At 36.5% G+C, this 72,089-nt stretch overlaps 1 long non-coding RNA gene across 5 annotated transcripts; it reads left to right on the top strand.

Moving 5' to 3' along the window:
* The first annotated feature begins 28,163 nt into the window (after window positions 1–28,163).
* Window positions 28,164–31,773, top strand: LOC131875536 (uncharacterized). 5 transcript variants are annotated; one of them, XR_009372385.1, is made up of 5 exons: window positions 28,164–28,520; window positions 29,001–29,265; window positions 29,358–29,492; window positions 29,859–31,306; window positions 31,449–31,773. It is a non-coding gene; the product is annotated as an uncharacterized LOC131875536 (long non-coding RNA). The 5 variants fall into 5 exon arrangements; XR_009372384.1 differs by having other exon boundaries at window positions 28,167–28,520; window positions 29,859–30,837; window positions 31,055–31,773; XR_009372386.1 differs by having other exon boundaries at window positions 28,176–28,520; window positions 29,383–29,492; window positions 29,859–31,773.
* The last annotated feature ends 40,316 nt before the right edge of the window (window positions 31,774–72,089 follow it).

Genomic DNA, 72,089 nt, shown 5'->3' with positions numbered 1-72,089 from the left:
TGTTTAGCTTGATTCGAAGCAATGAAGCTGAATGAAGTCTGATTAAAGCGATACCGATCCTGAACTTGATTGAACTTAGGAATGATAGAAAAAAAAAGATACCGAACTTGAACTTGATTGATCAAGAAGCGGATCTTACTGATCTAAAACTTGATTGAACTCGACACAGTGAGTGATGATAAAAATTGATCTTGAACTTGATTGATCAAGATACGATGAGTAAAGATAAACTATCCAGCTTGATCCAAAGTGATGAATATCGAACACCTACTTAGATTGAGTGTGATTAAAGATACTCTTTAAACCCTTGATTGAGTTTAAATGAATAATCAGCTTGATGAAAAGCGATGAAATTGATTAACGTTAAGAGATTGATTCAGATAAAAGACAAATATCAGCTTGATTTGAAGCGATGAAACTGATATGCCCCTAGAGATTGATTTGATTCAGATGGTCAAGAAATCTCAACTTAATATTAAGCGATGAAGTTGAGATGCCCCTAGCGATAAGAATTTGATTGATTTTCTTTAGTTGAAAATATTTTGCTCCACTTTTGATGAAGATTTGAAAATTTTCTCGACATTGAAGAATGTGAGGTCATAAAGTCACAAGTATGCCCCCTCAGGAGAAAAATCGAAAGATAGTGAGGGTACATAATGATTATAGGCAATATTGAGTGATGATAAGTTGTTTTGAGCACAAATGGATTCAGAGGAATTTTTGAAAATTTTGCGTTGATTGATAAGGAATTGAGCGCAAAGTTGATCTATAGAAATTAAATTGAGATTCAGCGTTGATTAACGATAAATTGAGTGCAATTAGAAGAGAGAATGAGATTTTGATGAAAAGCACTAAGTGGTCCAAATTTTGTGAAATTTCGATGAGAGAGTTGACATCAGATTTCAATTTTGATCCCGAAAAATGGACTCAGGATAACCGATTTACAAGCTCATGATTTGATTTCATCATACTTGTGTTGATTGATTATGAGATGTTGTTCTATACTCTTTATTCTATATGTATGCATTTCTTTTCAGTATGTAATGCAAATGATTATGGATGTTTATTTTTGTTTTTTTTCATATGCAAATAAATGAATGTGAATGAGTGTCTAGTAATGTAATATTTTCATTTTTCTATGCAATAAGATGAATGCAGATGAGTAATAATGAATGTATGAATCTATATAATATGTTTATGTATGTAGCTAACACCTCAAAACACAAGTACTTGATCGGAGAAATGATGAAAAGAGACCACTTAGCTTAGAAATGATGATGCTCCAATTCTCATTCAGAAAATAAAGAAAGCATTGTTACCATATCGAAATCACTCTAAATGTATGAGATGCAGAATGAAATGCAAAATGAGATGCAAAATGAGATGCAACTGAAACCTAGTCACTGGGTTTGAAAAGCTTAATTTTCATCATTGCGTGTTTTACAAACACAATAGGCAGATTAGAGTTCCTTGCTTTTCATGTGCAACATTAATTATCTTGTTCGCAATGACCCTTCTTTCTCGTTCGTATCCTTGGACAGATTTCGCATGGACCCAGACTAGACAATAAAGAAATTCCCTCAAAACAGACAAAGAAATGATGGGAACCTCCCTATAGAATTCAAATAAGCGGAGTTGAGGTATGTGAGGAAATTTCACCTTGATGTGAAGGCTCTTATCATAGACACCCAACTAATTTAGATGTTTCCATATCATTGGGATCATTCCTACAAGAAGAAAACAAGAAAATATTATGCCCCCAATCCTTTCTCCTCTTAGTCAAGATAGACTTCCTCAAGTTACTCAGAGGGATAATAATCGAAAACCAATATAAAAGACAGCACACAAAGAAAATTTTCATGCATAGCTCAAATTGTTTTAGTGATTGTTTTCCGTTATGTTGTTTTGCTTGTTAACTCAGTGATAAAACTCTTTAGTAGTTAGGAGATAGGTGAGTGACTCGGAGTGGATGACCAGGTATCACTGACGTAAAGATGACTTGGTTGATACTTCTTAGGACATGTAAAGTGCTTTGTCGATTAACCTAAGACTAGGACAATGATTAGTTTCAAGCCATGAGGTTTCCAAGACACTAGGATGTCACAAAAGTGACTCAAAATTATATACAAATGAAATCAAAGAATGGCATGAAAATGGGAATGCCAACGTTATATTGATAGATGGAGCGCTTGAGTACAAGAGGCACCTATTTGCCAGGTTTTCACCTGCTTAGCAAAGATCCCTTTTTTTTAGGACTTTTTCTAATTTTTAGGATTTCTTTAGGACCATTTTATGATTTTTATGATTTTGTTCAGAACTTTTTATGATTTTTATGATTTTCTAATGTTTGCCCCTAGTGTCTAGCAAGGTAAAAGGGATTTTGAGTACATGAATGGATAAGCGAATGATGGTGGATGCTTTCAAGGACTATCTCGCAATATTAATCAAAGCATACGGTCTAGATATAGCAATGTAAAGCAAGGATTTTAGCAATGTAAAGCAAGGATATAGTATAATGAAGCCATATGGTCCAAACAAGTGGCCATGTCAAGAGGTTTGTGGAAAACATGTTTTTGCATTTTGTCCATATCTGTTGATCAAGATCAAGGGATAGATTTGGATGGGAGGCAGATAGGATAAGCAAGATCAAAGGGAGTAGTGAAGGATGTAAGCGAGAAATGGAGAGGAGCTAAAGGGTCTAGATAAAGTGTAGTATATAGGACACATGCAAAACCTATAAAGATCCTTAACCTTGTCAAGATAAAAGGTGGAAAAGGGATATGAATGTAGATAGAGCGAATGAGGGATAATGGAGGATGAAGGATAATGGAGGAAAAAAGATAATAGATGGATGTACATGGATGGAACTTGCCCTCAGTGTAAAGTACAAAAGGATAATGGATTACGCATAACGCCTGTTTGCCAGGTATTCATCATGGTACTTGCCCAAGGCGCCACAAGAAGTGGTTTTCACACAAGGACGAATTTATGTCTCTTTACTTCTTTTTTTATGATTTGTTTTTTTTTTCACTTTTTCATCATTTTTTTTCTTCTTTTTGGAGGATAATGAAGGCATGCTAGGGGATGGAAGAACGACCCCAACATCTAGCTTCTTTGGATTGTACCCTTAGAATATGTGTTGCAATAGACCATGGCTATAAAGGTATGCTAAAAAATGTTGGCAGGATAATAAAATGAAACTAGGGCAAATATTTATGCAAAGGATTGGATAAGAGGGATGGAAGGGTGGAAAATAGGTGTTGGAGAATGGATGGGATGTTGGAAGAATTGTGTATGGCTACATGGAAATGCTGGAAAGATCAACATTGGCACATGCTGTGAGGGATGGTGGACATATGGAGGAGAAGTGAATCTTAGATTTTGAGATTTGGATGGAGGAAAGGTTATAGATTTTGGGGCATAAGAACCCAAAATGGATGAAGGAGGTGATGGAGGAATAGACTTATAAGGTTTGGATGGAGGAACAACAATTTTGGATGCCAATTTTGATTTTTCTTGAGACTTTTGTGCTTCAAGTAGTCGTTTAAGGATCCACATGGTTTTTGATTTTTCATGTTTTTGTAGTTCCTTAGAGCGCATTTCTTGTACAAGTGCCTTAGGAACCCATATAACTTTTGAATTTTCTTCTTTCTTTGTGGGCCTTTGTGGCGTTTTGTATTTTTATTTTTATTTTTCGATCATATTTTTCTTTGTTTTGACATGTTGATTAGATGGGACATGTTGATCCTTGAATACATGTGGATTACTTGACTTATGAATTTTATGCTTGGCATCCAAATTGCTTGGAGGGAGATGTGTGGGTAGATAGGAATGATATGAAGGTATTTTAGATGGATGGAAGGTACTCAAAGATGTGTGCCTTTGTTGATCCTGCATAAGGGATGGAGGGATATAGGGACCTAGAATGGATGGAAGAGGTGAAGGGGAAGGCATGTATTTGGATTTAACTGGAGAAATGTAGGATTTATGAGAGATACCAACATCTTGAGAGTGAGAAATGTAGCCAATATAATCAATATTTTCTTTTATATCAGGGGGTTCTAATATACCCTGTTCATGAATGTCTAACCCTTTTCTTTGATAATGCATGCTTTGAAAGATCTTTTTAACAAAGGGTTTCTTCTTACTTTTAATGCTAGAGGCAAGTCCATTTTGAAGTGGAGGTGGCTTGCAAGGTATGATAGGATCATGAAGTGAACATGGAGGATTATGACAAGGGGATGAAGGGATACTTTGATCTTGACATGGAAGAGGACCATTGGATAGAGTAGGAAGGGTGTTTGACTCTTCATTTTGAATAGGATCATTTGAAAAGGTGGAAGAGTCATCATGATCTTTCTTAGGAAGTGGATTAGGAATGGGATTTGGAAGGATGCTTTTCTCTTGAGATGGAAGGGGGTCATCTTGGAATAAATAGAAAGGTATAAGGGGATCATCATGGGATTCTAGTGAAATAGGATCTTTTTCAATCATTAGATGGGATTGTGGAGTTTTGGTGTCTTGATTTTGATTTATGATAGGACTTGTTTCTTCATTTTTCAGATTATCCTCTTGACATAGAGTCACTTCTAAAGAAGGGGTAGGCTTGTACATAGGCATAGGGGATTCTTGGAAGATCTCCATATGTTGACATGATGGGGAAGAATTTTGAGTGGGACTCTCTGGAGTGGGTACGTTTGGAATTGAAGTGTATAATGGCATAGGATCTGGGATTTTTAAATCATGTGAGAAACTTGTATCAATATTGGCATTAACTTGGATTTCCATAGGAGATAGCCCTTGAAGGTCAACATGAGAAGTTTCATTGTTTGAAGGAGATGGTATGGATTGTTGCTGAGAAGTCTTAGGAGATGAAGGCATCATGGAAGGGATGGAGGCTACATATGGAACCTTGCTAGACATAGGTTCATGATTTTGATCATGCTTAGAAATAGTTCCTTCTTTTTCTTTAGGTGAGTCATTAGGATCTTCAATTTCAATGACACCATTATCAATGAGATCTTGAATCTTATGTTCTAATTCTATGCAATGCAAAGTCTTATGGTCATTTTGTCAATGATATGCACAATACTTACTCAAAAATTCCCATCCCCATGTGGTCTTTTTACGTAATATGATAAGATTGTTCTTAAGAATCTCTTCCAAAGATGACTCAATAAATTGCCCCAAAGGTGGAAACTGTCTATCTAGGGAATATTTTGAGGAAATGTCTTTATGTCTTGGTGAAGGTGTTTTGTGATCTTGTTTGAGATTTGGCTTTTGATCGTCAATTATTTGTTGGTATTTGATTGTCAAATCATATAATTGTTTTAGCATTCCTTAAAGTTTCTCACTCTTGATATCATGCATTTGTTTTTTAAATGGAGTCATTGACTTATTTTGTTGGATTTACATGTCATATATTTCTTTCTTGATATCTTGAAATATTTGAGCAAAGGTAGCCATGGGAATTGGAGCTAAGGTATCCATGAGATTTTTACTTTTGTCAAAAAAAAATTTAGAAGAGCTTTTGGTTTGAACAGGCATTTACAACTGACATGACCAAGAGCTAAATGTGTTGCAGAAGTCAAAATCAAATTGTAGCTAGTAGTTTGTTTAACGTAGTGATTTAGGAGAAGTAACTAAGATCTGGTCTGGTTTTAGGAATGATCTATCTTGTATAAGACATTATTTAAGTTAACTTAGGTTTGATAAGATGTTGTTTGAACTAGCTGAGAGATTATCGACAAAATCGTGCAACACAATGACAGGGGTACACTATCAAGGTTGTTTATGCTCAAGAGGATGATGGCCAGTTTTATGCTTGTTGTAGACTGATCTGGGAAACTTTGACTGTTTTGACTGACAAGATCAGGAATTCATACGACAAAGGATTGGATAGAGATGAGATTCTAACAGACAAAGTTTCAATGACTAACGACTACTAGTTTTTAATAAGGACTGATGTTTCAATGACTGACGATGACCAGTTTGGACACGGATAGAGTTTCTCACTGAATTGTTTGATATTGTTTCATTCATTTTCTCCAATTTCAGCATTTCATTTTTAGTTTCAGGGATGAAAACACAGAAAACACGCAAGATATATAATAGTTCAATCACAGCACGCTAACCCTATGGAAGTTGGCTTAGAGAAGAAAACATTTGCATGCTGACTTAGGTACACACCCAATAGCTAATCAAAATACGGCTATTGAGTCTCATGCAATGGATTCTCAATGTTGTATTAGCTGACTCCAAATGCTAATGGGGGCATGATATGGCAAGTGTCTTGGGAGAGTTACTTCTCTCTTTCACAAAGATTATCAACCTTTCGGAGGTGAATCAGGTCGCTTCTAATCTTATAGTTCTTAGTTAGGAATTATGTTTGAAATTACCCCTTGAAGTCATGCAAGCATGATTGAGGCCTATAGCCCAACAAGGTACCAAAACAAGTTGTAGTCACGTAAACGTGACTGAGATCGCGAGGCCGTACAAAATGCTCTATATGAGAGATCTCAAAGAGAAAACTCAAATAATCCCATCCTCTGAGACTTTAATCACCAAAGGCCTATTTATTATAGTGAGTTGGAATGCTCAAGTCCAGCTGTACTCACTTGGTTCATTCTCACAGGGTGATTACTTTTTCCCACTATGACAGGCCCACTAAAGGTACACAAATCTTAAAACTTAGAAAAAAGCTTTGAGGGTCTAGATTTCTAATTGTCTATAAAAGACAAGAGCATACTCTCCTACCTCTTAGATTTTTCTAAAAACATGAAAGACAGATTTGTTCTTTAACCAGATAGCAATTTAAGTGCCTAAGAAAATACTAAATGAATACACAATGTTTAGTCGATTCTCCTTAGGCAACCTGCAAAACCAATATGTCAGTAGTCCTTTTCTTCTTGATTCTTTGTCCAGTATGTTTGATTGATAAATTCTTTGACAAGCATCCTGAAAACATTAAAATCCTAAAATTAGTTGCCAAAATAACATAAAAAATAATTATCAAAAGAAAATTCTAGCATGCAAACTGTAAACTAAACTAATCTAACAAGAATTTCCACTTTTTATGACTATCCTAGTTATGATAGTTTTGATAGTACTTCACTCTGTCCCCTTATAACTTTTCAACCAGAGAGAATTTGGAAAATCTCTTCAGTGGAAATTTGAATAACTTGGTTTTACATAACATATTAAAATTTTGTTTAGATCCAACGGTTCAATAAAACGTTATGCCCTCCGAACCGAGACCATTTTTGACTGTCACAGAAGAATAAGTAAAATGATAGTCCTGCACTCTGTCAATCATAAATTTCAAACTCATAATCTTAAAGAACATCCCTTTCGTGAACCTGTAGAAAACTTGGTTTTACACAACATATCAAAAATTGGTTTAGATTAAACATTTAAATAAAACTTTATGCTCTCCAAACCAAGACCATTTTTTACTATCACAAAAGAATAAGTAAAATGATAGTCCTTCACTATGTCAATCATAACTTTCAAACCCAAAATCTTTAGGAAAATCCTTTCGGTGAACCTCTAGAAAACTTGGTTTTCAACAACATATCAAAAATTGGTTTAGATCAATTGGTTCAATACAAAGTTATGTCTTCCAAACCGAGACCATTTTTGACTTTCATAGAAGAACAAACAAAAAGAAAGATTTTTATCTGCAAATTTAACACATGTTTATTAGTTATAAAAACCAAACATTAAATTTGTTCAAGAAACATTTGAAATCTTGTAGTTGTGGGTTCGAGTCCCATGGTGGGTGCCAAAAATGTGGTGTGTGAAAAGTGGACCTGTATTTGTATGTGCAATACACAACACTTCAATTAAGTCATTAGATGCATGGTTAGTAAATCAATAATCAATGAACAATATAGCCATAACAAAGTGACCCATTGCCTTCTAGTAAATGCGAGTTTAGATTGCTCTCAGATTTCTAAGCTATCCGGTGACTAGACAACACCTAAATGAGGGATTTTTAAATCTATATGAGCATGAATTCAAGCTAGATGGATGCAAGATTTAAGCTAAATGAATAAAAGATATGCAAGATTAATCTATCATGATTTAAGAAATATTATGAGATAAATGATCTAAATGATTTAACTAATATGCAATATATCAATGCAAATTATCAATGAACCTAGAGCAAAAACAACATAATAATAATACATTCTCCAGGATTTTTTAATGAGAGATGAGAGCCTGGATTTATAGAAAATTCAGAAAGACACCAATGGCTAAGATCAAATGATGATGAGCGGTCAAGATTTTCCAAGAGGAAGCACAATCCAGGTGAATTGATGTGATTGGATGCTTTTCTCAGTTTTAAAGGAAATTGAACTAAAACTAAGATAAAATCAAGAAAAACTGATTTATTTTCTATTTCATTCAATTTTAATATTTAATTGTTTTAATTTCTTTCTTTGAGATTATTTATCAATTTTTAATTTGTTTTTTCAAGATTATCTCCAATTGATTTCTTTTCTCAAATTTTAATTCTTTTTTTGTCAATTAATTCATTTTTTGATTTATTTCCTTTTTTGAAGATTTGTGCTCATAATTTCCAATTCCTCTTTCTTGATTTGTTTCCTTTTTCAAAGATCAGTGGTAGATTGATTTATTTAATTAAATTAATTCCTCTTTTTGATGATTTAATGGTAAATTGATTTATTTAATTAAATATGCAAAAGATATTTAACTAAAATAAATAAGATAATTGTTTAAAATGATTTACTTGGAATGATTTAATTAATTAAATAAATATTTAATTAATATTGGGGTAAGTGCACAAAGATAGAAGTCAAAAAGGGGGGTATAAGTGGACACTTTTTTTCTGAAATCAGGTGAATTTGAACTTGGAGGCAAAATTTGAAAGTCATCCACTCAAGATATGAAGATAATCAAATCACAAATATTGTAGTACTTTGAATCTAGTTTCCAAACTACTAAACTTTTTCAAAATTGGATAAGACTAAGGGGGTCAAATCCTTCACGCACGAAAAACTGACCCTATTTTTTTCTGAAAAACATAACATAGTGTCTGATGTGCACATCAAAAAAGTCATAGTTAGATTTAGTATTTTGACAAATCCTTTGGTAGAAAGATAGTTAAGAGTGAGCAGTATAAGATGTGTATTTTTTTGTAATTTTTTGTTGAGTATTGTTTTTTTTATGATTTTTCCAATCGAGCACATCCTAAAAATTCGGTACATGTTCGTGCGCGAAGCATAAGTTGCACTAAACAAATCGAAAAATACAATTTTTTTTTTAAATTGTAAAGAATCAAGTGTACTACAATAATATATATTTTTTAAAAAATTTGGATAAGTATATCAAAAGTTATTCAAAAAATGGTGCACATATGTCTGTGAGAACTATGGAGACACTAGTAAAAGAAATTCAATAATAATATGTTATTGTTGTTCAAATTGAAAAAAAATGATATGGTTAGAAAGCTTAGAAGATGGTTAAAAATATGGTGGTAATTTTAGAAATACCCACTTTATGAAGTGTAAACCTGATGATGACAAAGTCGATAAACCAAGTTGATAAAATAAAACATGTCAAAAATGAGAGAAATGGAGGGAAATCAAACTTCCAATCCATAGCTTTGTCTTCTAGGCCTATTTCCAAACCTAAATAGTCAAAAGCGCGTACGGGGTACTTATGGTTTAAAAAGCGCGTACGGGGGTACTTATAGTGTAAGCAGCACGTACGTGCTTATTTTCCTATTAACAGCATGTATGTGCTACCTTTACTATAAACAGCGAGTACGCGCTATTGTATAATATGATATTCTATGTATAATATGTATATATAATTATAATATATGTAATATATAATATGTGTATAATATGACATTGTATATATAATATGTTTATATACATATAATATATGTAAATAATATATTAAACATATATATACAGATGGAAGTGTATCGTCTCTCCCTCTCAAATGCATACAAGGTCTCTCTCTCTCTCTCTCTCTCTCTCTCTCTCTCTCTCTCTCTCTCTTTCTCTTCTTCTCTCCCTCCATACCCCACTGCAACTGTGTCTGCACTTCTATAGAAGTAAGTGAATTTATTTCTTGTCTGCAACTTCCTCTTTGATTTTTGTCATGTATCCTCTCCTAAAAAAATTGATTGATGGATTTTTGTGTGTATATTGAATAGGAGGAATAGGGTTTGAAATTGAACCACAGGTGTATTACTGTGACAAACAAGGAAACTTGTAGCAATATTCTTCTCGAATGTGTTTTTAATGAGCAGAGCAGATGTGGAAAATAGTGTCAACAAAGCAACATGATGAGTCAGAGTACTTGCAATATGTTTTTCAAAAGAAAACAACAGGTAGGAAGAGAAAGAGGGAGAGTAACACAGATGATGTCCTGTAGAATGATAGTGGTGGGTATGCGAGAGTTCTAAGGTTGTTACACAACACCTATCACCTAAAGAAATTAAAGTTTGTCTTATGCATCGCAGTGGTAGTATATGATGATGATCACTTGTCAAACAGGTTGGAATGGTACATACCCATGAAAGAAATCAAGTGTGTAATTCCTATAGTCACAATCGAGATCAGTCTTATAACCTTGCAAATTTAATAGCATCATATGTTTTAGAACTTAGGCAGTACTCTTAAGGTTAGGTCAAGCTCTTACACTTGCTTTTTAGTGAAGCCTCGTTGTTTGTTCGCTTGGAGTCTCGTTGTATGATGTTCTATTCATAACTTTAAATTTAATATATCATTTTATTAGCCCACCATATGACCCCTTAGGTGTCATTAGAGGTCGTATTATTTCCTAAGAGGTCATATAGTTTCCTATGACCCCTTAAGACCCCTCCTCTTTCTCTCCCCCCTACTCTCCCCCTCTCCCTCTCTCTCTCTCCCTCTCCCTCCCTCTCTCTACCTTCCCCCCCCCCTCTCTCTCTCTCTCTCTCTCTCTCTCTCCCTTCCTCCATAACCCTTCTCTCCCACCCCCCTCTTCTCTCTCCCTCTCCCTCCCTCTACCTCTCTCCCTCTCTCTACCTTCCCTCCCCCATCTCTCTCTCTCTCCCTCTCTCTCCCTCTCTCTATACCTGCAATATGTTTTTCAGAAGAAAACAACAAGTAGGAAGAGAAAGAGGGAGAGTAAGACAGATTATGTCCTTTAGAATGATAGTGGTGGGTATGCGAGATTTCCCATGTTGTTACACAACACCTGTCACCTAAAGAAATTAAAGTTTGTTGTATGCATGGCAATGGTAGTATATGATGATCATCACTTGTCAAACAGTTTGAAACGGTACATACCCATGAAAGAAATCAAGTATGTAATTCCTATAGTCACAATCAAGATCAATCTTATAACCTTGCAAATTTAATAGCATCATATGTTTTAGAACTTAGGCAGTACTCTTAGGGTTAGGTCAGGCTCTTACACTTGCTTTTTAGTGAAGCCTCGTTGTTTGTTCGCTTGGAGTCTCATTGTATGATGTTCTATTCATAACTTTAAATTTAATATATCATTTTATTAGCCCACCATGTGACCCCTTAGGTGTCATTAGAGGTCGTATTGTTTCCTAAGAGGTCATATGGTATCCTGTGACCCCTTAAGATCCCTCCTCTTTCACTCCCCCCTACTCTTCCCCCTCTCCCTCTCTCTCTCTCCCTCTCCCTCCCTCACCTCTCTCCCTCTCTCTACCTTTCCTCTCTCTCTCTCTCTCTCTCTCTCTTCTCTCTCTCTCTCTCTCTCTCTCTCTCTCTCTCTCTCTCTCTCTCTCTCTCTCTCTCTCTCTCTCTCCCTCTACCTCTCTCCCTCTCTCTACCTTCTCCTCCTCTCTCTCTCTCTCTCTCTCTCTCTCTCTCCTCCTCTCTCTCTCTCTCATCTCTCCCTCCCTTCCTCCACCCCCCCTCTTCTCTTCTCTCTCTCTCTCTCTTCTCTCTCCTCTCTCACTCTCTCTCTCTCTCTCTCTCTCTCTCCTCTCTCTCTCTCTCTCTACCTCTCTCCCTCTCCCTTCCTCCATACCCCTTCTTCTCTCTCCCACCCCCTCTTCTCTCTCTCTCTCTCTTCTCTCTCTCTCTCTCTCTCTCTCCCTCTCCCTCTCTCTACCCACCCTCCCCCCTCTTCTCTCCCTCTCTCCCTCCCTCTACCTCTCCCTTCCCCCCATCTTCTCTCCCTCTCTCCTTCTCTCTCCCTCTCCCCTCTCCTCTCCCTCTCTCTCCCTCTCCCCCTCTCCCTCCCTCTCCCTCCCTTCCCCCCTCTTCTCTCCCTCTCTCCCTCTCTCTCTCTCTCTCTCTCTCTCTCTCTCTCCCTCTCCCTCTCCCTCTCCCTCTCCTCTCTCTCCCTTCCTCCATACCCCTTCTCTCTCTCCCACCCACCTTCTCTCTCTCTCTCTCTCTCTCTCTCTCTCTCTCTCTCTCTCTCTCTCTCTCTCTCTCTCTCTCTCTTCCCTCCCCCCTCTTCTCTCCCTCTCTCCCTCCCTATACCTCTCCCTTCCCCCCATCTTCTCTCCCTCTCTGCCTCTCTCTCTCTCTCCCTCTCCTCTCTCTCCCTTTCCCCCCTCTTCTCTCCCTCTCTCCCTCTCCCTTCCTCCATACCCCTTCTTCTCTCTCTTCTCTCTCTCTCTCTACCTTCCCTCCCCCCTCTTCTCTCCCTCTCTCCCTCCCTCTACCTCTCCCTTCCCCCCATCTTCTCTCCCTCTCTCCTCTCCTCTCCCTCTCTCTACCTCTCCCCTCTCCTCTCCCCTCTCCCTCTCTTCCCTGCTCTTCTCTCCTTCTCTCCCTATCTCCCTCTCTCTCCCACTCCCTCCTTCCCTCTCTCCCTCTCCCACCTCCCCTCTTCTCTCCCTCTCTCCCTCTCCTCTCCCTCTCCCCTCTCCTCCTCTCCCTCTCTCTCTCTCTCTCTCTCTCTCTCTCTCTCTCTCTCTCTCTCTCTCTCTCTCTCTCTCTCTCTCTCTCTCTCTCTCTCTCTCCTCTCTCCCTCCTTTCCTCTCTGCCTCTCTCTCTCCCTCTCCTCTCTCTCCCTTCCTCCATACCCCTTCTTCTCTCCCACCCCCCTCTTCTCTGTCTCTGTCTCTCTCCCTCCCTCTATCTCTCTCAAGAGCACGTACGAGGTACTGAAACTATTAGTTCCCTTCCCTGCCATAAATTTTTTAAGGCTTAGTAGCACGTACACGGTACTTATTACTCATAAGCGCATACGGGGTACTATTCCCATTATTCGGTACCCTGCGATAACATTTTTAGGCTTAGTAGCGCCTATGCGCTACTTATCAAGCTAGAATGGGAAAAAATAATACCATTGGGCTTGTCAACATTTTATGGTCTAACAACGCGTAAGCGGTTATTAATGTAGCGCGTATGTGGTTTATAGACAAAGTTTTAGTTGCCCAAGAGACTCAACAGCCTCAAAAGAAGTTTTTGAGGTCATTGAAGGCCCCACTGGAACTGTGTCTGCACTTCTATCACTGTTGTATACATAAAAGTAAGTGAATTTTTTATTTTTGCATGATTTCAAATGATTGAATTGTTGTTTTTATTAGTTTTTTATTTTTGCATGGTTTCAAATGATTGAATTGTGATTGTTTAATAGTTTGATTCCAAAAAATAGTGATAAGATGCATATTTATGGTTATTTATTTATTTTTGAACTTTTCTTTACATATATATGTAATATGATTCTATTTAGGTCAACTGATCTCAACCATGGAAAAGAACAAGCGAAGAATGATGGAACAATGAGAGGCTTAAAAGGAAAGACAAAGGCGGCGTATGAAGAATTTGCATGACATAAGAACAATGGGAGAAGAAGGTATGTCAACCTCAACATCTCAATTCGATTTACCAAACGAATATAATGCACCTAATGCAATTGAAGAAGAAACATTTGATAATTTACCATTTGAACCTAATGCAATTGAAGAGGAAACATTTGATAATTTACCGTTTGAACCTAATGCAATTGAAGAAGATACCACATTGAATAATCAATTAAATGATGAACATATTACACCTTCTCTACTTGATGAATTGAATGTACATAATGTACCAATGTTAACACCTCCTAGAATCAATCATAGGAAACCAAAGTATCTAATTGACATTGATGAGAATATATTGAAGTCAATGCCAAATAAAATGAATGAATGAACTTGTAGGAGAATGGTTAAAAGAATTGGAAAAACTATTTTAAAAACTTAAATCAAACTACAAGATGTCAATTAATTGTTCAAATGATTAAAAATTTGAATTTTAGAGAGACAATGAAAATTCTAGGCCTAAGATCATCTGAAAGTAACAGTGAAAGAACTATTGTCAGAAATCTATTTGATGCATATCAATCTATTGGTTCAAAATCACATAGTAAAGATTCTAATGCCACTCAACGTGTCATTACATCAACCATAATGAGTAAGAAAATAAAAAAAGATCATTTGATAAGCAAAACAAGTAAGTCATTAAATGTTAGTAGAACAACATTAAGTAAAGCATTAAAGAGGCAAGAACAAATAGAGGAACCTAACAAAAAATTTCTTTGGGCATTCTCAGGCAGACTACCACGCAAAGACGAGGTTGTTGTAGATGCGTGCTAAAAATATTAATTGAAATTTTTTGGCATGACAACACAAGAGTATCGCCCAACCAAAGAGATGTTGTTAGATTGTGAATTGGGTCTAAAAATCATGAGCCACATGCGAAACACTATTTGGATATGACTCAAACTAAATTTTATGAAAGATTCCTTCAAAAGTTTCCTCAAATAAAAATTTCTCAAAGATTTTTTGAAATGGCAAAACCTTTTTATATTAAGATTAATCATGTATGCACCACGTGTTGTTGTAGGATGCATATTGAATTTTCCATGCATTATGGTATTTTTCATCATATTTGTTCTACTTTGCACACTAACGATGTTTTGCAAGAATGTAATATACAAGCACCTCCTAAGTCTGCAAGAGAATTTATTTCAAGTGTGCTATGTAATAGACATGATGGTTGCATTTATTATAAGATGCCTTGTTTGGAAGGTTCTTGTGCTATATGTGGTGGTTTGCAATGTTTACCAAGATGCATACATTTGGAGAGCACACATGAAATTGGTACGAAACTAGTTTCTTTCAAAAAATACAAGACAGTCAAATCTTGAGTTAAAGATGGAAAAGATTTGAAGAGATGTGAGCTAGTGAAAAATGATATATGTGTAGCTCAATTTATGAAAATGTTTCAAGAGAAACTAGTTTATGAGTACATAATGCATACACATAGAGCTCGATAGTTAGATGAGCAATTCAAGTTATGTAAGGACACATTTCCTCTTGGTACCATTGTCTCTATCATTGATTTTGCTGAAAATTATACACTGCAACCTCAAAATGAAGTGCAATCCATGTATTATCACTCTACACAAGTTTCTATTTTTGTACAAATAGCATTCATGCATGCAGATGATAGCACAGAGGAGGATAGAAAGGTTGTAAGAGAGTATCACTTCTACATAAGTGATGATCATACTCATACATCAGAGTTTGTACAAGGATGCTTTAAAGTTTTCTATGATAGTTTAAGGGAAAGGAACATACGATACAACCGACACTTAATATGGTTAGATAATTGCACCACACAATTCAAGAATGCAAGGATGTTTTATTGGTTGACAAGGATGCATGTGACAAGCGGTGTACAACATTTTTGGAATTTCACTGAGGCTAGACATGGTAAGGGAGATCACGATGGTGCAGGAGTATGTGTGAAAAGAGCCCTAGCTAGGGAAGAATTGAAGTACAAAGGTGATGCAGAAATAATTGTGTGATGGTGTAAGTCTACAATGGGTCCAGGTAATCTAGGTACGCCATTGGTTCATAGATATTTTTGGTTGATTACTGAATCTAACATTGAAAACTATCTATATTGTTGTACAGTTACAGGATCGAGTGACATGCACTCATTTATGAGTTCAAATTCAAGTTCATTGGTAATTTATATGAGATAGATGGTATGTTTTTGCTCTTCATGCATGTATTGTTTGTGGGAAGAATGTGAATCAGAAGACTGGGTGACAAATGGTCTTGTAGACTGTTGGTTCCCATTGATTCATATCAAATTCCTAAAGCACTACAATTGAGCCAGATGGAGACATCAGTGGATTTTGACCATGTATTCGACCTAGTGGATTCAGGTGATTTTTTGAGTTAATTTTTTTGAAAGTATTCTTTTTGGTTCATTTTGTTGTACATCATACTTTATTTTTGGTATTAATCAACACTATAAAATGCAGGTCATGTGTATGTAGTTGTTGCAGAAGAGAACAATGAAGAAGGAACAGATTAATATTTGTGTTGTTGTGTTGAGCCTAAAAGAAAATTGACAAACATAATCATTGACAGAGAGGGTATTGAGTACCCAATAGGGTCTATTGTCATGACAAGAACATGGCTTCGGAGATACCCTATCAAGAATTATGATGTTTGGTTGTTCAAGGACTTTGAAACACATAGACATATTCTTCATTTCTCTAACCTTATTGTTGCAACAAATATTCATTTAATGAAGTATTGTGGTAGACCTCATAACAAGATTTTATGGAAAGTTCATGAATCTAACCATGAGGCAATACTTGACACAATACGGGTTAGAGTCGATCCTGAAGGCTCACTTGATTGATTCTACAGTTTAGAGTAGAATGATTTTGAGAATTTTGTATAAATCATCGACGAATTGTTCTATATTCATTTTTTGTATATATAAATGCCCATGAGCTGATTTTTACGTGTTTAGGGGCATAATTTTGTATATTTAAGTGGCAATGAGCTGATTTGTACATATGTACATGCCAAATTTTGTATATTAAAATGGCGATGAGCTGAATCGCACATATTGTAATGCCAAATTTTGTATAAAAGCCCATGAGATGATTTGTATATTAAAATGGCGATGAGCTAAATCGCACATATTGTAATGCCAAATTTTGTATAAAAGCCCATGAGATTATTTGTAAGACAATTTTTTGTATAATCAAATAGCCAAGAGCTGATTTGACCATATTTAGAGGCAAATTTTTGAATAATATGTGACAATGTTTTGTGACTATTTTGTGTGTCAATGTTTTGTAACTATGTTTTTAGTATATGTGATGTGTCCCTGGTCAATCATAAGCATTCTTGATTCTTGTATAATCATGGATAATTATTTGAGTCATTATCGGGTCATGGGGGTCATAGATTGAGACTAGATACAATTTGAGCAAAAATTGTCATTGTTGTCAAAAAAATTGTCAAAAAAGTTGTCAAGCAACTTCTACATTGCACCGGTAGTGTATGACTCTCGATGTTCTGGTGCTTTGGGATGTATGACAGGGCCATGCCTATCATAAACCTACTCATGCAAACGCACTCGCAATGTCGATTTGTGCATAAGACGAACCGAATCAATTCTAGCCAATCTTGCAACTTTTCCTTGCAAGCAACTGACGGTTTTTGGAGCAGGCAAAAAAATGCTACTAATTGAAAATGGCTCTTAGTCACCAAAAACCGAGATAGGCCATTGTAGAGGAGCCTCATGCGACCCCACAGGATCAAACGGGTTGACCGTATGTGTCGTGGATTGGAAAAAATAGTCCATCAAATTTTGACAATTTTTTGGACTCAGGGCACTTGAGAGATCGCACCGGTAGGGTATGACTCTCAATTATCTGGTGATTTGGGATGCACGACAGGGCTGTGCCTAGTGTAAACCTACCCACCTGGATGCACTCGCGATGTCAGTTTGTACACACGACAAACAGAATCAATTCTAGCCAATGTTGCAACTTTTCCTTGCAAGTAATTGACAGTTTTTGGAGCAAGCGAAAAAATGCTAGTAATTGAAAATGGCTCTGATTCGTTGAAAACCGAGATAGGCCATTGTAGAGGAGCCTCACGCGACCCCACAAGATCAAACAAATTGACCGTATGTGTCATGGATTGGAAGAAACAGTCCGTCAAATTTTGACAATTTTTTGGACTCAGGGCACTTGAGAGATCGCACCGGTAGGGTATGACTCTCAATGTTCTGGTGCTTTGGGATGCACGACAGGGCCATTCCTAGCATAAACCTGCCCACCTGGATGTTCTTGTGATGTTGGCTTGTGCAAACGATGAACAAAATCAATTCTAGCCAATCTTGCAACTTTTCCTTGCAAGCAACTGATGGTTTTTTTAGCAGGTGAAAAAATGCTACTAATTGAAAATGGCTGCAAGTCGTTGAAAATTGAGATAGGCTATTGTAGAGGAGCCTCACGCAACCCCATGGGATCAAATAGATCGACCGTATGTATCGTGGATTGGAAGGAACGGTCCGTCAAATTTTGATAATTTTTTGGACTCAAGGCACTTGAGAGATCGCACCGGTAGGGTATGACTCTCGACGTTCTAGTGCTTTGGGATGCATGACAAGGCCATGCCTAGTATAAACCTGCCCACTTGGATGCGCTCATGATGTCCATTTGTGCATAAGACAAACTGAATCAAATCTAGCCAATCTTGCAACTTTTCTTTGCAAGCAACTGACGGTTTTTTGAGCAGGCAAAAAAATGCTAGTAATTGAAAATGGCTTTGATTCATCAAAAACTGAGATAGGCCATTATAGAGGAGCCTCATGCAACCTCTCGAGATCAAAAAGATTGACCGTATGTATCGTGGATTGGAAAAAATAGTTCGTCAAATTTTGACAATTTTTTGGACTCAGGGCACTTGAGAGATCGCACCGGTAGGGTATGACTCTTGACGTTCTAGTGCTTTGGGATGCATGACAAGGCCATGCCTAGTGTAAACCTACCCACACGGACACGCTCACGATGTCCATTTGTGCACACGACGAACAAAATTTGACCATTGCGAGCGTGAGGGTGCTCTCGCACCAAACATATTGTTGTTTATATTCATATTGTCGATTTTTGTTGTTTATATTCATATTGTTAATTACATATGCAAATATTCATTTAAATTTATAAAAGGGCAGCCACCAAATATAGTAAATACACAATAATGAACTGAATACAAGGAGTTTTGTAGGGTTAACTCAACATTTTAAAAATTTTATCAAATCATATTCCATGATTGCAATGCTTTATATCATATATTTTTGTTGTTTATATTCATATTGTTGATTACATATGCAAATATTCATTTAAATTTATAAAAGGACAACCACAAAATACAACGAATATAAAATAATAAACTCATTACACATTTATTGGATCGAATATGGATATTTATATATATATAAAAAGGCATGTCTGCCAAGTCAATACAAGTATTATAAAAATGTGGCATATGCCATGTCCAAATCGATATACAATAAAAATGTAGAATATATATACATGTATTGGTCATTCTATGACCAAAATTACACTATATGATCCTAAACTTGTGGTGGATCATCAAAATCAAGCCTCTTCAGTGCAGTACACGGCTCTGTAGATGGCTGCAAAACCACAATTCAAAAGCCAAGTTAGAATTCTTCTGTAGAAAATAGTTCACAATTAACAACATAACTATGCATTTAACTTTAATTCCTTTGCAATTGAATGTAGATTACTTCATCAGCTGATCCAGGAGCTAATGTCTTCGCTCTCCTCTCCTTGTCACTCTTAGGAGTTTTCTTGAAGACATACTTAAATGGATCCACGTTATGGTCGTACTGTGAAGGAGTCTATTGTAGATTAAATGTACAATTAATACAATGTACTAGCATAAATATATCAAAAATACTTAAAAGCTATAATATAGAGAACAATGACGTACCTGTCCCTGAGATGCTTCTCCAATGGACTGAGGATGACTCAACATCAATGTAGAAACTATCGCTATTACCTATACAAAAAATGTACAAAGATTAAATACAATTAATATAATGATAAGTATTTAAGGTTGAAAACAATTAATTTTACATATCAAACAAAAGTGTATCGGATCCTGAGATGCTTCTCCAGTGCAAGGAGGAGGGTTCGCCATTGACAAAATAGGTATGGATATTTCCTGTATGAAAAAATTATAAGATTATAATATATCACAAGTTCACATGTACCTGTGCATATAATCATGAAATCAAGAAAATAAAGTAGAGATACATACTTCTTCCCTCTCTTGATCCGTAGGCAAATCAGGTGCATTCAACATATCCACAGAGCTCAATGGCCATTGTACATGTAAAATAGACAAAAAACATTAATCAATCTACAAACCCCAACTAATACTTAATTTCAACATTTTCAAACAATTGTACAACTAAAAATATGTTCAATTACCTTCTTCACACATTTTGGCGTCTTCGAGGAATTCTTTTTCTTAGGACGAACCCTAGACGCGGAGGGGGTACCCTAAAAACACAAAATTAACATGAGATATTAGTACAGATAATAAATTAAACATAATTTTAAAAATCTAAAATGAAATGACTTGCATATTCCATCAAAACAATACATAAAAAGAGTTGTACAAAATATGATACTGTATAGCCTTGTAGGCCAAAATCGATCACTGAGAACATGATGTCATCAATCTAGGACATTTCATCCCCTATCAACACCTACAAACTAGAAATTGGACCAGGCATTAAAGATAGTTAGTATATCTTGTATTTTTTGAATTCAAAGTGTACTATTCTATTTTAACATGTTACAAAATTTATACCTTAGGCATCAAAGTTGTAGCTATGGTAACTGGGGGAGGTATATGGGATACCACTACTACATCCTGAAATGCATATTATTTGTCTCAATTTCAATCGATGTATAAATGAAAATTCATTTATGTAATTACAAATTTAAAGTGACTGATAAATAAAATGTTATGAATTCAAATCAACACACCTGTGTCTGTTGCTCATGGGCAAACACCATGTCCATCAACTCATCTGTCAGCGTGACATCCTCAACCGTGTGAGCCTGACATCTACAACCACAAATCGTGCATAGATGATATGAGTATCCATCTGCAGCGGCTGCATCATCTATCCCCGAGCATCTGACACACATATGCTCGATGGGCTCTCTATCGCCCTCTAACGGCTCATCATCCAATACAATAGGGTGTGCTAATGACGTTCCATGCTGGATGATGACACCAGTCAATGTTGTGGCCACCTGAAGAGTCTGTAGCTCCATTGACTCTTTCAGCTCTAATGGGACAACCTAATGCACCTTGGGTTTGGGTGCTAGGGGACGGCGACTCTACGTGGCTAATCACCTACGGGTTCCAAGTCTATCTTGGGCAGAGCCACCACCTTTACCATGAAACTCTCTCATGTCAAAATTGTTGGCTGCACATTGAGCACAAACTCACAATATATTTTTCTCAAAAAATATAATGGCACCTCATAATTATTACAAGGTTAATCATCAAAGACCATCCACCACCTTTGCCAAAAAAGATTCTTCATCTGTACATTGGTACACCAATGTATGAGAAACCTCTTTGCATTAAGAGGTAATGACTGACCAGTTTTGGGATCAACAAAAAGGGCACATATTTGTTGTTTAGAAATATTTTTGTTTTTTAACTCCATCATATGATAGCCCATTGACATAGAATTGACGACGCCTCTCCCTAAAGCTTCCCCATTTGGTAATTTCTGTGGAAACAGCTATGGCACCACTAGCTAATGTTTCTAGGCTAGTGGCGAGGGATTGATGATGGTCAAGTTCAGAAGTTTTCAATTTTACAATTAGTCTATTGATTTTAGACGTATTTTGTCCTAACTGGTTCATTAATTCTTCCTATGTTTTGGCTGTGTGGTCAAAAGGAGGAATTGGGGGTTGTTCTTGTGTATTTTCAGGAGGTGCATTTGGTTGTTTTTGTGGGTTTTTAGGAGGTGCATTTAGTTGTTCTAATTCTGGATTAGAAGAATCTGGTTTTTGAAACAAAAAATGAAAAAACTTAATCAAAATTAATGAAATTAAATTCAAAATGTAAAACAAATTGCATAAACCGAAAAGAAAGATAAAAATAAACAAAAACTAACCTTGATCCATAGCCTGGAGGACAAATTTAGCACCCCATTCGTGGTTTAGGTTAGAAAATGGGGAAAAAATGAAGTTAAAAATGCGATTTACGAGTAAATGAGATCCAGTTTTTTTTTTATTTTAAATTTTTACCAGGCACCACGTACGCAGTTTTATTTGGATTATTAGTGCATACGCACTCATTTTCCTATGAGTAGTGCATACACGCTCATTTTCCAAGGCGTAGCGCGTACGCGCTCATTTTCCTAAAAGCAGCGCGCATGCGAGAATTTTAAATTTTAAAACCGCGTACGCGTTGCTTGTTTTTCCAAGTTTTTTTTGGGTAGTGTCCACTTTTATGACCACCATCTTTGTGCACACGCCTATTGATTGATTAATTTTTCCATGTGACATTTGATGATTTTAGAATTAATTGTGTGCTCAAGATTTATTTAATTGCCTTTGGTTAGGACCTTGGTGACGTTGTCGAGATTAGAGGCTCATGGTTTAGATGACCATTTGTAGGGTATTACACTTAGAGTGTTTTCGACCTCACCATTGCATCCGGGAGGCTGTTTCCATAAAATTCGAGTATAAACTCGACTTATTTTGGCGAAAATCAATTTGGATGAAACAAAAGGAAAAACTGACTTTCTTGGACCTTCTCAATCCAATGGTGACCTCAGATTTGACCCATCAAGCTTCAATAATAACCTGCAATAGAAAACTCCAAAATACACAACCCCAAATAGCATCAAATTTCTTCATGGTGATCTTGATGAGGAGATTTATATGGAGCAGCCACAGGGTTTCATCCAGGATACTTCCTTGGTTTGCAGACTAAGGAAATCTCTCTATGGCCTTGAGCAGGCCCCCAGGGCTTGGTACGCCAAGATGGATTCCTTTCTTCTCTCAGTAGGGTTCACCAGGTTTCATTCTAATCCGAATGTCTATATTTTGTGATAGGATGACTCTCACTTGATACTTGTGCTCTATGTTGATGATTTGATCATTACAGGGAGCACCACATCCATCATTAGCAAGGTAAAATCTTCTTTGCATGACAGATTCGCTATGACTGACTTGGGTCTTTTGCACTACTTTCCCAGGATAGAGATTTCAAAGTCACCTTCCAGAATTACACTATCGCAACCCAAGTATGCTCTTGATCTACTTGCACGCTTTCATATGGCTGATTGTAAGCCTACACCGACTCCCTTTCTTTTAGGAGTCAAGCTTGAGGCTCAATGTTCTTCTCCACTAGTTGATGCCACATTGTATCATCAGCTTGTGGGTAGTCTCATCTACTTGACTCGTACATGCCTTGATATTCCATTTGCGGTTGGCATGGTTTCTCGCTTCATGCAGGAACCACATGAGCTTCATTGGAAAGCCGCCAAACGCATCCTTCATTACATCCAAGGTACACATCACTATGGGATTTGCTATACAGTAGGCACAGGACTTCGCTTAGTTGGTTACACAGACTCCAATTGGGCTGACGATGTTGATGATCATAAGTCTACTTCAGGTTACAATTTTCACCTTAGTTCAGGCCCCATTTGTTGGCAGAGCAAGAAGCAACATGCTATTGCTTTCTCTTCGACTGAGGTTGAGTGTCGAGGAGCAATTAACGTAGCAACTGAGACCATTTGGCTTCAGCAGATTCTCACAGAGTTTGGATTCACCACTCCATGACCAACAGTTCTATATTGCGACAATCAGAGTGCTATTGCAATCTCGAAGAACCGGTCTAGCACCAGCAGACCAAACACATCGAGATTCATATGCACTATATCCGAGAGCTGATTCAGGAGTAGGTCATTTATTTGTAGTATTTTCCTACAATGGAGCAGGTTGCTGACATATTCACTAAACATTTCACCGAGAGTAAGTTCTAGCAGTTGCGAGCTCTCTTGGGGGTGTGGGATGTATCATTAGGGGGGGTCAGCTAACTTCTCCTTTCTCTCTTATGGGGGGGACTTTTTCCTCTTTGAGGTTTTGTCCTTCTTCTTTGAGAGTCTTTTGTACATTCATCTCTCTTTTGGGGGGGAGATTTTTCCCACTGGGTTTTCTCCCTTTCTCCGTTTGTGAGAGATTGCATTGCATAGTTTTGCTTGTATGTGCATATTGTACATGGGTACCTATCATGGCCTAGTATTCGAGACCCATCTTGCATTGTTGACTTGAGTCTTCATTTCCCTAAGTTGCACTTAAGGGGGGGTGTTGGTGTAAATAAATATTCATTATGGATATTATTACACTTTACTTAAGTTAACTTAGGATAATGCATCTCTTCATAGTTTGGATTTGAGACACTTAGGGAAGTGTGCACATAGGGATAGAGCTTGTAGGAGAAATTCCACCTTTTGTGGTCTTATTTTGTTGTTACACTCCACATTCGGTGGGTCATCCACCTCTTGTGGAATATTATATTATTTCTCCTACCTACCCTATTATTTCTTAGCTACCCTTGTTTCTCATTGAGCTACATGTCATGATTGTGTGCTTGTACATCCATATGGCCTTGCCTATATAAGCAGACCTATATTCATTGTATTGGTGAATCCAGTTGACCATTTGCATATTCATAAGAATACAGTTTGTTCTTGTCATTCTTTTGTCTCTCTTTTATACTTTTCATTGTGCCCTTGATCTTGGCAAAATCTCACAAACATACCACCTAGAAGGCCACCATGTAAAGGATAAGAAGACACATCAAATTAAAAGAAAGGGCAAATCACAACACCCTACAAGCACATCAAGAAGTTTAGAATGACACTAATAAATCTATCAAGGAGATAGATGACATAGGACATAGAAGGCCTAGTTTAAGACAATTGGCTTTTTTCGTGGTGTTGGTAAGGAAAATGGATGGAAACCTCCAATTGCATCGACTACCGAAACTCAAAAGAAAAAAGAAACAAGGGCTGCGTTGCAGCTCGAGTCCTTGCCATTTGCAAAGAAATTGTGATTTGTAATAAGGGTAGGTTTATAGTTGCAGCTGCTGGGGCAGGTGTGCAATATCATTGATGATAACATTCACACTTTATCATAAAGATGTTAACAGTGTACAGGACAAAGCAATCTAAGGCAGCAATTAATAAATCTTTAATGACAGGGATTCACACAATGAACAAAAAGGATGACATTACTATAAGCAATTAAAATACAAGGAGTTTGCAGGGAAGACTATTTTCTTACATCTCAGAGTTCAAACTGTGCATTGAAAACTATTTTTCACATATTCTAACTTTATGCAAGGATCCTTTCACGTACGCTCTGTGTTCCTCCACATTTTGCAAAGCTGTTAGTTCTCTTTCATGGTTTTGTTTTCATGTTGGCGTGAAACCCTCTATGCAACAAAGGAATTGTACCTCTTCTTATTAATAAATATAAAATCTGTTTCCATCTGCTATAGCAGCTATGTTAATTTTTTTGGTCTCTCTGCCCTACATAGGTAACTACCTCAATCAAGTTTTATTTATTGTTCACATAACCCAAGCCTCTATCTGATATAAGCATATTTCCAACCTCGATCTAGCAGATTGGATGCATAAATTGATATAGTGTTATGATAATGAGGGTCTACACATCTCTTGTTGTGAATGGACTGGTGTATACAAGGAGCTGTAATTACTATCATCAATTACCCCTCTGACAGGGTCACAAAGAGTGACCTGAAAAATCAATACAAATTATTTCTATATGTAGCTTCTCCTGAAGCTCTTAATTGTAATAAGTAGAGACTGCTGAACCTTAAGGTCAAATGATACTCCTTTGAAATATCCTTTATTGATAACAATATAAACAATCCACTTAACTAAAGACTGTTAATATTAATTTCTCAACTATTCTTTGTGTGCAGTTCTTTCGGTGCACTCAAACATTTCAATGTAATCTATTTTTAGTTTAGGTTTTTAGTTTCCTATAGGTGGTTAATCAATCTGCATGTATCATGTATGCAGAAAATTCAATGCTATTTCGTAAGTTTAGAACTGCTAGCTTTTTAGCTTTCTTGACCGATCAATACTTTGAGTACTCATCTATATATGTACGCTGCCTATACAGCTGTTTTCAAGGAAAATACAGATCAGTTTGTTTGTATTTCTCTATGAACAGCTAAAGCATTGAATTCTTTATTTCTTTATTTGAATCTGTTATCCAGTTGTCTATTTCTGATTTAATCTCTTTAGTGTAGTGTAAAAGCCTAAAACTATCGCGAAACTCCATATTTAGATCTCCGTAAGACATGTTATGTATTGGAATTGGGTACTTGTTGCATGGTACCGGATGGAAGACAGAGGACTTTGTTTGAATTTCATCGCTGGGAATTGGTTAGATTACTTCCCAATCGAAAAGATATTAAAGCTGACTACAGTACCGTATCAATGCAATACTTGTCATAATAGGCTCTTTTGAAAGCCTGGAACAAACAGCTCCACTTGAATTTTCTTTCATATCAAACCAAGTTTTTTACAATAACTGTGCTGCTTGTTTTCTGTTGTGTTTATAACACAGGTTTTAATTTTATCCTAGTAGAGATTTAGAACACTCGGCTAAGAAATTCAAGATTAGTTCAATATCCCAACCCTGACCTATAAAAAAGAAAGTGCTTATTTGACGACTTGCCTTTCCATTGGGAAGAAAGATATTATCACCAATTGAATTAATCTTTCAGTCAACTCATCAACCAGTTAGTCAAAAATAAGTGTTTTTAATTGACTAAGTTTTCATACCAGACATTAGCATGTAAAAATTAATATTTAAAAGACCAAATGTTTTCCTTAAAATGAACCTTGACTAAGTATGAAATTACCTAATCTGAGTTCTTTTTCAACAATATCTTGTGAAGATATGGAGTAGAGTGTAAAAGAAATCTGGCACAAGAAATATAGACCACTGAATATGAAAACTTCTAAAAGTTCAAATTTCTTTAGAATGCTCTGCTATTTCTATGGGCTCTAATTTAAACGAATAAAACCAGCATACAATTTACAACTATAAATACCATTTATAAAATATGAATTATGATTATGGACTGTTGAATCTTTTGAACTTCAAGTACAGAGCTACAAACCTAATCATTAAGGAAATTTTTGTCTGAGTGCAACCATTTAAGAATTAAATATTCAAAAGACCTAATATTTTCCTTAAAATGAACCTTGACTAAGTATGAAATTACCCGATCTGAGTTCTTTCTGTTTCAACAATATCTTGTGAAAATATAGAGTACAGCGTAAATATGAAAACTTCAAAAAGCTCAATTCCTTTACAATGCTCTGCTCTGTTTTCACTTTGGTTTACATGTACATTATACTGTCCAGAAGTTATTTGAATTGTTGCAAGAAATTTTATTTCCTTTGAAGCCAGTGTATGCATTAGCATTAAATTTAATTGAATTGACATAATATATTCTATGTATCACAACACCATATTATAAAACAAAACAAATTTTATGATTACTCTATCTAATAAGATTGCAGATTATTTGGCAAATTTAGCCATTGATAGTAATGCTAATCAGCAAGAGATGGGTTTTGAGGAAATTCCTTTTAGGGTATGCGAAGGTTTGTAGCAATAGTTATGTGATTTTCTTGAGTAATGTTGATGTAAAATTTTATGATGATAATGATTCTCGCTTTCCCCTTTCATTTCAAGTATTCATGTTCGTTGTTTGAAGGAGTGTTCGAGCTCATGGTATTTGATACAGGGACAAGGCTTTGAAAATCATGTCACTAGACTACTTTTATTTTATTTTAAAATGACAAGCTCTCAAACAGGATTTGAGATTATGTAAGAATTAGATTACCCAACGATTATTTTAAATTTTAGGTTAGGAAATCGTTGATAGTTGGTACCTAAGATCATGGATTTTCTGTGCAAAAGAGCGGCCTATCTTTGCACGAGGTGAGAAAACATTGTATTTTTCCTAGTTAGTTCCTGCCTGTAGGGACTATAGCAGAGGCCTCTTTTGTTAACTAGTAATTAATCCAATTGCAATGGGCGAATCAAAAACTAGTATTTACAAATATTTTCCTCTTGCCTAATGTCAGGTTGTTCAACTTGCATATTATTTAAGCAAAATGTTTTAAGAAAATTTTGTGAAATATTTTCCTCTTGCCTAATGTCAGGTTGTTCAACTTGCATATTATTTAAGCAAAATGTTTTAAGAAAATTTTGTGGCGATCTCTGATTGGCATTGCCCGCGGATGATAGAGGCATTCAGAGCTATTCATAGGTTCCCATAAGAGAGAACGCACGATTAACGAAGGTTGGCAGATCTTGGGGTATTCGCTTCTGAAAATTGCAAGGCAGAGAAGATGCGTGGCCTGCATGCAAACAGAACACGTCTTATCTATGTTTCCACATTTTCTATTATAGTTATCACATCACCAGTTTCAGTGGGCCAGCGGTGCCTCCGATACAGAGTAAGAAACTGAGAATGCGGAGAAACTGAGAATGCGGTTTGAAGCGATAATTGTTTCAGTCTGCAACTTCTGCCACTTTGTACGGAGACTCTGATGCCCTCAGCACCATGGGTAAAAAACGTGAATTCCTTTGTTTGTTTTTCATATTTAGTGCTTTGTTGGTCTGGTTTGCGCATTTAGGGCTTAACTCGTGCCACATTTAGGGTTTGTTTGGTTTCCAAGATGTTTAAGTTACAGTAGCTTTATTGAGCTTTCTTGTTTCATTTTTTGTTTTATGAGCTTTGTGCGGGTTTAAGTTACAGTAGCTTTATTGAGCTTTCTTGTTTCATTTTTCGTTTTATAAGCTTTGTGCGGATGGCAGGATTCGATGTAATCTTTCTTTTAGACATTTTGTGTTGATGGCAGGGTCCCATGTATTCCTAAGTTAATAGAGTGTTAATGAGGACTTTTGTTTTTATGCCGGATTATTTTCAATGGATGTTTTTTGTGTTATGAGAATCACACTTTCTTTGATCAGGTTGTGGATGCCGATAACCGCAATTTGTGCATCTCTGACTCTTCCTTCCTTCCTAAACTTTTTAATCAATGCAGAATTTGCTGGCAGACGTCAAATCTAAAGCACTCAAAAATGGGGGCATTACTACTGATGAAATTAGTGCCAAGGGTTTACCAACGACCATTTATGGACTGGCTATGTGCAGGCCAACACTTGGCACAAATAGCTATGACGTTTGTCTCTAGCACACTCCAAAGCTCGTAGAGCGGTGCTTTTCACTTCAGGATGGAAGGGGCCTCGATGCTGGTTGTTTTTTGCGTTATTCCACATATGCTTTTTTCTCTACTCCCTCTTCTTCCTGTAAGTCTCTGCAAGTTTGTATTTAACTGTATTTGTAAGTTTTATGCGATTTTCCAAAAAATTGTTCGAAATTTTAACTATTAAAAGGTCAGTTATTATTTTCAGACTGATTTGCAGTCCGCACACTTTACTTAATTTAAGTTAATAGCACATCAATCTTCAAAGTAGTTCGCTGTGGAGGGCGGCGGGCTCCAGAACTAAATGCGAGGCACTAGTGTTTGGATCAGGTATGTATTCAAACTTTTATCTGCTAATGACTTGTACTGGCTCTTTATTTTTATACATTTGCAGCGTGGGATTAAAGCTATGCCAAAAGGGAAGCATTTCACTAGATTTGATTGCCTGAATGAATAATGGGGGCTTGATGAATGTCAATGACATTATTTTGTGCAAATGTTTGACAGTTTTGCTTAAGTCATAAATAACACAGAAGATCCTGTGGTTCAAATCTTACCAAATTACTCAGGAGCACTTGCTAACGTATTCCACAAGTGGGCGATTGCTGTGTACAATGCCTGTCACAAGTTTTCCCATTTTTTGTGGGAAGACTTTGGAAGAAAAACCTAAGTTTTTTTTGTCTTTGTGTATTGCAGGGTTAGAAATGTGGAAGAATTATATTGCTAGGTTCTTGCCGCTGCTGGACAATGTTTGATGGAGGACATAAACTAGCATGGATATCTACAGGGAAAAATAAAGAAGAAAATGACAAATTTGCTGGCACCTTATTCAGATATCTCCCAGCAGAATGAGTTTTTGTTTCTTACTGATTCAATCATTTCATCATCGATTGATTCTGAACCCAATTGTAGTAGCAGTTTGGATTGTATTAACGGTCTTGATTTTCTGATCTGAAAAAAATGATTTCTTAGTACTTAGGCTCGAACTCACAACAAGAGCAGCAAGAAGATAAGTATGATGGATTTCAGAACTGTCAATTGACAGTTTTATTAGATTCTGAACCAGACTCTTTTGGATGAACTTCTGGAGCCGTCAATTTTATTAGATCCTGAATCAGACTCTCTTTTGGATGAGTTTGTGGAGCCTTATACCAGATTTCTATGATACATATTCGCTTACTTGGAATTGTTTTATGTATTGTGAACACCTGTTTTGATTTTGGGACATTTATTCCATGCCCCATTTTAAGAATTAACTGTATGCAATGATGTGAGCATTATCTTGAACATCATATGAAATTCTCTTTTTTTCTTCATCCACGGTATATTTCACATAATTCTTTTGGTTCATATCATCTTTTTATTTTTCCTGAATCTGACAAATCTTTATTCATCTTTTATTTGGTATTCTTAGAACAGCCAGCCAAAAAACATGTAAGCTTTCTTGGCATATTTATCTTTTTTTAATATGCCATACATCATAACCAGAAGTTAATTCTATATCAATGTCTCCATCACTTTGTTTCAGGGTTGGACATACTATGGAGCTAATTGTTGTCTTGGGGCATTTTGGGGGTTATGGAAACTATATCGGTGGCATCTTTCCACCAAACTAAATCTGTTCTTTCAAGCATTGGGAGGAACTACGCTGCTTGCAGCCCTTGTTCTTTTAGGAGTGTGTATAGTAGCTCCATTTATATCTCCTACGTATTCAAATTATTATACCCAAACTAAAAGAACTGTATTTCCATATTATTAAAGACATTTTGAATGGTTCTTAATTTTTGAATTTCTTGTTTACGCCAGTTGAATTGAGAGTGTAATAAGGTCATTAGGTTTGACTTGACTGCACCCAGAAGCTTATTGAAACAAATCACTTTGTTGGAGTGCAGGGTTAATTCATGATGCCATACAAAGTGCAACAAATGAGGAGCATTTTCAAAGCTTAATTGACTTCGTGGAGATAACAAAGCCAAGACCTGTCTTAGCCACGATTTAATGTGGAGGAGATGACATGGAATCATCCAGACCTGAGACAGAGGCGATTGAGCCCGCGATGGCTGCTAATGCCTATGGATTTATATCAACACCCAGTACAAATGGTGCAGGAGCACCTGAGCACCTGAATGCTCAAATCCTAGCAGGTATAACATTTTATTGCAAATTAAGCATGTGTGTTTATTTTATGCTTCTAGTAGGTTTAATAGGTTTGTTTTGTGGTTTAATAAGGCTTGGAACTCATTTGTGTTTAAGAGTTTCCAAGATTTTTGTTTTTTTGCTCGGCAGGCTAAAAATTGTCAATTTTGGGTCCAAATGAGCATTTTTGAATTTTTGATGTTGGAAAGCCTTGAAAGGCATTGGAGCATGTTTATTTAGTGTTTCTAGATGATTTTGAGTCATTGGTTTGAGTGCCAAGTCACCGGAAGTCAAAATGCAATTTTTGAGCAACAAAAGTTGTCAAAAAGTGGTTCTTGGTGGTTTTGGTTAGTTCCAGCCTGTACCTGTCCATACAAGGGCTTCAACAAGTTGGCACATGTATATAAACCATGTTCCAATCATTGTATGGGTTGTTCATTTTGGAAAATTAAGAGAAATACTTATTTTGCTCTCATTTTTGTGAGTTTTTAACTAATTTTCTGCACTTTTGAGAGTACAGTCCATACCATGGCTCCATGAGTCCGTACTAAACTTGTTTTTGAGTGATGTGATCTCCTTTGATGTTTTAGTAGTGATCTCTGATCTTTTCTTGGGGTTTGGAACAAGTTTTGTTTGAAGTGCTCTTGAAAAAGGCATTGTTTTGTGGTTCCAATGGAAGATTATTCATGGTCCAACTAATTTCTTCAAGGTCTCTTCATCCATGGCTTTGAGGGAATTTTTTGGATCTGTACATACTGTACCATACATCCATTTTCCTTTTCTAGCAATGTACAAGTGTTTGTAAGCCCATGGCAAGTGTGTGAAGTGAGCAACTTGGCTTGGGTATTCTCAAGTTTGTTTAAATGGTACTTTGCTGTTCATAGCACTGTACCTTGAAATGTTAAAGAAGAAACAAGTTGGCAAGAGTCAGCGTTATACTTTACCATCCTTGTCTCTCCCATGACTTGGTTGGATGTAAGAGGCAAAGGTGTAAAACAGACTGCAAAACAGTGAGTCACTGTTTCATTGTTAGATCCTCAGTGAGTCACTGTTTCATTGTTAGATCCTCATTGCCAACCTCTCTAAATGGATAGTATGAAATGATGTATTCCTCTTTCTTGCATAATGAAAATGTATTTGCAAGTGGTTTCAATGTGGAGAAGATAATATACACCATTTGATTGTAAAGGACCTAAATAAGGATCCTAGAAAAAGTGTATTTTTTTTGTCACATTCTTATAAGGCTGTCATGTTTTGTGGCATCCTTTGAGTGGTCAACTTTTAAGATCTTTAAGAGGCTATATGTATTGTTTTTGTCTTTCCATTAACACCCCTTTGCAGGCCAACGACAGATCGAAGAAATAAATCAAAACAAAGAAAGGAAGTTGCTGTCAAAAATGCACCTTATTGTTGTCAAAAAAATGCAGTGAGGTGGTGAATGAGCAGCAGTCATAAAGAATCCTTTCTTATTTGCTTTGCAGGGTTCCCCAACTTATTTCAAGTCTTGGTTGCATCCATATTTGATATATTTCCATTGTACTTTGGTTTACAAATGTTGAAAATGCATACAAAACATTAAAAACATTGTTGTCCCAGTCTTTAGACTGTTATTTTCTGAGTAAATGCAGCAGTATGGTACTTGTTTGATAAAATGACAGTGTGCTCAGTTAAGTTTTAAATCCTTGGAAGTGCTGGCCATATGTTATAGCCAAGTGTGAACCATTTAATTTGGGTCTAGCATCATGGAGGAAACCTTTAATTTGCAAACCCTCATCAAAACTCTTAAAAACTCTTGAAAAGTGCCTATTTTGTGGGACAGCACTAAAACAGTCCGTACAGTACTTGCCATAGCAAAAATCCTTGAGCTTTCAACATCAAATGACCACATCTCCAGGGGTTTGTCATGAAGTTTAGCAGGTTGAGCAGGGTGAACAAATTTCACTAAAAACTAGGGCTAATTCTAGTAGCCTTTTTGGAGCAAATTTGACCAATTCATGAAATCGGTAAGGAAGGGGAAGAAATTGGTTGTTTCAAATCATCAAAATTGATGAGTAGAGACCTAAGACACCCTACTACAACATCCAAAGTATTGTATTGAGCCATTTGATCAAATTGACCTTTTGCACCTAGAAAGTTGCTTTGAGTATCCCTACGTTCTTTGCATCCAATTGAGAAATTTCCATTCTTGAGAAGTGAAGGACAGTCATCATACTTTGCAGACCTGTTTAGATGCTCAGTCAACACATTAATATGATTGAAATCCTTAAAGGTGCAAACAAGGTTAGGTAAACCATGGTTCTCCAACAGTTGCCCATTCCTGGAAGAGAGGAGATTCAGTTAGTTGGACAACCAAACTTGTTCATTTTTGGTGACACACAAGAGGACCTCATTTCAGACTTGAATCCCTTAGCATGGAAGGTTAGGAGGAGTGATGTCCAATACAATAGGGTACAAACAGTGTTGAATAGAGAGGAGGAGATAGGAGAAAGGTTTGGAAGAATCCCATTTGTGCCTAGGGATTGATTGCACATTGAGAACAAAGCCCACCAACCTCAGAAGAAGGCTAACCTTCTATCATCCCTCCTCATCAACAAATTTACAGGCAACAGATCAATCAAGATTTATGACCTAGTGTGGTAAAACAAAAATACAAATAAAACCCTAAAGTTGAAGGTTGACGTGACTTTGAATATCCACGGCAGGAAGGGCAAAAGGGGAGGAAATAACTTCAGAGCAATGCAGTTGCAGAAACCGCCAGAAAATCCCTAAAATTTGGAATGAAATGATACCTGAATGCCTGCCGAAGAATGTTTGCTCTTCTTTTCCACCTGCGCATAATAGTTCTGTTTGAAAAGGACAGAAAGACAGGAGATTTAATTTTTTTGCTAGGCTGAATAGACGTAGGGATCGACGAGCTCGCGGAAATGAAACCTGCAGTTGGCACGCTTCCTTCTCTGCAGAACGCCATGCAAAACCATTGCCAGCTACCAAGACAAGGAGATGTGAGCCCTATTTTTGAAATGATTTTCAGGCTATGGAAAAAGAAATACCACCAGGAAAAAGCCTAGCAACCAATCAAAAAATAATAATATTTATGAAGAAATCACATTTAATAGCAACATTCTTAAAACCATAGCTTAATTGTTGTATGCACGATTGTCGAGGTTAAAATTCATAAAAAGGAGCCTAGCGAAAACATTAGTCTCCACCTTAAAGGCAGGGACTAACAATCTAAGGTTTCTTGTGAGAAAGCAATTTCAAGGAGGTGGAGACTATAATATCCCCGTCCAAATTCTGAAACTAACCAAGCAAGAGGAACCTTGTATGATCTAGGAGTTGCATTCCTTGGACACTTTCATTTTAGTCAGTAGCAAGAAATGGATCGCTGTCAAGGAAGGGAATAAAAAGGTCAATTCTAGGCATAGGATCATCTCACATTTAACCGCTGTCAAAGAAGACACTACATATTGCATGGACAAGTAAATAGTCTTCTGCATAATCATTGTCAAGGAAGTAATATAGATCGTCTCCTAAACAAGAGATTATCCTCTACCTTATTGCTTTTCAAGGAGGAGAACTCCAATATGCATTAGTTGATTAACTAATTTCAAATTAAGTCATAGTGAAGAGGTATGAATTAACATTTGTTACAATGAGTTAGATCGCCCAAACCTTTCATTAGACGTGAGGAGCAACATAATTAAGAATATCGTTGTCTCAAGAAAGAACAAATCAGATTGACCAAAGGGGTAATTATTCAAGTTAATATTATGGACCATAAGCAAATGGATCAATTCTGATTAGAATTATGATTAGTTAAAGTCATTGAAGAGAGATGATTGAGGAGATACAACTCCTCAATTCATGACCGTCTGAAGAGATATTAATATAGGATCATGAGTTCTTACAAGGCACCGAAGATTTGTTTTTCATATACTTAGATTCAGATTTCAAGTGCTCAAAGAGCCATTAAGCAACCATGTAAGGTGGTATTGTTCCACCCATTTACAAGGCTAAGAATGCATAAGTAAAGAGTCATTTGAAGCAGAGATGGTGTCCAGACATTATAGGGTTATGAGGGAATAATACTGGTAGAGCGATCAGACATAACAACCGGATCTGTACGCATGGTCATAAGGAAGTATTCAGGAAGAGCGATTAAAGTTTGACAAATATTAAGAAACAAATCAATATCCTCTTTAACTAACTACAAATATATTATCCCCATACGAGTTCATTATCTAAATCCAATCACACCTATCTTAAAGTACAATGATCTAGCTAATTATCAGCTGACTTGCTTGTATAAGCTATTAGTTCATTGATATCGTACATTATATTAGTATTTACTCTTTAGGCATAATATAATCATCACATTGAATAAATTGAGTTCCGCAAATTTGATTATTCTTGGATTATCTAAAGGTTTGTGGCAGTCATATACACCGTACTATCTTAATTGTATTATTCCAATGTAATTCCCAGTGACAAATGTCCCGATTGTGTATACAAATCAACAAAACAATCTATTCAAGATTAGCTAAAATACCAAAAGGATCTACAAGGGACATTATAGTTGTATCAAAGATAGTAAACCTACCAGCTTATGAAGGTTTATTAGTAAGTGAGACAAGATATTATAGTAGGGAGATAAGAAGATAGTGGAAGCATGTCCAAGTTTTTCAGAGTGAGATACAATTTCAAATATTTTGGTGTGTGGGGTGATAAATGATGATGACAAATTATTGCAAAATCATAAAGATCCAACCACAAACAATGTTAGTTCTAAAAAAAAATATTTACCATATATCAATGAAGATGCCTAAGAACATCTAAATCAATAAATTGAGCAATAATACCATTCATATGTTAAGTAGGTTTTAATTTCCATTGTCTCCTATCTCCATTGATCTTGTTTGATATATTTGCTCTCAAATTTTGTATGTGTACAAGAGCTCAACAAAGAATGTAGTGTGATTGTGAAGTTACTTGATTTCAAGAAGACTTGATAGACGCATTAGTAAGGGTTGTGAAAAAATGAGAGTATCCTCTTATATAGAAGACACTCTAGAAAATGAAGGGACAAGATTAAGAGGTGAAAGAAAGAAATGGTCAGCTAGGATTAAATGGTAGGTAGAAGAAATAACAAAATATGAAGGGGGGTAAGTAAAGGAAAATTAAGAGCTAAATGATATGTGTCATAGAGGAAAAAGCTAATGAATTAATTAAATAAATAAATATTTATTTAATTAATAGAACAAGTGGAGACCAATTAAATATATAAATAATTTATTTAATCCCGGGAAAGATAATTTAAATAAATAAATAAATTTATTTAAATGAGAAAAGGTCTAGAAGAGGATAAATGAATTAATTAAATAAATAAAGATTTATTTAATTAATAGGAGATTTAGGATAAAATAATAAAATATTTATTTAATTAAGCTAGGACAATTTTAGGTGTCTACACTTGGATATCCACCAAGGATCATCATTGAACAACAACACTAATAGTCCTAAATCTTCAAGTAGTGAACAAAGAAGCATAAATATGGTAGATATTTTAGATAGTGTGGATTGATTCATGGAAAAACAACGAACTACTCAAGAGCAAATGATGCAATTAATAGACATGTTGACTCAAACAATGATTAAAAATGATAACAATCACAATCAAAATAACAACAAGAGTGGTAATAAAGTGGGTAGGTATGGAAATGAAGACAATTCAATCCACAATAGAACTCCAAACCGATGTGTGCCTACAATATGCTCTAGACCAATGATACCTACTTTCCCACCCAGGGTAGAGCATCTAGAAGGCAATGAACCTATGTTGGTAGATTGACCAAAGGGGTGATTAGTCAAGTTGATATTATGGACCATAAACAAAGGGTTCAAGTTTGATTAGAAGCATGATTAGTTAAAGTCTTTGAAGAGAAATGATCGAGGAGATATAACTCAATTCATGATCATATGAAGATAACTTAAAAGAGGATAACAAATACCACCATGCATCAAAGATTTATTTTTCATATTAAAATACATTATATATAAAAAAATTTAGTCCCATACATCAATTCATTATCTAAACCCAGTCACACTTATACTCTTATGTGGATGTCTGAAATAGACTCACCATTATTTATTTGAAGAGTCTTGAAATCAATATGAAGCATACCCACTACTATTCTAGGAAAAATGGCCTTTGTCAAAGGGGTAAGTGCACCAAGATGGTGAAAAAAAAGGGGCCTATAAGTGGCCACCTTTTTTATGAAATCAACTAAACCTAAACTCAAAGGAGCTATTTGAGACTCACCCACTCAAAGTTTGAAGATACCGAAAGAACAAGAATTATAGTACTCTATATCTATATTCCAAACTACTAAAGGTTTTAAAAAATGGATGATATTAATGGGGTCATATATTTCACACACATAAAAGTGTTTAATTTTTCATCAAAACATAACATAGTGTTTAATGTGTGCATAAAAAAAGTTATAGTTGCATTTAGTATTTTGAAAACCCCTTTGGTAGAAAGATAGTTGAGAGTGAGTACTAGAAGTTGTGTGCTTTTTTTTTACTTTTTCTCTAAGTATTTATTTTTTTATGATTTTTCAAAGTGGATGCATCCTAATCATGTGCATCACATAACTTGCACCAAAATAATAAAAAAAATCATTTTTTTTAAAGTATAGATAAGTAAGTGTAGAATAATAATATATAATTTGTTTCAAATCTAGAAAAGTAGTTCAAATGTTATTAAAAAAAAGGTATGCACGTCTTTGAGAACTTTGGAGACATTGGTAAAATAAATTAAAAATTAATTTGTTAATGTTTTTCAAATCTAAAAAAATAAATGATTAGAAAGCTTAGAAGATGGATGAAATTATGGTGGTAATTTTACTAATATCCACTTGATAACAAGTAAACCTAATGATAATGAAGTTGAGAAACTAGATTAGAAGAAGAAAACCCGTAAAAAGGAGGGAAATGAAGCTCCTATCCTAAGACTTGTCATCCAAGGCTGAGTACAAGGAAAAATTTGTGCATTTTATTTTAATTAATAACATGTGTGTGTTATTAAAACAAAACATGTGTATGCTTCTATGCAAAAAAACATGCACACATAGTAATGCTTACATGTTATGGTTAGTAAGCAAAATGCCTATGCATTTTGGTTACATTAAGCTACAAAGGGAACATAGCCTGAGATGTTAATTCCTTTGGCCTTCCCTTAGCTTTTTTGTCAAGATATATACATAAAATATAACATTTAAGAATAAGTTTGGTGCCTTCAAGAAGTTGAATCCACTTCTTGACCAAAAAGTGGAAGTGTTTTCCTTGTTTTTTAGAATTTGTCCTATTTGACCTAAAAATTTGAAGCACTTAAAGAATAAATTTTGAAAAAAGATAGTAATAGAAAATGTAGTGCTCGAAATCTAGTTTCCAAATATGTAATTTATTTTAATACTCAGATCTTAAAAATTAAGTTTGAATAGGCATCACTAAAACTTATAGTGTAGAAATCACTTTTTCAAGAACATACCATGCCCATGTACGCAAAGCATAATTTGACCCTAATGAAAGTATTTTTTTGAATCCTTCTAGTAAAATATTTTTAATTGATTCACCTTTGATGAGGATATTTTTTGTAATTTTTATCTGCATATTTTTTTTGTTAATTATATTTTTATCAGGCATAATTGCTATTTTGAAAAACCCTCGTGTACGGGAAGCATAATTTGATCTAAAGTTAATAATTTTTGAAATTTTTGTAAACTATATAAAATTGTCTCTAGTTTGATACCAATTTTTTTTTCAAAAATCTTAAAGACAAAAAAAGGTTATTAAAAAACTAAGAAACATTATTTCAAGTTTATGGACCTCTTTCATAAGAAATTATTATTTTAAAAATTAAAAAATGTGTCTAATTTTAAAAAAAATTACATCTTTAGAATCTAGATAGTCTAGACTGTAATGCGTTTTCATTGTTTTAAAAGAATCTGCAAATTTGTTGTTTAGATATATTTTTGAAGTCATTATTTGTATGGAGATAAATTTGACCTTCAACTTGCAAGTCAAACCAGGGTCAAGCCAAAGAGTTGGCACTCCAAGCCAATTCCTAAACCAAAATCCGAAGGAGATACCAAGCCACAATTTAGATTTTTTACAAACGAGATACCATTTAGAATATGTGATCTCGTTTCGCTTTTTAAAATAATTAAAAAAATATTTATAAAATGAGGATACCATTTTAAAACTAAACGAATCTCATTTTGGATACGGGATCCCATTTTTTGAAATTTATTTTCAAAAAAAAAATTATATATATATGATTTTTAGTAATATAACATGTCCTTTTGTATGAGCTTTTTATGCATTATTTTATGATCTAGTTGTCTTATGGATGCTATTTTTTTGCAATTTTATATCCATTGTTTGAAGGTATCAATTATTGCATAATTTTCTAGTCATGGAATCTAAACAACATCAAAAGAAGAAACAAAGGAGGGACATGACTGTAGAAGAAATTCAAGCACAAAGAGATGAGGCCAAACGTCAAAGAGATAGAAGAATGAGGATTCGATAAATGAATAATATTGATACTTCTGGATCCACAACAATGGAAGAGAGAAACATTCAAGATGATTCCTTGGGGGATAAGATGGACGTAGATGATGCAATTATGGACGATGTTGACGTGAAAGATAATATGATTATGGAGACTAATCCAGGTAATATATCTTCAAATCTAGGTACATATTCAAATCCTTCTTTGAAAGACATGGATAATATGATTATAGATGATATTCATGGTGATGATTTACTAGAAGCTAGATATAACAATGTTGAGATTGATATTGTTCATGACAGTAGGAAACAAATTAGAGATATTGAAAATGAAAACCCTCGTGTTGGTAAAGATGAGATTCTTTTGAATGTTGAAAGTGAAAATCCTTATGAACATGGAGCAAATGAAAATTCTCCTATTGTTAAAGATTATCACAATTTTTTTTTATATAAATTTTTAAAAAAAGTTTTGGATAATATTCTTGGTAAGATTTCTTGGAGATAGATAAGAACTTATGCCAAAAGAATATAAATAGAGTTTTTTAATCACAAAAAACTTAAAATTCAATGTCAATTGAGGATGCAATTGACAAGAATGTGGAAAATGAGAAAAGTGATGAAAAAGTAGGCATCTTTGTGAAACCAACAAAAGAAGATGAGTCACTTAAGCACGCTATGTCTATTGTTGTAAGTGCCATTGAATCTATTGCAAAAAATAACCGATCTAAAGATAAGAATGTGGCACAATGAGCCATAACAACTGCTATAGTAAATAAAACAACCTTGAATAAAAGGATGGTAAGAAACATTAGTGGAATTTTAAAGATGCATCGTAAAACATTGGTAAGAGCAACTAAAAGAAGAGAAAGTAATGAAAATAATCCAATCAACCAAAGTTGGAGATTTAGTGGTTGACTTCCAAGGTCAAATATGAAATTGAATATTGAAGTGAAGTCTTGGTTGAATTTTTTTGGCATGATAATACAAGGGTATCATATAATGCTAGAGATGTTCTAAAGTTGAGAGCGGGGTTGAAAATTCATGATCCTCATCTAAAACACCTATTAGACACAACTCAATCTAATTTTTTTGGATGATGTCGTGTTACTTGGAAATATTACCATAAGTCAAGGATCATTTGAGAAATACAATTCTTGGTATGTGAAAATTAATAAGCAATGAATCTCTTGTTGTTGTAAAACACACGTGTAATTTCATTATTATTATGATGTTTTTCAACATATACATTGTGTTTTGCATGGTAACATGCTTATCTAGGAATATGGTATTGATATACCACAAAAAACAATCAAGGAAACTGTAGCAAGTTTATTTTGTGAAAGATATAATAGGTAACTATTTTATTTAAGTTCGTGTATCTCTAGACAATGTTCTAGTTGTCATAATTTTTCATTATTAGTAAAATGTATGCATGAGAGTAGTGAAAATGATTTTGGACAACTAGTGGATGTTAGAAGATTTAAGAATGTTGAGTATCCCTTAAAGGATGGGAAAACATGAAAGCATGCCAATTTAATAATAGAAAAGGTTATTGTACATACATTCGTGTCAGAATTTAAGAGTAAGATTGTACCAAATATATGACACAATCTCAACATGCCAGGTGGTTTGATGGTCAATTTCGCACATGTAGAAATGCATTTCCAATTGGAAGTATACTATCAGTGGTGGACTTTGCAAAAAATTATACTCTTAAGCCACAAGAGGAAATTAAATCCCAATATTACAATTCCACTCAGGTTGCTATTTTTGTTCATATTCTTTTTAGATATGCAAATAATAGCACTAAGGATGATATAATTTTTTTAAGGGAGGAGTATTTTTATGTGAGTGATAATTGGATGCATTCGTCAAAGTTTGTTCAATATTGTTTCAACATATTTTATACAAATTTAAGAGAAAAAAGAGTCCAAATGACAAAACATTGTATATGGTCAGATAATTTTACAAGACAATACCAGAATGCTTGAATATTTTATTAGTTAAGCAAGGCTCACATGGAATACAATATCCAACATATATGGAGTCTTTTTAGGTTGGACATGGTAAAGGATAACATAATGGAGCTGGTGCATGTGTTAAAAGAATTCTTGCTAGAGAGAAATTGAAATTTGAAGATAATTTATAATTTAAAGATGCACGTGCAATTGTGGATTGGTGCAATACAACATTTTCCACTAGATCAAGTGTTAACTCTACAATTAAATGATTCTTTTTGTTAGTTGAAGATGATAACATTGTGCCTATAATTAATTATGAGACAATTAGCAGATTAGCATAATGGCATTCATTTAGGAGTTCAAATGCAAGCACATAGACTATCTAGATAAGGGAATTTTCATGTTTTTGTCAGTTTTGTATTTTAGGTTCTTTTGATATATGTGAGAATAATAAATGGGTTGAATAGTGGAAACAAAGATCATTGATACCTACTCAAACACAAGATCAAATTGACACAACAATTGAAGATAATGATCAACTGTTTGCATCAAATAATTATGATCATGTTTTAGACCTTGTACAAAAAGGTAATTTAATTATTTTGTATGAAATTTTGATGAACGTGTTTAATTAATTTCTTTTTTTATATTTAATGTAGAAATTGGTGAAATTTAATTAAAAATTGATAAAATTAATTTTGTTTGTAGGACATGTGTATGCCATTGTTGCACTTAAGGACAATGAAGAGAAAACATAATATTGGTTGGTTCGATGTGTTGAGACTAAACACAAATGAGTTAAACCTCAAGAAGATGATGATGATGACTACCATTATCCAACTGATTTAGTGGTGGTTGTTACTACTTGGCTAAGGAAATATCTAACAAGGAAGAATGGTTTGCCTACTTTCAAAGATTATGAAGCACATGTAAGAAGATTATACACTACTCACTTTGGTTGTTGTAACAAATATACAACTAGTTAGATATCGTGAGAGACTTTCTAATCAAGAGTTGTAGATAATTTCTATGGAAGATCATGAGACAATTATAGATCCTTTGAAAAAAAAAGAGGATACAGATGGTACAACGGAATAAGTATTTATAGAGGTATGTATATATATAGTTTTATTATTGTTCAAGATATAGGTTCACATGTCCTATATATATATATATATATATATATATATATATATATATATATATATTACTTTTTATTACCATTTGATCCATATTTTTATTATTGTTTCATACATAATTCCATCCCCTTAAGTACTTACTTGATGGTACAATGGAATAAATAAATAGAGGTATGTATAAATTTTTAAATCGAAACAATAGAAAGTGAAATATATGTTTTGAATTTTGAAATGATGTAAACTAATTAAATGTATAATTTTTTTATATTTTATTTTTGTAATTTTTTTTAAACATTTAAAAATTATTTGAATATACTTTCGTATAAAGTAAACACTATAATTTAGTTGTTGATAAAATGTTGAACTTGAATTTACATGAGGCGTGACACTCTACATAGTAAATTTTACCTTTTTTTCTTTAATTTTTTTGTGTATATTGATAATTGGAAACTTTAGTGCAAAAATATATTTTTAACTATTTTTATGTATATATATTTTTCAATAAATTTGAAAAGTTGTGTGTAATAAAAAATAATTCTTTCCATTTGGCATGAATTTTTTCTTAATTATTTATCCAAATTAGAAAAGAATTATATCATCTTGACATAGACTCTTTTCTCTAGTACATTTATTTTTTTCAAAAAGTTTAAATAAATTTTATTTTTTTTCCTTTACAAGATAATCAATCTTATATTTTAGTGTTGATGACCTAATTTTAATATAAATAAAATATAAAAACTAATTAAAATATTAAACTATATATATTTTGGAAAATTCACTTACAAATCTATAGAAGGGTATTTTTACATTTCAAAAAAAATAAAAATTATTTATAAGAGTAGGAGCTATTGAAACATCGAGTGTTTCAAAATAATTTTTTTGGGGGGTAAGTAGACCCAAAGTGGTATAAAATATACATTTAGTAGAAAATTCCAATTCTAAAAGTTGTGGCTCATATATAAGATAAATAAAATGAATCTTTATAGACTATATGTTTGATTAAAATTAATTTTTAGTTAGAATTACTTAAATTCACTTGTACTCATAAGTTAGCCTAAAACATGACACAGTTTTGTGGATTTACTCATATTTATAATTCATTTATTATGACCATTTTGTACTTTCATAGATTCTAATTTTTCTCCCTTTAAGCCATGTCCTAATTAGTTTAAATGATCTCATTTTAAGCCACATGTCCCAATTAGTCTGATCCCCTTAAGCTTGATGTCTTAGTTAGGCCCATCCCCTTAAGCCATGTCCTAATTGTTTCTTGAATGAGCCGCTTTTAAGCTACATGTTTTAATTAGTTTGATCCCCTTAAGCTACATTTCCTAATTAGGCCCATCCCCTTAAGCCATGTCTTGATTAATTCTTGAGTGATACCCTTTTAAGCCACATGTCCTTATTAGTTTGATCCCCTTAAGCCATAGGTCCTAATTAATCCCATCATTTTAAGCCATGTCCAAATTAGATTGACTCCCTTTTAAGCCATATGTCCTTTAATTAACTTTAATTTCCCCTTTTAAGCCATTTCCTAATTAGTTTCATCCCCCTAGTTTCTATTTTTATATACATATCTAACTATTTTATTTTTTGTAGGTTTATCATAGTGATTTTTTGTAGGTGGCACGTTAACAAGTTCATGAATTTAATTATTTATCAATAATTCCAATTAATTGGTAAGCACCATTTTTCTTTAAATATTTAATTAGTTTATAATTTTAGCATGTATGTTTAATTTAATTCTAATTAATTCATTAAATTTATTGCATGTAGGTCTCCTACAATCCAGAAAATTTGTCTCTACGAGGATCTAATTTATAGATCTTTCAAGAACCTAATTGTCTCTATAGGGATCAATTTTAATGTTAAATTTCCTAGATTTAAATTGATTTTTTTAACAATGTAGGTGAATTTTAAACATTGAGTTGGATATTTTTACTTGATGTGGATCAAAATTTTAATGTTTTAGATTGAATCATAGATCTATATATCATTCATTGCTTCATATGTACATTAATGCTATTTATTGCTTCATGTGTGTACATGTTACTTATTGCTTCATTTATAATAGGTATGTTATTCATTGCATCATTTATAACATGTATGTTTATGTTATAATTTATGAGCTTCATATGTACATGTATGTCCACCCCCTTAAGCCAAGTTCTAATTAGGTTCGTCCCCTTATTCCATGTCCTACTTAGGTCCATCCCCTTAAAGCAAGTCCTGAGTAGGTTCATCCCCTTAAGCCATGTCCTAATTAGATCCATCCCCTTAAATCAAGTCCTTATTACTAGGTTCATCCCCTTAAGCCACATGTCCTAATTAGGTCCATCCTCTTAATCCAAGTCATAATTAAGTTCATCCCCTTAAGCCATGTCCTCATTAGGTCCATCCCCTTAAACCAAGTCTGTATTACTAGGTTCAACCCCTTAAGCCACACCCTAATTAGATCCATCCCGTTAAGCCATATCCTAAGTAGGTCCCCTAGCTAGCCATTATTGACATGAGTTCATGTCCCAGTTAGTTCATCCCCTTAAATAAGCCATGTCCTAATTAGTCCATCCCCTTTAAACCATGTGTCCTCATTTAATTGCGTACACGTATTATCTAATTTATAGAAATTATAAATTATTGATTTCTTCATGTAATTTCACTGTGTTACAATATTTTATTCATTTAAATGTGTATATATTAATTAATAAATTTACATATGTTATTTATATTGCTTCATGATTTATTCAAGTTCATGTTTATATTATTTATTTCTTAATATGTGTATATTAAATTGATTTTGATTCATGTTGTTTGCTTAATGTGTACATACATTAAATTATGTTTATTATTTGTCAATTGCTTCATTTATAATGTCTTAATGTGTGGATATTATTTAAATTAAATTTGTGTATATTATTTAAAAGTTATGTGATTATTAAATATATATTTTTTTGAATTTGCAATCAAGATGCATACAAGCATTTTTAGAAATCAATATAATTTAACACATGTACATTTAAGAAGACATATAATATATTATAAAATCCATACATACATAGAAGAAAGTACTAGAAAGAAAGAATTTCCATAAATTTACATGTGTAGAAAGCACATATATATAATGTCCATGAAATAAGTATAATTTGTATGTGTGATGTGAAACATGTACTAAAGCACGTACAAGACATGTACTAAAAAATTCCACGATGAAACAAACAAATAGTGAAATAAGTATAAAATGTAGGTCCTCAAATGTAAAATAAGCCCCTAAACTCAAGAGGACTCCCTAAAATCTAGACTCCTCTTCAAGCCATGTGAACTAGTTCGAAGAGAATCACTCTGCAAGATATTAATGAACATTCAAAATCAAATATAAATTAAAAACTATTTAAAATAATTTTAAAAAAATTATTCACTTTAAAATTTAAATTATAACTTATCAAAACTAGAACTAAAATGTACAACCACACATAAGTTTGGTCATCTCCTCTCTCGACCAAGTGCTTTGCATCTCCAATTGCTATAGGGACTGTAAAAATCTGTCCTCTCTCATTCTATAGGACCATAGCAATTAAAAATTAGAAATTTTCAAATTTTTAACGAAATTATAAATAAATAAAATTCTACATCCTAGAAATTTTACTGGCATGTCCTAAAATTAGGTCAACTTTAAAATTTGTAAAATCAGATATATATATATATAGATCATGTACCCGATCATCTCCTCCATGCACATCCACATGGTCTTCATCAATATGTGTAGGTGCTATGGTCTGAGTGGTTGTAATAGTAGGAGAAAAATTTGTATTAACTAGTTCATACAAGGTCAAAAAGACCATGTACATCAATGTGTACGAGCTAAAATTTATATCTATGGATGCATATAATATTATTTTAAAATATTTTAAAAATTTAACGTAAAATGCAACCGATGTCTCTAGAATTTCACCAAGAGGACCACATGGGTGTGAAAACCCCATCCTAATAGTCATGTTCACCTGTTTACAAAATTCAATTTTTAAGTTACAACTTAAGTTCTAGATAATTTGTACCTGTGTATATATACATGTGTACATGTTTTACAATATATAATTTATATCTAGATACAAAATTGAAAGGTTATTTTCAATGTACACTAATTGCAAGCTCGTCTATAACAACCGATGCTAGAGGAGCACTCACCACAACTGCAGGTGGATAATCCAATGTGGAAGTTGGTGTCATGATTTCCTTTTAAAAGTTCATACATACCAACAAATTAATATATATACATGTAGACATTTTAAAAAGTTACATGACTTAAAATCAATATTTGAATTTAAAATCAATCAAATTTAAAATATCACCCCAAAAGGCATGTTGAGATCCAAGGTGTCGATAGTATACTAAATCGATCAATAGATCTAGTCAGTGTGCCCACAACTATGGCCTAGAGACACAATTGACACATGTATGATAGTTTATTTAAAATATATATTTAATTTATATATTTAAATTTATATTTAATATTGAACAAATGATATCTATATTATGTACTTGTCTATCATGGTGATCCATCAGATGATCACCAACACATATGAAATCAACATATCAACCAATATTATCATGATCATCAGATGCTTCCTATGCAACAACTAAAGAGGATGGATCATGATGTGAACTGGATGCACTTGATCATTGTCAGACACATAACATAATCGATGACAACTAGTAAAAAAATGGGGTGTTGTTGTACAGGGTATGGATGTAATGTCATCATCATCTCATCTTAATGCTTGACCAACATTAGGGCTAGCTACCAAATTAGATGTTTGGTTAGTAAGGTTAGTAGTGAGCGAAGTCAATGTGTCCAATGCCAAGATCATAAAATGTTGGTGAATAGGAATAGGTATAATAGTAGAAGGGGGATCCAGGATGGATTACCGAGGAATAGGTCAGTTGGGGTCAATATGTGCCCCCAACCTATGTTGTGGAATGCCACCTCCAACACCATGGAATGATCTCATATCAACATAGTTGGGTTTTAAATCTAGAATAAACTCTACATATAATTTTATCAAAAAGTATAAGGGGCACTCTAAGTTAGTGTGTGGTGGCTGGTCAAAGACCATATACAACCGGTCCCAAAAATTATTAGCTATCAGCAAATGTATACACCCCCTCATCGATATGCATGATTTGTTCGGAGGAATAGGATGGTTTGTAACAGGATCATCAAAATATGGAGTTAAGTGGGCTTTAGTTATTTTCAAGTCTAAAATATCCATATAGGAGAGGCCATTAGAATAGAACCGATGTCTCTTATCCCTCAATGCATGATATAAGTCAAGTTCTACATCAATGGCCCTAATAGCATCAAAAACATTTTCCATCTTCAATACAAAATACACTAGATGGGAGGAAATGTATGGTGCATTAAGGATCTCATTAACTCTTTCTTGAATGGATCCAATATTTTCATTGATCTTGGCTTGATATTGAGCCTCGCCAGATCTAGGTGGTGGAGGTGGAGGTGGATGTGGGGTTATCTAGGAGGAGTGGAGGTGGTGGATTAAGTAACTCATCAATGTTAAATTCATCCATGATATCTAGATGTGTTTGTGATATATGGGTAAAACATCTGCTTATATACACACAAACAATAAATATATGTACATAAATTTAAAAAATGAAATTAAAAAATTGACATTTAAAATGAATCCTAGAGATCTATGTACACATATATATTTAATTTAAATTATTAAATAAAACATAATATTAAAAATTCTAGGTCCAAATGTACACGTGTAGATTAAATCCTATCTTGATCACATACATACACATGTTCAAACTGCATATTGAATGTATGAAATATATACACATGTCATGAAGTACCTATATATTAGTTAACATTTATACCATGGGTTTAATATTTCTGCAATATATAATTTGTTTTCAATTAATATGTTCTCAATGGGTATGTTCACCAAGTTGTGGTACCAAAAGGGGGTCTTAAGATGCCACTTTTTTCTAAAATCAGCAAAGTCTAAACATCAACGACAAATTGGAGATAGTTACACTCCAAATTTGAAGATGCAACAAGAACAAAAATCAGAGTGCTTTGAGCCTACTTTCTAAACTACTAATTTGTTTTGAAAATGGCAGAGATTAAGGGCTTAAAAAAGGGGGTCCACAAAAAGCGGTCCCATTTTTATGCAAAAAACATAACATAGCGTCTCTTGTGGCCCCCTCTAAAATGTTAACTTTTTAAAAAAAAATTTAAAATTGCTTTAGTGAGAAATTATCTAACATCTTGTAGTTTATGCCAGATTTTTCAGCTACAAAAATTTGAGTGTCCTTCCCCCTAAAATCATTGATAAATAATCAAAAATCAAAACTTTTTTTTTAAATTGTGTAGAATGGAGTCTAGTTTCTAAAAATATAAGTTTCTTCAAAATCTGATGAAAGTGTAAAAACCTATACCCAAAATAGTGCATGTTGGTTTTCGACCAAAAATGTACACACTAACAAAAGAAATTATAGATGAAAGCCTTAATGAAATCAAAATGCGAAAAATATTACATGCTTGGATAGATAAGAGAGAGATTGAGGTCGCTATGGTGTTTTTTTTAGTTTCATTGAAACACGTGCAAGCCTGATGGAGAGCATGATCAAAAATATGTAAAAAAATTTAATCTTCTGATAAAAACACATCTTAGGCCTGAAATGGTCGTCCAACCCTTTGGGTTGGATGCCCATGTACAATCCAACCCAAAGGGTTGGTGGTTTCCAATCCAAACCATTTGGCAAGTGCCAAATATGGCGCTCACCAAATGCAAAATTTTGAATTTTCACATTTGGCGCATGCCAAATTTGGCACCCACCAAATGTGAAAAGTTATTTTTTTTGCATTTGGCGAACGCCAAATATGGTGCATGCCAACTGTTCTGCATTGTCCAATGTAAAGGTTTTGTGAGTGTGTAGATTTTCCAATTTGGCCACAACTTATATTCACCCTCAAAGGAGAATATATACATGAAATATAACATTTAAGTATAAGTCTTTCTTATACTTTAAGTTATATTTCATGTATATATTAGCAGGATGTTTGAGAGTGCTTTAAGCTCTATAGGACTTATAATGTAGATTCTAGTTTTAAGAGGATCATATAAAATTTTAGACATAGTCAAATTTCAGTAATCAACATGCTCCTATTAGCATTCTTTAGCTATGTATCACACTCTCTTTATCGTCCCCAGACTCTAGACCTATCTCTATCCCTCTCTTGTCTCTCTTACTTCTCTCTCCCCTCTCTAGGTAAACCCAATTTCTCTACATTTCATTCCTTCCTTAACCCCATATATATCCTTGACTCCCTCCCTCTCTCTTCTTCTCTCTCATTCTATTATTATTTCACTTCCCTCCCTCTCCATTCTCTTGGTCACTACCTATCCCTTCTATCTTCTCTCCCCCCATATCTAGGTCTCTTCCTCTCTTCCTATTCACCTCACTACCTCTCCCTCCCTATATTATTACCCACCTCTCTCCCCCCCTCTAGGTGTCTCACCTAATTAATTGTCCACCCTCTAGTTCTCTCCCCCCATCTCCATATTTCTCTCCCTCTCCCTTACCCCTATCCATTTTATGAACTCTCTCCCTCTATTCTCTCTCTCCAAACCTATCTATCTCTTCATTCCTTAGGTCTTTGAATCCCTCCATGTGTACCTCTCCATCCATCCTCTCTTAGTCATCTCTTTTCTCTTATATCTATTCCTCTCTCCATTGTATAGGTTGTCACCTCTCCCTCCTACTCTCTCTACCTCCCTCTCTCAAATTTCTAGGTTTCTCCCTCATTCCCTCTCCACCTCTATACTTATCCATTAATGTCTCATTAGGCACCTATCTTAATGCCCCTCTATCTCTCCCATCTAGGTATTTAACCTCTCTCTCATGCTCTACATATCTCATCTCTCTATTTATCCCCTCTCTAGTTCTCTCCCTTCCTCTCCACATCTCTCTATCCATCATCCCTTACCCATCTCCCTTTATGAACTCTCTCCTTCTCTTATCTCTCTGTTCACCTCTTTATCTACCAAAAAATGTAGACCTATTACTCCCCCTTTCTTCTCCCTATTTCTTCTCTCTCCCCCCTCTAGGTCTCTCCTATATTCTCTCCCTTTCTCTCTCACCTTCCCTCTTTATCTCCATATCTATCCTTCCCTCCCTCCATCTCTTTTCCCTTCTTATTGTTTCTCTCCACTCTCTCTGTGTTCTCTTAATGAATACCTCTCCCTCTGAACCTCTCTTTCCATACCTATTTTTCTCCTTCCCTCCATCTTTACATATCTACATGTCCCTATTTGTCTCTTAATCCCCATGTATCTCCTTCACCTCTATCTTTCTGCCCTAGGTCTCTCACCTCTCTCTTCCTAGGCTCTAGATCTCTCACCTCTATATCTCTCTCCTCTCTAATTCTTTCCTTTCCACCTCCTTACCCCTCTTTCTCTCTTTGTGAACTTATCTCTCTTATTTTATTTTGTCTCTCCCTCACCTATCTACTCTTTCATCTCTAGGTCTCTCAGCCACTCCCTACACACATCTCCCTTTCTTCATGGATATCTCTTTCTCTTTACTCTTCCCTCTCCCCTCTTTTTTTGCCCTCCCCCATATAGGATTTAGATAATAGGTTGTAGGATATAAGGTTTATGGTATGGGGTACAAGATTGATGGAACATTGTTTAGGGCGGATAGGGTTGAGGGTAGCGGTTGTATTAATACTCAAGACACCATATGACTCATAACAACACCATATCATTTCCTAAGGGGTCATATGGTGTCGTTAAGGGTCATATGGTGTCCTAAGGGGTTATATGGTATCGTTAGGGGTCATATGGTATTCTATGACCCCTTAGGATACCATATGACCCCTAATGACATCATATGGTATCCTAAGGGGTCACATGGTGTCCTAAGGGGAAATATGGTCTTATATGACCCCTTAGGATACCATATGACCCCTAATGACACCATATGGTGTCCTAAGGGGTCATATGATGTTTTATGACCCCTTATTATACCAAATGACCCCTAACAACACCATATGGTGTTCAAATGGGTCATATAGTTTCCTAAGGGTTCATATGATGTCCTAAGGGGTCATATGGTGTTCTATGATCCCTTAGGACACCATATGATCCCACACGACACCATATGACCCCTAATAACACAATATGGTGTCCTAAGGTGTCATATAGTGTCATTAAAGGTTATATGATGTCCTATGGGGTCGTATGGTGTTCTATGACCCCTTAGGACACCATATGACCCCTAATGACACCAAATGGTGTCCTAAGGGGTGACATGGTGTTCTGAGGGGTCATATGGTATTATATGACCCCTTAGGACACCATATGACCCCTAACGTCATCATATAGTGTTGTTAGGGGTTATATGGTGTTGTATTGGGTCATATGGTGTCTTAAGGGGTCATAGAACAAGATTTTGTAAGGGGTCATATAGTGTCCTAAGGGGTCATATGGTGTTCTATGACCCCTTAGGACACCATATGACCCCATACAACACCATATAACCCCTAATGACACTATATGGTGTCCTTAGGGGTCATATAGTGTTCTATGACACCTTAGGACACCATATGACCCCTAATGACAACATATGTTGTCCTCATGGGTCATATGGTGTTTTATGACCCTTTGGGACACCATATGATCCATCAAGACACCATATGACCCCTAAAAACACCATATGGTGTCCTAAGTGGTCATATGGTGTTTTATGTCCCCTTAGGACACCATATCAACCCATATGACACCATATGACCCCTCACGACACCATATGGTGTCCTAAGGGCTCATATGGTGTCTTAAGGGGTCATAAAACATCATATGACTCATTAGGACACTATAAAATCCCTAACAACATTAGATGACCTCTTAGGATACCATATGGTGTCCTACGGGGTAATATGGTGTCCTAAGGGGTCATAGAACACCATATTACCCCGTAGGACACCATATGACCCCTAACAACACCATATGACCCCTTACGATACCATATAGTGTCTGTAGGGGTCATATGGTGTCCTAAGGGGTTAAATATTGTCCTAAGGGGTCATAAAACACCATATAACCCCTTAGGACATCGTATGATCCCTTAGGAAACCATATGACCCCTAACAACACCATATGGTCTTTTTAGGGGTCATAAGCTATCCTAATGGGTCATAGAATACCATATGACCCCTTAAGACACCATATGACCCCTAACAACACCATATGACATGTCCTAAGGGGTCATATGGTATCGTAATGGGTCATATAACACCATATGACCCCTATGGACACCATATGACCTCTTGGGACACCATATGGTGTCCTTAGGGGTCATATGGTGTCCTAAGGGGTCATAGAACACCATATGACCCCTTAAGACACAATATAAGCCCTAATGACATCATATGACCACTAACGATGCCATATTACCCCTCAAGACACCATATGGTCATATTAGGGGTCATATGGTGTCCTAAGGGGTCATAGAACACCCTATGACCCCTTATGACACTATATGACCCCTTAGGGCACCATATAACCCCTAACGACACCATATGGTATCAGTAGGGGTCATATGATGTCATAAGGGGTCATATGGCATCCTAATGGGTCATAGAATACCATATGACCCCTAACGACATGATATGACCCCTGAGGACACCATATGACCCCTTAGGACACCATATGGTGTCCTAAGGGGTCATATGGTGTCCTCAGGGGTCATATGGTGTTCTATGACCCCCTAGGACACCATATGACCCCCTTTAACATCCTAGTACATGACTTGACCACTTATGACACCATATGACCCCTCAAGACACAATATAGTATTATTAGGGATCATATGGTGTCCTAAGGGGTCATATGGTGTCGTTAGGGATTATATGGTGTCCTAAGGGGTCATATGATATTCTATGACATATTATGACACCATGTCATATTATGACACCATGTGACCGCTAACGATACCATATGACTCCTTAAGACACCATATGACCCCTAATGACACCATATGGTGTCGTTAGGGGTCATATGGTGTCATAAGGGGTCATATGGTGTCATAAGGGATCATAGAACACCATATGACCCCTTAGGACACTATATGGTGTCATTAGGGGTCATATGGTTTCATTAGGGGTCATCTGGAGTCCTAAGGGGTCATATGATGTCCTTAGGGGTCATAAAACACCAAATGACCCCTTAGGACACTATATGACCCCTTAGGACACCATATTGTGTTGTTAGGGCTCATATGGTGTCCTAAGAAATCATATGGTATCCTAAGGGGTCATGGAACACTATATGATCCCTTAGGATACCATATGACCCCTTAGGACACCATATGACCCCTAACAACACTGTATGACACCTTAGGACACCATATGACTTGTAAAGACATCATATGTTGTCTTAAGAGGTCATATGGTGTCCTAGGATAGATAGTAATGGTTTCCTAAGGGGTCATATGGCCCACCATGCTCTTGCACATACTCAAATGGGTTATATAGAGATATAAGATACCTAGAGGGGGAGAGAGGCATGAGAGACCTAGATAGGGTGAGAGAGAGAGGGTTGAGATAGATGGAGGAGGATAGATAGAGGTTGGTAATGAGATATGGATGGAGATGTAGAGAGGTGGAGAGGGAATGAGGGAGAAAGATAGAGAGGGGTAGAGAGGGTGTGATGGAAAGCTAATGATGTAGATGATAAAGAGAGAATAAGAATTAGTAGGGAAGGGAAAGAGAGATGGGGATAAGGAGTGAGAGGGAGATAGAGAGGGAGAGGGGAAGAAAAGAATGGAGATGCCTATAAATGGGAGGGAGTGATAAGAGGAGAGATGAAAGAATATAAAGAGAGGAGTATGAGGGGATTGAGGGAGAGGTAGACATTGAGGGATGACAATACCTAGGGAAGGAGTAGATAGAGAGGTGGGGGGAAAGAGATAAGAGGAGGAGAGATTTAAAAAATAAATAGGGATAAAAGGGGAGGGAGATAGAGGAGAAGAGAGAGGGGACAAATAGATAGGTGAGAGAACTATATTAGGAAAGAGAAATGAGAGACCTAGATGACAAGAGAGAGAAATGAGATAGATAAAGGGGGGAGAGAGAGGTGAGTAATGAGACATGATGCAGAGGTAGAGGTAGATAGGTGGAGAAGAAGGAATTAATAAACCTAGAGAGGTGAGAGAGAGTTGATGACCTAGAATGTAGAGAGAGTGAATAAAAGAGGAAGAGAGAATTAAAAAGTGGGGGAGTGAGATATATATGGGGGTATGTATGGATGGGGAGGTAGAGAGGGAGAGGGGAGGGAGGGAGAAGAGAAGAGATAGAAGAACAAAGAGAGGAGTAAGAGGGGATGGATGGAGAGGTAGACATGGAGGGAGTGAGAGACGTATGGAAGGAGAAGATAAAGAGATTAGTGGAGGAGGAGATAAAGAGGTTAGTGGAGGAAGAGAAAAGGATGGAGTTCATAAACATATAGGGTTAAGGAGGAGGGAAAGAGAGGTAGAGAGGGACAAATAGAACTATAGAAGGGGCATATAGATAAGTGAGATACCTAGATGGATAGAAAGGAGTGAGATAGATAGAGGGGGATAAAGAGAGATGGGTAACAAGACCTATATGCAGAGGTAGATAAGTGGAGAGGAAGGGAGGGAGAAACCTAGAGAGGGGAGAGAGGGTGGGATGGAGAGGTAATTACCTAGACAATGAAGATAGAGAATAAGAGAGGAAGAGAAAATATGAGAGAGTGGGAGAGGTAGATAGAGAGGGAGAGAGGAAGAAGGGAAGGTAGAGACCTAGAGAGGGGAGGGAAGGAGAATAGAAAAGATACAAGAACAAAGAGATGAGTAAGAGGAGATTAATAGAGAGGTAGACATGAAGGGAGTGAGAGACCTAGAGAATGAGGAGATAGATAGGTTTGGAGAGAGAGAGAGAGAAGAGAGGGAGAGAGTTCATAAATAGATAGAGGTAAGGAGAAGGGAGAGAAAGGTGGAGAAGGAGGGAACTAGAGGGTGGACAATTAGATAATTGAGAATCCTAGAGGGGGAGAGAAAGGTGGGTAATAATATAGGGAGGGAGGGACATCCCTATATATGGGGAGAGAGATGATAAAAGGGATAGGTAGTGACCAAGAGAAAGGATTGGGAGGGGAGAGAAACAATAAGAGAGTGAGAGAGAAGAGAGAGGGGGAGAGTCAAGGATAGACAAGTGAGAGAGACAAGATAGGGAGAGAGATAGGTCTAGAGTTTGGGGAAGATAAAGAGAGTGAGATACATAGCTAAAGAATGCTAATAGGAGCATGTTGATTACTAAAATTTGATATGTTGATTCCTAAAATTTGACTGTCTGAAATCTTATATGATCCTCTAAAAACTAGAATCTACATAATAAGTCCTATAGAGATATACTTAAATATTATATTTAATGTATATATTCTCCCTCAGGGGTGGATATAACTTGTACCTAGATTGGAAAATCTACACACTCACAAAACCTTCTGTAGACACCTAAAATTGTCCAGTCTAATTAAATAAATATTTTATTTATTTAATTATCTAAGCTTAATTCTTCTATTAATTAAATAAATCTTTATTTATTTAATTAATTCATTTCTCCTCTTCTAGCCTTATTTCTCATTTAAATAAATACATTTATTTAGTTAAATTATCCTTTTCCTAATTAAATAAATATCTTATTTATTTAATTATCCCATTTCCTCTATTAATTAAATAAATCTTTAGTTATTTAATTAATTCATTAGCCTTTTCTACACATGACACATGTCATTCATCTCTTAATTCCTACACTACCTACCCCTTTCATTATTTTATTATTTCTTCTACCTACCCTCTAATCCTAGCCGACCTCCTTTTTACACCTCTCAATCCTATCCCTCCATTTCATATAGTGTCTTCTATTTAAGGAGATGCTTCTTTCATTATCAAACCCTAATGACCTAATCACTGATCTTAAGGACTTGGCTACACTACGATCCTACTTGCAACCACAATCCATTCTTTGTTGAGCTCTTGTGCACATAAAATCTGAGAGCAAATATATCAAGCAAGATCAATGGAGATAGGAAGAATGGAGATCAAAACCCTATTGGACATGTGATGGTATAATCTTTGTGATTTCATTTGATTTGCATTGTCTTAGGTAATCTTCATATGTTATGGAGGATCTTTGTTGTTGTTAGGCTAGGGTTTTTGTGGTTGAATTCATTTAGCCTTTCAATTTTGTTATTATTGTTATCCATTTTCACCATATACATTTTGGCATGCCCGGTGGGACTCTTGTCCCTTTGTATTTAACCTCCTTGTTGCAGATTTTGTGTTTTTGAAGTTGCAGATCAAACGTTTTCGACAGCATTTTTGGTATTTCCGCATCTACATACATTCAGATCGCATTTTTGATTTTCCAGCGCATCTGCGACAGCTTAAATCGCGTCTGTGTTATCAGCAACATTTTGTTTTGCAGGTTTCAAAACTTGCGTTTATGCCCTGGAGTCGTGTTTGTGATTGCTGGAGCCATGTCTGTGTTGTATAGCCGTGTCTATGACTTATAGCCGCGTTTGTGTTTCACAGAAGCACGTTTGCATATCAGAACCGCATCTATGTCTTGGGTAGCCACTTCTATGTTTAGCAGTTTCAAAATTTTGAAGTTTATTCATTTAATTCCAGTTTCGCATTTTGGGTTTCAGATCTGGTTTATTTTGCGCTAACATTTTCAGATCTAGCTAATTAAATTGATGCAGCTTGTCTTGAAAGCAAAACGTTTGGTTGAAGGCCCCTATTTTCACAAAGTCTTTTGGGTTTAAAATTTACCTAACTTGTGTGCTTGCAGGAAGGGGTGATTATTTGAAACAATCCAAACTACTAACAACCTTTTGTTGCAGGTCCTTAGCAAGGGTTATTGGATTTTTATTGTGTGCCTTGTTTTCATAGACTAGTAAACACTTCAATTAGTGCACTAAAATTGAATCATTGTCTTTTGTGTCTTGAGCAATAGGCCCTTTTGTTTAATCTTTAGAGGGCCTGTCTTCCCGTGTGGTCATTAGGACTACTAGTGAGAAGAGAATGACCCAAGTGGTAGCGAGGAAAACCCACCTCTTCTGAACCACTATAAACAAATGTATTCATGGTGAAAACTATGAATAACGTGTGTTGATTAGTTCATACTGACACTATGTCTCCCCATAAACCCATTTGATCAAATTTATTTGATCACTTGTAGGGCGTAACCCCTACCGGCTGGGAGCCTTCTATATTTATAGAGCTGAAAGTGCCGCATGTATGGCCACATGAGTGGATGCCCTTACTAGTACCTTTTTGTTTTAGAAGCCCAAATCCTTCTAGTTGTTGGGGTAGGAGGTCAGACCTCTGGTAGCGGCCCACACACATATGGTTCTTAGTAGAGATACAAAGTTCACCACGGGGAGTTTTCATGGGGACTGATGCTTGGCTGACCCAAGAAGTGAGTGCCGAGGGTGGAGCCAGTGAGGTCAAGCATCTAAGTATCCTCTCTGAATAGCGTAGCCTCGGGGGTAAAACCCCATGTGGGATCAACAACTATTGTCTTGGCCAGCCATAAGAATTGTGCTTGACTTATTTTAAACATTCAAACATTCAAGACCAAACAGCAAAACATTGTGTCTTTTGTGTCTTCAAGTGTATACAAAACAATTTAACATCAAACAACACACTTTTCTTGGAGTCATTTTTGAGTCTAGACACTTGCAAACATTGAGTCCTCATCAACATTGTGTCCTCTTGTCACGAAAAATAATCAAACAGTCAGACTTGGTCACAACAAAATGACTTCACAGATTGGAAAAAATTGCACAAAATTTATAGAAACACGTCTGTGTCTGTTTTAGTCGTGTCTGTGCTGTCTAACTGTGTCTGTGAAGGACAGAACCCCATCTGTGTTCCCAGAATCAACAATACATTTTGCCAAAAATCTCAGAAACATGTCTGTGTTGAACAGAGTCGCGTCTATGTCGGGGAACCACGTCTGTGCAGCATACATGAGCGTCTGTGTCTAGAATTGCAAAAAAAAAATTTCTACAATCCAGCAAACAAACACAGTTAGTTTCAGAATTCTTGAGCTTCCTAGGTTGTTTCTCCAGGTTTCATCTAGCATTCAACCTATCTTGGGGTCTCACACAGTCCATCATTGCTTCACATCTTACATTACATTCACACTTGTCTAAACTTGAGTCAAAAGGTCACTTGCTTGTCCTCATCATACTTTGTCAACACACTACATACAACAACACTTTGCTAAGTGGTCCCTCATCAAGGTCTATCACCTTTGGGTCTCATTTGGTCTTAATTAGAGTCAAGGTCAACTTACCTCATCAAGAGAAACTATCCTCTCTTTGGAAGCCACACCTACTCTACTACATACATACTTGGTCTTACACTTTGGACATTGCAAATACACCTCAGATTCATTTATATTCCATCCCATTCTTGGTCTTCCATACTTTTTCCATTTTCATCTAGTCTCACACATCTTGGTCAATACCTAGTTCATGGTTGAAACCCGTCTTCAAAAATCTAGGAGAGAAACTAAAGAGGCTCAAGAGTCCGCAAACATGAGTTCTTATGAGTATGAGAATGATATCTTTTTCAATACTGATCACACTACATTACCTGACATGGATGTCTATAGAAATATTCCAAATGTTGAGAACACGGACACTACAAACAACAATGCTACACACAATGACAATATGGACAACTTTTCAATACATTCAGTAGACATGGAAGAATCCATTATGAATCCCCATTTCAATTGACTGGTTGAAGAAATAATGAGGAGGGATAGACAATAGTTCTTACAAATGATGGCACAAAGTGGAACCAAGATACCTCATGATTTTGATATGTCTCAAATAATGGAAAATCGACCTTTGCAACAAACTCACTCCAATATGGATCAAAGAAGGCCTAATAGTGGAGGAAATAGAGGACCATATATGGTACCTGAATCACCATCGTCTTTGCTTCAAAAACCAGAGGTCCCACATACACATGGTCAAGCATATGATATTAACCTTCGTAGACCATTATGGAAGTCTTATGCAGACAGATATGCTCAATCACATACTCAAGCTACGGATCCACCAAAGCAATTGGATATTCAAAGGCATGCTCAAAATTTGGACACAAGGAAACCCCATGTCAAATTTGGGGGCAACACATTAGAACATGACATGCCTGTAGAGTATGGTATATATGGACAAAATAGATATGGTGTTCCTCAAAATGAATCTATACCAAGTGCTCCATATATGCAGCATCACTATAGACCTCCTCCATATGAACATGTGTATGATCAATATCATCCATATATGCAACATGCTCCTCCTCCAATTGGTGCCTCAAACATGGGGTATGGTCCAAGAAGTCGATCTCCACCTAAGAGCAATTTGGAGTAACAAATCAGGGACTTACAATAGAAAATGGAGGACATAAATACACCGAAGCCAACATACAGAATGAGAGACATATGTCCTTATCCATTTGACAAGAGCATTCCAATGCCTCCATTTCCTACACACTTTGTGACACCTAAATTTGATAAGTATAGTGGAAAAGGGGATCCTAAGGCACACATAAGATAGTTTTTCACAGCTTGCATTGAAGTAGCTTTAGAAGAGACATATTTGATGAGATTATTCCCACAAGGCTTAGGTGATCAAGCTATGGAATGGTTCTCCCAACTCCCACCTAGTATTAAGTCTTGGGGTGACTTAGCAGAGGCATTTATTCAACATTTCTCCTACAACATAGAGACAGACATATCAGTCACTACTTTATGCAACACCAAACAAAAAGAGGGAGAGTCTTTTGCATCATTTTTACAAAGATGGAGGAATCTAGCTAGCAGATGCTCTTGTGAAATTCCACAAAAACAAATGGTAGAGATGTTCACACAAAACGTTAACAAAGACATTGGCTATGATCTAAGGAAAGCTTGTTTGTCCACCTTTAGGGATGTCATTGAAAAAGGCTTAGCAACAGAGAAGGTCCTAATTGAACAAGGAGTCATTAAGATATTCAAGGAAAACAAAGATGACTTTAAAGGAAAAGACAAGCCAAGATTTTGGAATAAAAACAAGAACACAGTCAATGATGGTGTTGTTGATGCCAACACAGTGCGACCCAAATTCATCTTTTCAGGATCAAGTTCTACAAACAATCAAGTGAATACTCAAACAACTTCTAGATCATGAAGGAAGTATACTCCATTGGGAGAACCACTTGAGTCAGTCTTCAAAAAGCTAGTGGCAAACAAGGTAATCATAGTTCCAGATTTTCCTCCATATGAACCAAAGGTTAAACCAAATTGGTGGAATGATGATGAGTATTGTCAGTTTCATAAGAGCAAATGTCATAAGACAAGAAATTGTCATCGATTGAAGAACATCGTGCAAGATCTCATTGATAGAGGTGACATTGAGATTGAGGGACACTCATCCAATCAAGAACATGAGATGTTTAAGGAGCCGTTCCCAAAGCATGACAAGGGAAAAGCTAAAGTCACAGATGATCAAGCCAACTATACTAGAGCACCTTACAACTATGATTCAACTATCAATCACATCTTGATGGACAATCATATCTCTACTATTACCATCAAGGACAAAAACCCTAAGAATCCTACTTAGAGACCCAAGATTGTCCTAAGAGGTGTTAGATCTTCTTCCAAACCTACCTCTGAATGTCATGTTACAACCCGTCGAGGTAAAATTACTTTGCCAGGTGCTTGAACTAAAAACACTGCCTCCGCATCAACCGAACCTGAGTATGACCTTGTAGAACAGTTAGGGAAGACACCCGCGCTTATCTCCATCCTTGAACTCTTACACATATCTCCCACTCATAAAGCTATTCTTGACAAAATCTTGAGAGACACTGTCATTCCTACTAATCTGAACGTGGACCAGTTTCAAGCCATGGTGGGATACCTTTCCATTCCACATTCCCTTATGTTCACAGAAGCTGATGATGCCTCCGTAAGTCAACCACATAATGCACCACTACATGTTGAAGCCTTCATACACAAACATAGAATAAAGTGAGTCCTGATAGATGGAGGAGCAGGTCTAAACATTTGTACATTGAGCACCATTAAACAATTGGGATATTCTGACAAAGCTGTGAATTCTACAAACAAAATTACTATCAAAGCATATGATGATGAAGAATGCTCATCCAAGGGCACAGTCACCTTACCTCTAAGAATTGGACCAGTTACAAAGGATGTGGTTTGTCAAGTCCTCGATCTAGATTTCACTTATAATATATTGCTAGGACGTCCTTGGATTCATGAAATGAGGGCAGTCCCATCGACATATCACCAATGCATTAAGTTTCCTCATAATGGAGTCGAGGTAATAGTTAACGGTGATCCTAATCCGTTCATATATTGCAATAACCTGAGATCACATACTGAGACCATCATTCCCAGTAATCGTGAAGCTGTTCCTTCTTTGGCATACATTGATCCTGAGTCATTGAAACCCTCGACATCAAAGCAAGGTGAGCTTAAAGGCAAATTTCAAGACAAAGGCATGGGAGAATACACTTTAAATCAGACCATGTACTTATGACAAGTCATGAGTTCTCCAAAAGAATATGGAAGACCACATCCTAACAAGCAAGTATCCATCGTGGTACTCGAATGGGACCCTACTACCTTTCAAAGATGGGGCGAACTGGAAGAGGAAGACTTATACAAAATGCTCTACAAAGATATTGAAAATGACACACAAGATCACATCAATATACCCTGTGAGAAATATGGCAAAGGCTTCAAGATTCTACAAAAATTCGGGTATGATGGAAAAAGCCCTCTTGGGTTACGAAAGGAAGGCATCATTGAACCTTTACAACCTGAATTGACTGTAACAAAGGAATGCTCGAAGGGACTTGGTTTCCTGACTTCCAAGATCCACACTAAAGGGATAGAAAAAGCATTACAAATCAAAGCTGCCAAACTTCAACAAGAGGATCGCTATTCCATAGACTCCAATGAATGGGAATGGGGTTCAGACAAATCCTCCAGTGACTATGAGCTCACTGAGACATTCAGAGAGCCAGATGAACCCACAGAAGAAGAGGAATTTTATAAAAAATTTAGAGTTGGTCAAGAAACAACCCATGAGGATGCCACACAGTCTTTGTCTCAAGGTTCTAGGTTGAAATCACATAGGATGAGAACACCTGTCCTAGAATGCGCTACTAGTGATGACAATTCGGATTCGCTCGTGATCAAAACTGATGAGGAGAGTGCCAGCGATGACCTCGATGATTACCTTGACATACCCGAATATAACTGCATCTTCACTCTTAGCCCCGCTAACTTCGAAGACATTAAAGGCCTTCCCCTTGTTCATCATCAACTCATTGACTGGGATCATGAAGGACCAGCACAGTTTGACACATTCCAAAATGATGAAGCTATTATTGACTATCTGGGCATGCGAGACAACCTTCCCCCTGGGGACCATAAAGCAGGATACACTATAGAACTCAACAACATGGCATATTTTGGTGAGGGTGTCGGGCCTTCTAGTCGCAAAACTGTGAAAATAAGAACAAATCAAGGGTCTTATGGTGAAAACCACATTGTGGCGCTATCTGATCCCAAAAAAGTAAAAAGAAAGGATGTATCTGAGGGCGAAAACCTCTCTGAGGCACCCGAAGATGGAAGGCTCGACATTCTCCCAGCATCATATGAGGAAAAGTCATCCATGTTGGTAGAAAAGACTATCAAAACAAACATTGGTACAGAAGAGGTTCCACACAACATATTCCTGGCTCAATCATTGACAAAGTCCAAAAGGTCAAAATTCATAAGTTTCTTCAAAGAACGACAAATCAACTTTGCATGGTCATACGCTGATATGCCTGGACTAGATCCAGATTTGGTAATGCATCATTTGACAGTCAAGTCCGGGGCAAAGCCAGTGAAACAGAAATTAAGAAAAATGCATCCACAAGTGGCATTACTGGTCAAAGCAGAACTTGAGAAATTATTGGATGTAGATTCATACGCCTAATTGATTATCCTAAATGGGTCTCTAATTTAGTACCTGTCAGTAAACTGGATCGCAGCATCAGAATATGTACAGATTTCAAAGACATCAACAAAGCTTGTCCAAAGGATGACTTCCCATTACCAAACATTGACTTGATTGTTGATCTCACGGCAGGTCACGAAATGTTATCATTAATGGATGGATTTTCTGGTTATAATCAAATCAGGATCGCACCTGAGGATCAACACAAAACATCATTCACTTGTCCTTGGGGAACTTTCTGCTGGAATGTCATGCCCTTTGGGCTAAAAAATGCAGGTGCTACATATCAAAGAGCCATGACTAATATTTTTCATGATCTCATGCATGTAATGGTGGAAGATTACGTTGATGATCTCTTGGGTAAATCAGTAGATAGAGATACACATTTGGACATACTTTCAGTCATCTTTGATCGGTTGGAAAAATACAAAGTAAGATTAAACCCCAAGAAATGTGTCTTTGGAGTAACCTCCGAGAAACTCCTAGGATTCATTGTGTCCAAAAGGGGAATCGAAGCTGATCCAGCAAAAGTCGAGGCCATCTTGGAAATGCCACCACCTAGAAATATCAATCAACTTTGATCCTTACAAGGCAGACTCCAGTCCATATGAAGATTCATAGCGCAACTTGCAGATAAGTGCAATCCTTTTCAGCACTTGCTACATAAAAACATCAAATTCAAATGGGACGATAACTGTCAACAGGCTTTTTAGATGCTCAAAGATTATCTTTTAAATCCGCCAATTCTAATGCCACCAGTTCCAGATCAACCTTTGTTACTATACATCTCAACTACTCCAACAACATTGGGGGCACTCCTAGCACAACAAATTGTTGAGGGCAAGGAAAAGGCAGTATACTATATCAGTCGCACATTGGTGGGATATGAGCTAAACTACACACCAATCGAACATGCATGTCTCGCCATGGTCTTTGCTTCACAGAAATTATGACATTATATGCTCACTCATAAGACTAAGTTGATTGTAAGAATAGATCTGTTGAAATACCTTTTTAATAAAGCAACACTTACTGGGTGACTAGCCAAATGGGTAATGATCTTGAGCAAATTTGACATCGAGTATGTGGACAAGAAAGCAATAAAAGGATAAGCCATCGCAGATCAATTAGCAGATGCCCCCATGATTGATGATGTTCCTCTAAATTCAGAATTTCCAGATGAATCCATTTTAACAATGTCACATGTAAAGCCATGGCAACTGTACTTTCATGGCTCATACACACAGCATGGAGTAGGAGCTCGTATCCTCTTTATAACTCCTCAAGGGGATTCTATACCAAAATCATACCGCTTATCATTTCCTTGCACTAAAAATATAGTGGAATATGAGGCATTAACAACTGGATTACGGATTGCAATTCAGTGGAAGAACCAGGAACTTCGTGTTTTTGGGGATTCTCAACTTGTCATCCATCAAGCAACTGATGATTACCAAACAAAAGATGAAAAATTAATGCCTTACAAACAAATGGTTGATGACCTGAAACAACACTTCACAAAGATAAATTTTGAGCAGATACCAAGAGAGCATAATCGCGCCACAGATGCCATGGCTACAATTGCTTCACTGATTGATCTACCTCCAAATGAGACCTGCTATGAGTTCTTGGTGGATAACCTTTTGGTTCCTTCATATGAGATCACTCCTACTGAAATGATATGTGTTGTCGGTCCTAAATCCTAGTTATATGGTTCCATCTTCACATACCTTTGTGACAATACCCTACCTCCTGATCTATCAAATAACCAACGTCGCACTTTCATTCGCCAATCCTCTCGATATGTCATTTTAGCTGATATCTTATACCAGTGAGGTCTAGATGGCACTCTTCTTAGATGTTTAGAAAGTGATGAAGCTCAGATTGTGTTATGTGAAGTACATGAAGGGATATGTGGTCCAGATGCTAGTGGTCCTACCTTGGCCAAGAAACTCATTAGGACTGGATATTACTGGCCCAATATGGAAAAAGACTCATATCAGTTTGTCAAGAAATGTAAGAAATGTCAAATTCATGGAGACCTCATACATGCGCTAGCACAAGAACTACAACCAATTGCATCTCCTTGGCCCTTTTGTCAGTGGGGACTCGATCTCATAGGCAAGATTCACCCTCCTTCTTCTAATGGTCATAAATTCATTATCACTGCCATAGAGTATTTCACAAAATGGATTGAAGCCGTGCCTCTCACACAAGTCACTAGAAAACAAATTGCTACATTCATCCTTAACTATATCATTTGCCGATATGGTATTCCTGTTTCCATTATCATTGATAACGGGCGTCCCTTCAAAAATCAGGATGTTCGTGAACTCTGTGACCGCTTCCATATTTCCCATCATTTCTCCACACCATATTACCCCCAAGGTAATGGCCAAGATGAGGCATCTAACAAAACAATCCTTAAAATCTTTAAGAAGATAGTCGATGATGCTAGCCGTAATTGGCATATCCAACTTAATCCTGCACTTTGGGCCTATCGCACAAGTGTCCGCACACCTACAGGAGCTACACCTTACTCACTTGTCTATGGCACTGAAGCCATCTTTCCTATTGAGGTCAAGTTAGCCTCTTTACGGGTCTCTTTGCAAAACATCGTCAGTGATGAAGATTATAGGGTCTCTCGCTTACAAAAACTGGAACTACTGGATGAACGGAGACAAACTGCTTTTAATCATCTCAAGGCTTACCAACAACAAATGAGTCGTGGCTACAATCACAAAGTCAAGCCTCACACATTTGAGGTAGGTGACTTGGTTCTCAGAGAAAACCCCAAGAATCAGCAAGATGGAGAGAAGAAGGGCAAGTTCGAACCAAACTAGCTTGGCCCTTACATCATTACAGCAGTATATGGATCTGGGGCATATCAGCTCTCAACTACAGAAGGTGAACCTTTGGAGGATCCTATCAACAGCATGCACCTTTGCAGGTTCTACACATAGCTCTTAGGAATATCCTAATTCAAAAATACAAAAAAATCAAAAAATTTCAAAAATACAAAAAAATTATAAAAATAAAAAAAAATCGTTACTTGGTGAAAACCTGGCAAACAGGTGCCTTGTGACAACAAAAACCATTGAAAAATCAAAAAAAAAGTAAAGAGAAATAATTTCGTCCAATGGTGAAAACCACTTTGGTGGCACCCTGGGCAAGTACCATGGTGAAAACTGGGTCACCAGCACCATGTGTAGAGACATTGCTCCTCCCTCCTTCAGGATTCACTTTCATTCTTTCACTTTGCACACACTCACCACCAATTCATCCATAATAAACTTACCCATTCCCATCATGGCTTGTTATTGATCTACCCAAGATTGGTTAGCCATTCATAATAAACCTTCCTTTCCATCCATAATAAATCAGATCCTATCTGTGGCTAAGGCAATTCCTACATCTAGTGATGGGTGTGGAACTGAGAAGATCACATGTTTCAAGGAGTACAGTTTCTTCCAGCTTCCTTCAGTCTATCCGCGCACAATCCACAATAAAGCAACATTTGCATCACAGATCCGTAACAAAGTTTCATCTTCTCTACAATAAAATATCAGTTTCATGGATTCAGTCAGTTTCAGATGAGACACAGCAGCAACAATGGGCTTCAACAAATTAAATCTTTCAATAGACTCAGACAACATATGGTTCCGTGCTATCTATCCTTTTTGTGAAAGTAAACATTGTGACCATAATCAAATAAGACTTATACAAGTGACAAGAGACACTAAACTTGGGGACTACAGTGGATGTTGGTGTCAAGTCTTGGTTTTCTTTTGATTTCATCTTTTTTGGTGACATGTCTTTTAGCTTTTCCGGGATGTCTCTGACTAGAGATTCTATCTCCAGGATGTCTTTGACTAGAAAGGCGAGGATGGGGTATCGTCACCTATTTGTATTTGCTGTCTATGGATTGTCTTTTAGTAATGCTATGACTTGTCCAAGGATATGAGGACACTGTGAGTCTAGTATGAACTGGGGCATTCCTTGTTTGTGACTGTCTTATCTCCATGCAAACAAGTACAATGACTTTCTAGGTCGAACATATGCCTCAATTGTCATAACCTACTTGTCATAATAAAGCTCAATGATGATAACGCACAAGAAGCTCTTTCACATTCATATCTTCTATCTTTCATCCCCCTTTCTTGATTGACTTCCATCATCCTTCTTGAGTCTGCATAGCCTGCTATCACATGACTGAGTATAATGACATATCAAAAACATTTGCATTTCATGTAGTTTTCACCTGCATTACCACATATAAGCATTTCATACATACATATAGATATCACAACTACATCACATCTTGCACATAATACACATGTTAGCATGTTTTACATTCTCATCATGTAAATAGCCATTTGCATTATCATATTCATCTGCATTACATACATTTACATTTGCATCATGCATACACATATAAAACATAAAAGAACAAAAATATATTGCATTGCATCATATACATATTTGCATCCATATCATAAATATACATCATAAAAACATCTCATCACATAGGTACACATGCATATAGTTGCCGCAAAGATGAATCATCTCATATATATAATCATAAGTGTCATGATACAATGATGTCAAAAAATCATATGGCTACAATCACCCGCAGGTGTCTAGATCATCATACAAAATGGTACAATACTGATACATAGGGAGCCCTCTAAGGCTATGATGAACTCCCTCCCTTGGAACCACCTGGCCTCGACGGAATCTGAGCCCCTGAAGGACCCACCCCAGGATCATCCCTTCTGTCCCCTTTATCTAGTGGTGGTGGAGGACCCATGACCCCACCACTCGATGCCTGTCTCCTCCGGCTCCCTCCCGTAGCTCTCGTTGTCCGCGATGGTCTATGGAAGCTCCTCGCCCACTGATCTGCTAGCACTGCACCATAATAGAGATCCCACCAGTAGGCAATCTCCTCCCCTGCCCACAGGACATAAGCATATCCTGCCCCTGTGTCCTTCGCTGCCTGTCTCCCCACCCTTAGCGCTGTCTCAGCCTCTGTATAATGTTGAATCACCTGATCTCGCTCCCGCTTAGTATCTCAGAGCCTCCTTCTGAGTCAATCCCTCTCCCTCTCCAACTCCTGGATCTCATCTGCCTAGCCCTGGTAGATCTCCCTCGGCTCTATCAGCTCATCCTCCTCTACGTCAGCCCCCTCCGCCTTTGCCTGTGGCTCCCCCTGTAAGGGTGCCTGCACCTGTACCTACCCCTATGCCTGTACCTATACTAGTGCCTGTACTGGCACCTGTCCCTGTACCTGTCCTTGTCTCTATATCTGTCTGGGACCCTGTGCTGCTGTCACCTGTACTGGCAATCCACCGTGACCCCTCACCACCCGAGCCAGTCTCTCCTCTCCACCCTCCCTCCGAGGTGCAACCCTCCTCTCTCCAACTGCTCCCCTCCTCCTCCATCGGCCCCTACCCCCATCACCTCCACCATCATCCTCATCCCCACCATCATCTCCCTCAAATAGCTCCCCCGGATCTGTCAAGCATGGGAAGGGATGCTCTGCCTAGTATGTTGTATACTCGGCATCCATGCTAGCATCATTGACCTCTGGCCACATGTCCCAGGGTAGGGGCACCATCTCTGCTAGCTGTGTAACTACCTGATCATATGACAGTAGCGGCCCAAACTATACCTGATCTCTAATTGTCCGTGCATACATGCCCAAGCCCCATGGCATCCTCTGAATCCAGCCAAACTACCTGCAAACCCTGTCTACAAGCTGTCTCTCTAGCACATAGGGCATCCACCCAATTAGATACCTACTCTGAAAGGTGTATGGAAGCTCAACTGCATCATCCTCCCACCCCTCACATCCTAGATATGGCCTCCAGATGACCACATCAATGTCATCTATCACTCATCGCCAGTGCTCCAACCTGCCAATCCGTGGTTGTGATGTGATCATATCGTACAGATGAACAAAATTGTGGCCATGTCCCCTGCCTCTGAAGTGTATCGGCCTCGTCACTGGCAGATGCTCATAAGCCCACACCTGCAGCAGTGTCACCCCGTAGCCCAATCCCACTGATCCATGATATACGAACTGATGCAGCTCATAGTAGAGGTGTGCCACCACACATGGTCCCCAGGCATATCTGGTGTGCTATGTCACCAGTGTCTCCAATGCTCCTCCCCAGCCCATAGCCAACCCCAATATCGCCCTATCTGGACATAGGAACCCACTGATCGCTCCTCCGATCACTACTGGCAGCACCAATCCTGTCGCAGTCATCGTATCCCACGCCACCTGTCCTGCCCTCATCTCTAGTCCTGGGTCCTGGAATACTCATCTCAAGGCCTCCCTATCTCCATCTCGATCGTATGGGATTAGATCCCCATCGATTAGTATCCTTAGTATCTTGTAGACATCCTCCAGGGTGACTGTCATCTCCCCCAGTGGTAAATGAAAAGTACATGTCTCTGAATGCCGTCTCTCGGCTAAAGCGGTCAACAATCCCATGTTCGCCCGAAACTCGGGTAGATATAGCACATGTATCAATCCCATCTCCTTGATCGCTGCTCGGTCCCCAAGTGTCAGCTCAGGTCGCAATCTCTGAGTCGACGGGAATCTCTCCCGTGACTCCAGCATCGGCAAATACTCCTGCAGTCAAGCAAATCAATCGTGTCAGTCATAGTGGCATTCACTGTTCATCACAAAATGCTACTTTTTATCTAAATGCACATGGCTATCTATCTTAGTGACACTCATTGTTCATCACAAAGTGTTGCTTCTCTCCTAGTAGTACTCCCTGTTCATCACAAAGTACTACGTGTGTGACACTCACTGTTCATCACAAAGTGTTACTCACATTTGCACTCCCTGTTCATCACAAAGTGCTACTCACATTTTAGTACTCCCTGTTCATCACAAAGTACTCTATTTTGGTACTCACTGTTCATCACAAAGTGCCTTGATCTATCCTAGTCTTCCTTAGAGGACCTGCTTAAGTGTATCCTCTCAGCAACTTATCCAATCGACAACGTATGTTCATCACAAAACTGTCGATTTGACCTAGAAGACAAAAATTTGCATTTTTTAGACACAAATGCATTTTTCTAACATAAACGCACATTTATTACACTACCTAGTGTAGCGTCGTAAATTGTACGCACTTGCTAGGGTGGTACAATTTCACACCTAGTTTAGCACCCGCCTTGGTGCATTTTACATTTTGCATTGCATTTCTCCTTTAGCACTTAATTAATCAAATTAATTAGGTCTAAGGTCCTATTTCACCATTCTCCACATCATAAAGTTGGGCCCTTTCGTTAAAGTGTGCCCTTTTCATTTTATTCCTCCAATACATCATTCAATCAAAAACCCTAATTAAGTCCTATTTTGAACTTGGGGGCTTGGTTTCAGGGGTCAAAACATCTCGAAATCACCTGTAACTTCGGGATTCTCTCTAAAATCATCATATCCGACAGCCTTGAAAATTTGGTGAAAAGTTGTCAGGACCGTGGTGCCCGGAGTGCACATGGTCTCGGACATTTTTCTCAAAATTTTAGGAGTACAATCCAATCATAAAATAAAGCTTAACCCCAAGAAATTGGTGGGAGATTCAATCTCTAGGTCGGCCAAAAGATGAAATTACGATCTAGGGTTTCATACATAAGAGCTCTCTTTCTTCATTTGAAAGGATCCGGATTTTTGTTTTGAGGAACCTCATATGTAGCGAAAGAGCGGATCTTTGAAGACTTCAACAACATTCAACATCCCTCTATCAAGCATTTTATCAATTTCATTCATCCATTTAGGGCTTGGAAGACATTGAAGAACAATAGGAGATTATCGACTGAAGATTGGCTTGTACCCCTCCCTTGGGGGTTGGGTATGATTTCATGTTGTTTTCATGTCTTTGCATAAGCTTCAATATATCATTTATTCATGCTTTAGATCACTTTGCATCTTGATTTAGAGCATTT

The sequence above is a fragment of the Cryptomeria japonica genome, chromosome 4, assembly GCF_030272615.1.
Source record: "Cryptomeria japonica chromosome 4, Sugi_1.0, whole genome shotgun sequence".
NCBI classification, from domain to species: Eukaryota; Viridiplantae; Streptophyta; class Pinopsida; order Cupressales; family Cupressaceae; genus Cryptomeria; species Cryptomeria japonica.
Note: the sequence above shows the minus strand (reverse complement) of the source record. Positions and strands in the feature narration are given on the sequence as shown.